This window comes from Fundulus heteroclitus, chromosome 5 (genome assembly GCF_011125445.2).
Source record: "Fundulus heteroclitus isolate FHET01 chromosome 5, MU-UCD_Fhet_4.1, whole genome shotgun sequence".
Lineage (NCBI taxonomy): Eukaryota > Metazoa > Chordata > Actinopteri > Cyprinodontiformes > Fundulidae > Fundulus > Fundulus heteroclitus.
The window spans coordinates 11,616,103-11,673,031 of NC_046365.1; the positions used below are offsets into that span (position 1 = coordinate 11,616,103).

The window sequence follows — 56,929 nt, forward strand, 5'->3', positions numbered from 1 at the left end:
AAACCAAGCACATTACTTTGGGTCCCTTTATCTACAGAACTGAACTAGAACTTAATTATTGAGGCATATTCTTGATTTTTTTTCATCAAAGAATTTTGGGTAATTTTGACATAAAAACATCACTCTGTTGCTGCAGATCTGGTGCCTGCACACCCATGATTCTGTTGTCTAGGAAAATCCCAAAGATGCTCTATTGGACTGAGAGCGGTGATTGTTGTACCCACTTGAGTCAATGCATTATTGCCATGTTCAATTACCTAAGTTGATGTGAATTAAGCTTGTGAGATGGTTTACTATACTGGAAGTAGCTGTCAGAAAGATTGGACACAGTGGTAGTGGTAGTTAGATATGGTCACCAACAATACTCAGGTAGGCTGTGGTTTGAATATGATATTCCGAAAAGAGTACCAGGAGTTTACCCCACCACCACCCCAAACACACACAAACCATTTAATCACTAAACACCCCTGAACCTGAATCATCGATGCGGTTCATGAATGCATGCTTTTATGCTGGTTACAACCTAATTCTAATCCTATGTGTGGATGTGTAAAACAAAATCCTGTTAGCATGTTATAGTTTTAGTTGTTGGCAGGAATTAATCCATTGGCTAAGTTAAATCAAGTAGATTGGTTGGGTTGTGTGCATTAATTTTATATTAAAATACCTTTGAAAACCGACATTTTACACTGACATGACTGATTTGACAGATTTTTGCATGTTATATTTTGTCAGTTTACTTTGCAGTTTTTTTTCAAAGTAAATATTTGTAGGTCATTTATTGTAGCTCAGACTCGTTGAACCAGGCACATTTTCCAATCCAATTTTGATGAGTCTGTTCCTAGCTGACAGGCGTGGCACCAGTGTGTTCTCCTGCTGCTGTTGCCCATCTGCTTCAAGGTTTGACTTGTCATGCATTCATGTCATGATCTGATTGTACCCTGATTGTATCAGAGGCTTTTTTAGCTACTGTTGCATTGCTGTCATCCTGAACCAGTCAAGCCACTGTACGAGGCATCTTTGTCAGCACAACTGTTGTTCAATGGATATTTTCTATTTTCAGAAAAATCCCAGTAAGGAAACAGTTTGAAAATAGTTTGACACCCCGACAACTATACCACAATCAAAGTTACTTAAATGCCCTTTCTTCTCTATTCTAATGCTTGGTTTGGAGTTCAAAAAGTCGTCTTCTCAACATGCAAAAGTGCCTAAATGTATTGAGTTGCCTTCATAGGACTGGCTGATTTGTTAACTGTGTGAATAGGCCTACCCAACAAGATGGCAAGTGACTGTAGGTTTCTGGATGGGCCCTCTGGAAAATTGGCAGGATAAAGTAGAAGAAATCGTCTGATCTGAATGAAATTAAACAAGTTTTTTATCAGTAAAAAAGATATTTGAAGTGGATGTACCTGCTCCATACCAAAACATACCATGTGCAGCTTTTGCTGTGTGGCGTAGCTTGAATTCACCAGACAACCTATTTCTCTATATTGTTACCAGGCCTCAGTCCTTATGGCAAAGCCCACATATACAGAAATGCACAGAAGGAAAGAAAAACCACTTAAACACTGGCAGGAATTCATGATGCATTACCACCACTACCACCTATACACTTAAGATACGCATTTGTCAACAAACAAGAGTGTACACTTACTCAGCAACAACTATCCAAACCGATCGTACACACTTCTGCGCTCTCCCACACACAGAGTCAATGCTCTGCCACCCACGCTTAGACTGCTCTGGCCAGGAGATTCTGTCATAACTCAAAGGCTGACCTTTCATAAGCCACTGCTCCAGACTGATGAATAGCCCTATAGCACTGTGTCTATGTGGTTATGTAGTGTAAATGTGTGCTTTACTGTAGTGTCAATGTCCCTGTGTGTGTGTGTGTGTGTGTGTGTGTGTGTGTGTGTGTGTGTGTGTGTGTGTGTGTGTGTGTGTGTGTGTGTGAGAGAGAGACAGAGAGAGAGAGAGTTCTGGTAGACGTATAATGACTGTGTGGTGCTGTCACAGGACTAAAAAAGGTGGAGATGGTGGACAATGACCGCTATGCTGAAGATGTGGGCCTAAGAAAACACTTTAACTCCGAGAAAATGATACAAAAAGAAGGAGAAAGTGGAGGGCTGTTTCAGAAATGAAGCATGAGAGATAGAGAGAGGTCAGAAAGGTGAGTGGATGCCAACAGAGTGCCAGCAGTGAGGATGGATTGGCAGAGGGAACCAGGAGGCTAAATAAGAGATTGTGAATTAGGTAGAGTGTGTCATTACATATATGCTAATCTACGTGAGTGTTGATACAAAACTGTGTGTGTGTGTGTGTGTGTCTGTGTGTGGATTTTTGTGTGTATATCTTGGCAGAAGCAGAGGGGCAGATGCTGCTTGCGCTCTAGGCCCACTGCTTTACGGCCTTCAGCGGAAATGTTGCTGTGCCAACCTTACCTCTCATCCACAGCCAATCACACGCCTGGGACTGTGCTGGAGCAGATTTAATGCATGCGCATGGAGACACACACGTTTACATACAGCACACTGACGTGAACACATACGCACACGTGGGCGCGCGCGCACACACGTACACACAGTGTTTCTTCATTTTGCACGCACGATGTTAACCTATAATGAGAGACAGAGTATTAAATAGAAGGTGTGTGCATCAGCGCCGGTTATGTTCATTAAGGTGCAGAGAACAGTGTGCACCTATAATCAGCAGGAGGGTCTTGGAGCACTATCTGTCTGACACACACACACACACACAAAAACACACAACTTGTCTTGAACGTCTGGCCAAAGAGACTTTAGACATTTAGTGCTGCTTTATGTCAGATGACTCAAAACCATTCCCATCTTAAAAATTTTGGAGTTTGAGCAGCAGTCTTTTCCCGGTAGAACTTTACATATTAAATTGATCAACACCGTCTGTATCTACCCGTCCTCTGACTGCTTCCTAAAAGCCTGTCTTATCTCATTTGTCACGAAAGGCTATGCCATTTGTGTGTCTTGGTAGATCAGAATGATCTGGTTGTTACCATCAATTTACAAGAAAATTCCTTTAGAAATTTGAAATTAAATTACAATTGTCAAACTTTTCCATTTGATACAATGTTTTGCAGAAGTATTTGTACTCCTTGAACTGCTTTACATTTAGTTGTTTTAACATTTAGTCCTAAGTCTTAAACAATTTGGGGGGAAAAGTAAAATAAAAATGATATAGTTTTCACATTTGCTTTTATAAAAAGATTAAAAATAAAATCTGTATAATGTATATTCATTCCTCCGTCTATTGATACCATGAAATAAAGTCTAACAGCCTTTAAAGTAAAATGACGATTGAAGCAAAGAAAATGACTCACCACATCATTAGGGCGACTGTGGGTCAGTGGGAAGAGTGGTTTTCAGGGCCTGTTGCCTTGCTGGATCGATTCCAGCTTTCCTTGGTAGGGAATGAATATGTTAAGATTTCAGTATGTAAGTGGGTGAGTGTAGCACCAGTGTATAGTGCTTTGGCTGCTTGGATGCAATGTTTGGTATGTTGTTATATTACAAGGGACATGCCTTAATGCTCTGAATGTACATAATATGCTCGTCCAGTTGACCAATTCCTGAGACACAAACCTGATATTGGTTTTAGTCGACAAAATTCTTAATGCTTAAAGTAGTGGTGGTAGTCAGTGATTGGTTGTTTTTATTAACAGTGATATCTCAATAATTAAATTTCCAATTATCATGAACCTAACTTGGTCAATGTGATTAAAAACGAGCTGGACAAATTTATTCCATTTAACATGATGCAACGCCTTCTATTGATTGTCATACTCCATGAACATGTCCACATTTCAACCACAAACGTCCATCTGAAAGGCCAAGAAACAGTAGTGCATATTATTTAAGTTTAGGAATAAATGTTATTATGAAGTACAAGAAGTATTTTATATGCTTTTCATTTTTTTTAAATTAAGATAAAAATGTTACCTTTTTTTAAATTACCTTCATTCTGATATATTTAAATAAAATTATGTGTAACCAACTACCAATGATGTGTAACCAAGATTATAAAACAATCTCCTAAGATTTTAATTTCTCACAGAGCACTATTCAATGTATCATCAAAAAATAAATAAATAAAAATTGCACAACTGCAACAAGACCTGGCTGTGCACTGAAGCTGATGGTCAGGTAAGGAGAGCATATGCAGCCAAGATACATATGGTAAGTCCAGGGGAGCTGCAAAGACTCAGACAGCTCAGGTGGGAGAATCTGTTGACAGAAAATCTCTTAGTTTTGCACTCTATAAATGTGGCTTCTACAGAAGAGTAGCAAGAAGAAAGACATTTTTAAAACAAAGCCACATAAGTCTAATTGACTTAATACAAGCCATGAAAGAGACAAAACAAATATGTGAAAGAAAGGGCTCTGGTCAAATGAGACTAAAAGTTAAGTTATTTGACTAACTGGAAAACCTATTTGTGTTGAAAAATTAACACAGCCAAGCAGCTTAAATGCATTATACCTCATAGTGGGACATGGTATAGGTAGTATGATTGCCTTAGAATGCTTTTCCCTTGAGACTAAGGGTGGACGTTCACCTTCCAGCAAGACAATGACTCTAAACAGACTGCCAGGACTACAATATAATTGCTTAATTCACATCATATTCCCTGTGTATGTGGTATCTACATTGGTATGTGACAGAAAACCCCAAATAAACTAACCTTTGTAAGCAGTCTATTTCAAAGTACATCATTGTGATTCACTGTGTTTTAAACACAAAAGAATGCATAGAACAATTTCTTTCAGACAACAGCATGTATTATTTTATTATTTTCTGTTTTCCTTTCAAGTCAACTCTATTACAAGTACCAACCAAGATCTGAAAACAGCGTTATTTAAAAGTAAAACCAAACCAAATTTTAAGTAAGGCCAAGAGCATAGAAACGGTTTTGTTAGAGGCACAGAGGGAGTGATCAAGAGGGGCATTGAAAGGGGAGAGGGGAGGCAGGATGCAGGATGCAGCTCAAGAAAGAAAAAAAAAAAAAAAGAAAATCCCCCGTAGTGGTGGGGAGTGAAGGATACAGAGCGCAACAGAGGGGCTGCGGAACCAGACGGGCTGCAGATGAAAAACTCAGGAAGGAAGAAAGAGAGTGAAAACAGAAGGAGAGGTTGAAGGTGAGAGGTAGACAGAGAGATCACAACCAGGCTGAGACTGGCCGACAGCTGTGAGAGCAGAATTTGATACTGCGGCACAAACACACAAACAGACGCGCACAGCTCGCCTGCACATATGCCGATGCAAGCACGCGGCACTGGCTCGCGGGGGCCACGCTCACCCACACACATGCTTGCACCATCCTAAAGAGCCACATTACACATGAAATATTAATGATGAAGAGCAATCAGCAAAAATGGAGATGGGCGGTGGGGGGGGGGGGGTGGACAGAAGGGGGTAAGAGAGGGGAAAGTAAGAAAAACAGACAGATAAGAGCTACTTAAATGCATCTGTGTGTGTATTGCCAACCCTGCTGTGACATTTTCAAAATCAACAAAACGATACATGTTTTTGAATCATCACTTTTTGACCACAAGCATGGCCATCCTCTCTGAAAAGAATTTCTTTTTCTTAGCATTGGTGCTTCTGTTTCGACAAAGCAAGGTCATCTTCAGTGCCTGAAATGCCGTCATGCTGATTCAGGCTGAGAAAAATAAATATGCAAAAATTATGTATACAGGTGTATGCGTGCATTTATCTGAACTGAATGCAGTGTGAAAAATGCTAAGCTTAATTCAGCTTCTCAAGCCTGGGTGGCTTCTGAGGGTCTCAATAAATCATTAATGAATATTTTTCACAGGTGAGAGCCTGTTTGCTAGAAAGAGCTGATAGCAAATTTTGGTGGGAACGCGCTGGCTGCTTTTTCTTTACTGTTAATAAGCTACATAAGCTTGCAAAAGTGCTCAACTTTTTTAAATTTCCTTACAGTACAACCACATACTTTAATGTTTTTGTAAAACCGTGTTTTGTTGCCATCACTGTCTGGTGGAGACTTGGCCAATTTTTTTGGGGTGCTCTTGCATTGCTTATTTTAAGACAGAAACTTGTAGCAAAAATATATTATAGACTTTTAAGAGCTCTGAGCCACAGTTGAATAAAGTTCAGCCCTTAGGCATGCAGCCTGCTTCTACAAACATTTGTGAAAAATCGGTAGCTTTTGGGAGCTCAGTGAGTTGTGTGAAAGGATGCCACCTTTAAAAGGTCATTCGTGAAATTAAATCTATTCTCATCGAGGCCAACTGGACATCTTCTGAGGTTTCTTGAAAATGTTTCACCTCTAATACTAAACATTCCACTCTCAACTGTCAATGGTATAACAAACTGAAAGTTATTGGGAACATAGTGAAAGCCAACTAAAATCACACAGCAGGATCAGGGATGCTGGGGATTGTTTACAGGGATCACGATTTTTTCTACAGCATCACCACCTGCAGATGGAAGTTACCCCGAAAGCTTCATGGAATATGTTTCCATGTCTGAACAGCTGTGAACTTGCATAACCAATTTCAATGCAAAACATTAGATGTGGGGGTGTAAATCACTCTGGATATTGGACTCTCAAAGCAATAGTGATCTGCTCTCTAGAGTGATGACCAATGGCTGTCTGTCTGGCAGTCCAATGGATTAGTCTGGGTTTGGAAGTTGCCAGAAGAAGGACACTGCCTGACTGCAACGTATTAAGCAAAACATTTGCTGTAGAATGGACTATGATGAGGATCTGCGGGCCCTTAGTTCCAGTTAAAAGAACTCACAATGTTTAAACAAGTATTGTTCCTGTTTCTAGGAAGGCCTGGGCTTCTGAACAGCAACATGTTGATGCCTCAAAATGACATCAGATTTAATATTGGCATTAAAAAACAACCATATTTGTTTAGACTGTATTCCATCTAATCCCTGACTACTACTATAACCTGACAATGAGTCAAACGAAAAAGTATTCTGAAAAAATGGCTATTTTCGCACAAACAGCACTGCGATGTCTGTGCAAGAGGTCATCCAAGAGGTCACAAAGGACCCCAGAACAACATCCAAAGAACTGCAGGCCTCCCTTGGCTCAGTGAAGGTCAGAGTTCATGCCTTCAACATAAGAAAGAGGCAAAAATTGCCTGCATGGTAGAGCTCCAAGGTGACAAACATTGCCAGGCAAAAGGAACATTAGGGTTTGCCTGAATTTTTCCAGAACGCATTTTGATCTTCCCCCAGACTTTTGGAAAAATATTCTGCGGACTGACGAAACAAAAGTTGAACTTTTCAGAATGCGTGTGTCTGTCAGAAAAGCAATACCATATTTCAGAAAAAGAGCATCATACTAACAGTAAAATCTGATGGTGATGGTGTGATGGTCTTCAGCTGGTTTACCGCTGCAGGACCTAGAAGACTTGCTGTGATCAATGGAACCATGATCCTGATTTTACTGTCTACCAAAACCTCCTGAAGGGGAATGTCTATTCAATTCAATTCAATTCAATTTTATTTATATAGCGCCAAATCATGAAACATGTCATCTCAAGGCACTTTACAAAGTCAAGTTCAATCATATTATACAGATTTGGTCAGATTTATACAGATTGGTCAAAAATTTCCTATATAAGGAAACCAGTTGATGGCATCAAAGTCCCGACAAGCAGCATTCACTCCTGGGGAACCGTAGAGCCACAGGAAGAGTCATCTGCATTGTACATGGCTTTGCTGCAATCCCTCATACTGAGCAAGCATGAAGCGACAGTGGGAAGAAAAACCACCCATTAACGGGAAAAAAAACCTCCGGCAGAACCGGGCTCAGTATGAACGTCATCTGCCTCGACCGACTGGGGTTACAGAAGACAGAACAGAGACACAACAAGAGAACAAAAAAGCACAGAAGCACACATTGATCTAGTAATCTGTTCTACATTAGATGGTAGTAGCAGGTGAGCCGTCTTCTCTGGATGATGTCACAGTTAACAGAACGCCAGACCAGGTGTGTACCTACTATGAAGAGAAAAGAGAGAGAACAGAAAGTTAAAGTGAAAAGTGATGCGGCAGGATGTCCAGTTTGATGAAAAGTAATTGCAGCTTCCGGTCAGAGGAAGCCGAGTAAACGGAGAGAACCAATGCTTGACTTTATGACAATTTCTATGGTCAGAAAGTACAGGGATTATATAGCAACTTTTTTTTGTGGTGCACTGTAATCTGTTTAAGTTGTTGTATAGTTCAAGAACCGTGCTATGAATAAATTATTATTATTATTATTATTGTTTATTATTATTATTATTATTATTATTATTATTATTATAAGGCAACCAAGAATGTAACGATTTTCCTCTTTTACATTCAGAATGGTTTAACCGTGTGTAGTTAACATTTTCATGACAAACATCTTGCCCTAGTAAAGCTCACCTTAGTAAACGCTGCATACAAAGCACTCCCCAGTGAATGGCTCCCTCTGCTGGTCTACTGCGCTCCTCACCACCTGCATTGGGTGGATCCACCGGTGACAGCTGTGCTGTGATAGGCTGCTCCAAGAGGAGGCTGTCATGACACCGTGGATGCTGCACAGGATCACATCCACGGCATCAGCAGCAAGCGCTCCTCCATCCACCTCGCCATCCCTCCGTCTTTCTCTCTCTTCTCCTCCTCTGCTTCTCCTCGTCATACCACCATCCTTGCTCCATCCGTTCCTTTTCCCTTCCCTCGACGGGAGCACATTGCGGCAGAGGAGCATTTACACACACTCACCAGCGGGAAAAGCAGCAGCGGACAGATTGGTAGGTGAGCTGGGGCCTGATTCCCCCCCCTAACCCCCTCCATCCTCCACCTCTCTTCCTGCCGCACAGGCAAGACATTGCATTCTCCTCTGATCTCCGTCAAGGACTAGCTGACTGTGAAGTCTGTGTGTGTGTGGTGTGTTTGGATGTGAGAGGGTGGAATACCACACCCTGAGATTATTTTCCACTCCTGGCATAGCTTATGGAGTTAAGAGGTGGATGACTGCATTAATATTAGAGTTCATCCGGTGCTAAATTCTGCATGCATACTGAAACCAGCCCAACGGCTCATATTCTGTGGCTGTGCTCGAGTTGTTTGTTATCTTGGCTCCACTGCAAAGTGCACGGCTTTGCTTCAGCACCGGTTAGGCCTTGGCAACATATTCACACTCATCTAATGTGGGGAATGAATTTCTGACACCATCTGACACGTGGACTCTTCTTCTTTTCTCCCCAAATCCATGCTCTTCAGGCTCGTCCTCTATTTCGCCCTCCTCTTGAAAAACCCCACTCTCTCCATCCTCTTCTCTCCTCCTCACCCTTCTTCTCCTTCTTGCCGTCCAGTCTCCCAGGATGCCTCAGTTCATGATGCTCCAGTAGGCCCCAGCAGCATGGGCGGAGCCTGGGTGGGAAGAGAGATTACAGATTGGACCCTTCCCCTCAGGACGGGCGAACTGGCGGGCCACCCTCCCTCTTCTTCAGATGGGCGAGGACGCTGAGAGCCCCAAAATCAACCACACCTTCCTGAGAGACTACGTCACTGAAGGTGGGTCGCTGCTCTCTCTGCGGGGTTCACCGATTGAACCGCTTTAATATGTCAGTGAAAACGTGATGACAGCATTTTAAATAATTTATTCTCAAATTAGTCATGGAAATTTTGATTTATGATTTGGTGTGTAGCAGAAATTAAATGATTCTTTTGTGACTTAGAGATTTTGTACCTCCTTGAGGTACCGAGGTCTAAGAGGAAGCTCAGAGGGGACAGGGCCTTTTCTATTGTTGCTCCTGCCCCTGCACATAAGAGAGGCTCCTTCACTGCCCACTCTTAAAACTCGGCTTCAAACGTACTATTATTCTTTGGCTTTTACCAAAGTGTTTCCTTCAAGTGTTTTTATGCTATATCTTTTTATTCTTGTTTTTTAATGGATGTTTTTTTAGTCTGTAGCTATGTACAGCACTTTGTTTCTGCCATCGGCTGTTTTCAAATGCTATATAAATTAAATTATATATATATATATATATATATATATATATATATATATATATATATATATATATATATATATATATATATATATATAAATAAAGGTGTAAAGGAAAAAATCAGTATCAAAATCTACAAGATATTCGGCCTTGGGGCTCTTATGGGTTAAAGGTTTTTAATCATGTCAGACTCTGCCAGAATGACGTTAGCAGGCAAGGCTTTTTTCTCTTTCACTCACATGTTGCTCTAGGTCGGCGAGCTGAAAGGTCTCTAGTACATCTTCTCTCACTGACGACAAAGACAAAGTTGAAATTCTTGTGTAAAAACTATGCTTTAAAATTGCATATATTTTCCCACCTTGTGTTCCTACAGTTTAAAGTTCCTTTAATCAGATACCAACATTTATATAAATAAAATTGAATTGAATTGAACAATAATAGCAAAATGAACAACTTCTCCAGCTGTTAGAGCACTGAGTAACGCAGCGCTACCTCTCATCCGCTTGTTGCTGTACACTCTAGATGAACTAGCTGAAAGGTGGCTGGCACATTTTCCCACACTTAGAGGTGAGCAAAATTTGACTATTAGATTAACTGGTATCGCTTGGAAACGATACCAGTTGCCAACAACACAGACATCCGTGGCCTGGAAAACACCAGAGCGGCACTAAATGAAGTCACACAGTTAATTTTGCTTTAAAAGAATTGTGTAAAATTAGACGTGGATGTCGTTAACGGTATCAAGATAGCCAAGTGTTTTTAAAAAGTCACGGTTTCAGGACAGCTTAAGTCTTCTGTTGTAAGTTTGTGCATTTAATAGTTAATCAGGCAGCGCCGTTTTCTCCAGCTTTATAGCGCATACAGTAGCATGCTGGGCACTGCTGGTCAGCTAGCCAAAAGATTGCTTCTAAATGATCCCTAAGGTTTAAGAGATGGAAACACCACTGAAAATATGTCCTGTCATAAGTGACCTAGACAATTATGGAATTGAAACTAATGCAGCTCTACTCAGTTCAATCTGCATTTTTTTGTTTGAAATGATGGTGGAAGTTATTGCCATGTGCTGGTTACCAGTCATACCTTTGCTACAGTTCGATGTCCTGTGAATGGGATGCCAAAGAAAGTGCCAGAATGAGAAGAGTTTCCTCTGGCTGTTTGAACCATAGAGTCAGTCCGTTGACTGGAAGAAAGCTCCTTTGCTTTTCCTTCACAAGACAGTCATATTCCGCAGTTTGGAAATACCTCTAGTTACAAAAACTGTGTTGAAAATCAATACAGTGACTGTGTTAATAGTATCATGACATTTTTACTCGAGCATATCATACCATAAGAATCTCCCACCTATGTCAGGTTCCATGCCTAGTTCTTACTCTGTTTGCTCTCTATGATGATGCGGTCATTCTATCCTTGTTAGTCTTCGCTTGTTCTTTTGATTAACTGGCTCTAATTTCCTCCCAGCCGATGTCATCTCTACGGTGGAGTTCAACCAGACGGGGGACCTGCTGGCCACAGGGGATAAAGGTGGCCGAGTGGTCATCTTTCAAAGAGAGACTGAGGTCAGGTCACCTTGTAGGGATCACGACTCGCTGGGTGCAGCGCTGTCTCCATAGTCCTTTACGTACAAATGCTGAAAAAGAGCTTGCTGACTTGTGTTTTCTTCTCCTTCCTTCAGTCCAAGGGCGAGTCAGAGGAGGCAGGTGAGGCGGGGGACTCGGGAGAGTACAACGTCTACAGCACGTTCCAGAGCCACGAGCCCGACTTTGACTACCTGAAGAGTCTGGAGATAGAGGAGAAGATCAACAAGATCAGGTGGCTGCCGCAGCAGAATGCCGCACATTTCCTGCTCTCCACCAATGGTAAGAAACAGCTCAAAGTCTAACAGGATATTTTATTGATTTTCTGCAGGAAGCCTTTCAAATGGCACTGGGAAAGACCACAGTATTGGTCCCATGCTCCCACATGAGTTAAAGCTATTTTGGCCTTCTGTGGTCCTGTTAAAACAAAATGAAACCCTTGTTGGTGGAATTATGATTAGACCGGCCCAGCCAATGTCCATTTGGGAATCCTTGGCAAGGCTTTAAAACAGATGTTCACTGAAGCTCCGCATGCAGTCTGACTCAGCTCAATTTACTTTGAGCCTTTGAAGGGATATGAATACTTTTGCCTGGCACTGTGTTGTAAGTTTTGTCTAAATAAACCCGATACCTCGGATGTGAATTTGGGATTTTTCCTGTCGCAGATAAGACCGTTAAACTGTGGAAGGTCAGCGAGAGAGACAAAAGACCAGAAGGATACAACCTGAAAGATGAGGAGGGACGGATCAAGGATGTTTCCACCATCACTTCTCTGAGGGTACAGAAGCACACCCACCCACCTGCAGATGCTTTAACCCACTGTTAGCTTCATATCTATTGACAGCTTGCTTGCTTTTCATTCATTAGTTCTTTACCTTGTGGTTTTACTGTCATCAGCACACATTATTCCCTATTTTCACTCTTTTGCTCTCTGCTTAAGGTGCCGGTGCTGAAACCAACAGATCTGATGGTAGAAGTCCGTCCCCGGCGCGTTTTCGCAAACGGACACACATACCACATCAACTCTATCTCTGTCAACAGCGATGGGGAGACTTACCTGTCTGCTGATGACCTCCGCATCAATATGTGGCATCTGGACATCACGGATCGTAGTTTCAGTATCCTTTGTGATCCAGATTTGTTTTGTATTCCCCCCTTTTGGCTTTTTTTTAATTTTCAGTTCAGTTCAGCTCCGTTTAACCTGTCATGACAAGCCATTTTACAAGACAAATGGGCCCAATTACTTTCCTAATACACACAATGCATTTCGTTCTAACTTTCATTAAGTTTAATCCATTTCGTTCCAAAATAATAAAATCATATTGCTATAATTTGTTCTGTTTACACAGAGCTCAACTGCATCCACATTATATTACAATACAGTAAAATCTAGTTGATCACCAAATCCAAACTGCAATTCAGTTCAGTTTATTTACATACCATCAATTCACAATACATGTTGTCTCGAGACCCTTTACAAAAAAATAAAAAATAAAATCAATTGGAATGGCTCATATAAACAGAATCCATGTCAATTAGATACATTCCAATCAGTTCTAGTAATCAAACAGTGCACTCAAGAACAGTTTATTATTCAAACTGGTTCAAAAGTGTTTTATCCAAGGAGACCCACCAGATTGCATCGAGTCATTGACTTGCAACTTTCAATCTTCCTGGATGAGCATGCAGCGACAGTAGACCGTCGCTTCCATTGTGTTGTTGACATTACAGCAGTCCATCAAACTGAGCATGCATGTCAAGCAAACACAGAAGAAAAACACAAAAACGCAAGCTTTCAATGCTTTCAATGGGAAAGAAATCAATAGAGTAAATAGAAGCAAATCTCCATTAAGGGCTTCTTCAATTAAAGAAACACAGCTAGACATAGACATGCAGTATTTTCAATGGGGGATCTGTTACTAAATCACTGCAAACAATTGCTGTTGGTTGCTTTGTAAAATATCTCTGATTTTTGTTTTTCACTTATTCTCATGTTGCAGGAGACTTCTCAGATCAAGCAAAATATGTCCATATAAATTTCAAAACTGACCAATCCATCATTTCGTTTCACTTGGACAAGCAAAATTAGTTTGTGCTGTAGTGGAACAAATGTATTTAAAGCCACAGTAACCTATTGTTTTTGTTCAGACAGTCTAATAAATTGTACTTCTAATTGCATTAATATGAACGTATATTCAATACCAGACTATATTTAATTAAAAATAGTAAATAAAAAATACATAGTAAAAATGTACTTAAATAGTTGCTGTTTATGAAACACATAATTTCTTTAAAATATAAATACATTTTATAGAAAATATATTGAAAGAAATGTCTTTCTTAAATTTAGATATTTTGTAATTTGCATAAAAACAAAAATAATATTAATATTTACTAAATGAGTTGCAATAATATGATCGTATATCTAAGCTGTGCTTTTTGCATTAAATCTTGTTTGTTTGTTTTACGTAGAAGCCACAAGTGAGGCAACATGTAAAGGAATTAGAGGCTACACATGTGCAATAATGCACACATAATCTTTTAATCTGCATGCTTCCATCTTACCAGTCACCTTGCTGCTGATGTTTTGTAAATTTAACCCCATTTAGCAGCAAAACCCACCATAGAGTCGTGTTTCCTATAATCGGCTAATAATAAGTGTGGGTGTTTGCTTGGAAAAAAGCGCTGCGGACAGTGTGATTTCAGTGCAGGTTGCAGCATGTTGTACAAGCTGCCTTTGGTGTTTATCCCATTCAAATGGAAAGTGACCTAGAAAATCTTAGATGCATCTATGGAAGACTGCTTTGAATAATTCACTCAGCAGTACGCTTTCGGCTGAGCCTCATAGGACCACCGCAACACAAATAGAACAAAGCGGGGAGCAGATTTTGCATCCATGTTAGTTGGATGATTTTCTTTTTTTTCCCGTGGTTATCAATTAGACTTTAAATAGTCTGGGACCAACACGATAATGTGCACACCATAACAAAAGATTATTGTTACCTCTTTTTTTTATCTTCCTTTATGGAGCTTCTTCTCAGACATTGTAGACATCAAACCCACCAACATGGAGGACCTGACGGAGGTGATAACAGCAGCGGAGTTCCACCCTCACCACTGCCACGTGTTTGTGTACAGCAGCAGCAAGGGGACCCTTCGCCTCTGTGATATGAGGGCCTCGGCTCTTTGTGACAAGCATACCAAACGTGAGCATGCTTTCTAAATTAGACAGCATTTTGGGATAACGGTAGAAAAAGGCATAAAGGATTTCAGACAGAAATTATTTTTTTCTCTGTGTTACTAACTACTCATGTGCATCTTCACACTGTGCATTTTCTCTAGTTTTTGAGGAACCTGAAGATCCCGGGAGCCGTTCGTTCTTCTCAGAGATTATTTCCTCTGTGTCGGATGTTAAGTTCAGCCACAGTGGCCGCTACCTGCTGACAAGAGACTACCTGACGGCCAAGGTGTGGGACCTGAATATGGATAAAGGTCCAGTTGAAACCTACCAAGTAAGACATTAATTTCCTTTCAAATATCCACAGTAACTGCGTGTTAGGGGCTTAACCCTAACATACAGTTAAACCCAAAGCTTTAATGTTTTAACAAAATGAGCATGTTGGAGTGAATCCATCACAGTCCCGACTTAAATCTGCTAGAGAATCAGTGGAGGGATCTAAAGATTGATAGAACACCAGTGGGGACAGTCAAAAATCTGGTCAGCAAGAATTTGATCGATGTATTGTTGATTAAGATTTGGCTTTTTGAGATGGGTATAAATCGTTTTTTATATGCTAATCTTGCAATTAAATGTAAATAAAAACAGATTATATTTCGAAACATATTTGAGACATGTATCTGTGCAAAGTTTACTTGAAAACAGCGTTCTAGACATATAAGCATCACTTATATTTAGACATTTCCTAGTCCCACTATTAAAATGTTGTGACTCTGAGGCTTTTTTGTGTCAGATAGATTTGGGTAAGGCAAAAATAAAGTCTGCAAAGGTTAAATAACCTCTATTTTAATTGAAAAAGGAGCATTGGGATGACAAATTACATCTGCACTAGGGTAGGTATGACGTAAAATTTATGTTTCTATATATTTGGACTTTCCTATTTCTTATAATAAGACGTGTGTATATATATATATATATATATATATATATATATATATATATATATTCTTCTTGAAAACCTCTTCCTCGTCACTCTAATAATTAATTGTGTAATGTAGTGGTGATCTGTGACTCCTTCTAAAAGCAACAAACCTTACTGCTGTCCTACCAAATAATCCAACAGCACAGGTGGCTTTCAGTCAGTCCAAGACCAAGGCAGATGTTATACTGTCATATCCAATAAGATTAAATCTTATATAGAAATTCATTTATTTCAGTAACTCAGTTAATAATGTTAAACGCATAATATAGATTAGCCTATATTTTTGTTTTGTTGATTTTACTACATTTGAGATTAGAATATTGCATCAGACCGATTAAATTAAAAAGATGTTTAATACCCGTTTAATAGCTATTATTTTCAAAAGGTACTTTTGATCTGACAAATGCTCCTCATCGGAATGCATTTTCTCATTTATTGAATGAGACTAAACCAATAACTAATGTTTTGGGGAAACGCAATTCCATAATCAATGATCTGGCCGCACAGATTAGGCCTAATGACAACTGGCTGGGGCATAAAATAATTACCAATTAAACAGAGTATGCGAAAACAGAATAAGTTGATCACTGATAAATCACACCGATGTTTAGTAAGTAGTGATTTAAACAAACACCGCATTTCTTTCAGAAAGCAATTGATACTGTATATTTTTTGTGTTAACAATACACACAGTTCGATGTGGAAATTTGTTAAACAAACAGTATTTAAAGCAACGTGAGCCATATAACCACTATTATAGGTGAAATCATAACCTAAATAGCGGACATAGCCTAAATGACAGCAGCATAGGGATTTTCCCCCATTTTTTGTAAGATTATCAGCCAAGTTTTAGTTTTGCTCTCATCTGGGATGAGTCAGTAAAAAAGTTCTGGTTCTTTAACCAGATAGAAATAGTTTTTACCCCCTTCACAGATAAGTCCTTTCTCCATCAATGTAAAGTCTCTAACCGTGAAACTCAGTTTTACTTGTCGGGCTCCGTAGTTTGTTTTGCTTTTTTCATGATTTTCCCTTTCAGCTGATATTCAGACTGCTCCCTCTGAGTTTTCTGTTGGGCGAGGAGACAAAGCGCACGTGTGTGATGCATTTAGGAATGTTAGGAAAAACTAAGCTCCCTGTTAATTACAAACGAATGAAAATGGCAAATAGGTTAAGCAAAATAATCATTTTATATCTCATTTTTACATTTTTACTTTACCAGTATTTAAAGGTCCCTTAGAAATTATTTAACAAAACTTAGTTCCAAGATGTTCCAACAAAGGACCTGGTGAGTTTTGCTAAGAGTTTGCAAGAAAGGTTACGTTCTTGATATTAAAAATGTATTTATAAATGTGGAAACAAGGCCCTAAGATATGCAGATGGTATTGTATAACTGTGTGTAAAGGTCTTGAATCAGTTTTCAGTTCTCTAGGTTTATATTTTGTTGGTGTTTTGCTAATATTTCATCCATTTACAAGTTAGTCCCTTTCTTGACCATTTCAGTGATGTTTTTTGTTTAATAAGCCATCTGTCAATAACCAATAAATTATTCAGGTAGCAAAGGATTCCTAAACTCAAGTAGTAAACCGTTTGCACATAAAATACAGCTTAGTTTGAGTCTTGGTTTTGTAGCAGACTGTTACCAAGACAAAATTTGTTTCCGTCTATTCTCTTGAAGCCTAATAATACCAAAGATAAACCAGTTTCATGATGGTAAATCAGCATTTTATCACTAATGAGAGGATTCACAGAGAACTATTAGCTGAAACCTCGGCATACACAAAAAAGCAAGTGAGTGATGCTTCTATGAAGTTCTGTGTCAGACCTTTTCTCTTTTTTTGTTTGTTTTTCTATTCCTTAAAGACTTTCAAATAAAGTTCATCATCTGTTGATAGTTTGAAGGCCCAACACTTCATCCTTCGTCCTTCCTTATGTCTAAGAATGAAGAACAATATTTTGCTACTGTCAGATACTCCTGCTAAAACTGTGACAAACGTCTGGAACTAGAACTATAATTGAAAATGACCTAAAAATTTAAATGAAAGTCTGGCTTCCTGGTTGTCGTGTGTAAAGCATTAATGACGCAAGGCTTTTTTTTGCAGTGCTATGCAGGCTGATATCTGCATGTGATGTACCAAAGCGTAACACATAATCTAAAGCTGAGTGTCCTGCCCATCCCCAGGTCCATGAATACCTGAGGAGTAAGCTGTGTTCCCTATATGAGAATGACTGCATCTTTGATAAGTTCGAATGTGTCTGGAACAGCTCAGACAGGTAAGTGACTGGTGGGGACAGTGTGCAGAATAATTACATTTGAAATCAAATTAGATGAACGTGTCACTGCGTCTCACTGTGATTCTTCTAATCGTCTGGCTCTGACATTATCTGACATTTCAATCGATGTTGGAGGCGGCCTTTGGAGACATCAAATCAATCTTTCCCACCTTATTTGGTTTTCTTGTTGCCCTCTTCCCTGTCCCACAACAAACCTTTCTTCTTCTTCTCCTATGACCCAGCGTGATCATGACTGGAGCATACAACAGCTTTTTCCGGATGTTCGACCGGGAGACGGGCCGGGGCGTGACCCTTGAGGCGTGGCGGGAGAACAGCAAGCCTCGGGCCGTGTTGCGGACCCGCCGGGTGTACACGGGCGGCAAGCGCCGTCGCGGCGATGTCGGCGTCGACAGCCTGGACTTCACCAAGAAAATCCTGCACATGGCCTGGCACCCTGAGGAGAATATCATTGCCATAGCAGCGACCAACAACCTGTACATCTTTCAGGATCGTGTCAACCCTGACGCGCAGACGCAGTGACAGGAACACAACAAACAGACTTGAAATCGTTTCAGTGTTTTAAGGAATGCATGAGAGAGATGCAGCCTCTGGATGTGGGATTAATGACTGATTCTTGAACTAAACTAATTTTATGACAGAAAAAAAAAAATAGTGCGTGATCATTTTTCTAACCCTTGGGATGTGCTCATGTCACTAGTAGAAACTGGGACCTGATTTTTTTTCTGCACTCTACTCCCACTTTTCCAAGATGTTTGTGTAATTTCTGTCTGCAGGAGCAGTGAAGGAGGTGCAGGGACGCCTCTCCATCTGCAGCGACTCAGTGCTGTTAGTCACACAGTGTTGCACCGCTCACTAATCCACTCTTTACACATAGAATGGAGGGCGCTTCGGTGAAGAAGCATCTGATGCTCCTGAGTAAACTGGATGACTTTACTATACATTGCATTCAAAGCTTTTTTTTTAAAAAGAAAACGTGGATCGTAAGCAAATGTTTCTTTACATCTTTATTCTCTCTGCTGAGTGACAACAGCTACTGACCCTCTCCTTTAGAGCAGTGCTCTTGGAGATTATACGCATATTTCACACATAATCTATTCACATTGAGATAGTATCACCAACAACAGTTCAGCAGTATTCCTGCTATAAAACACGTTTCTTTTCCTTCGGCAGGTAACGTATACACTTTTTACATTTAGCTGTATATATCTGTGTTGATTTCCTAAACGGACATTACCTATTCGCTTCAAACCGATTTTTGTTGTGTGCACTGTAAATGACCATCAGATCTCATGCAGAAAAGCTATATGATCTCTTTAACACGTTTACTATTGTGTAGCAATACCTATAGAGTTATTGTAGGAGAGGAGGGCTGGGTGAACTGAATATAGTCTTTTGTTTTGTTGTGTGCCCAGATTAGGGCTGATGGTGTTCAAACATACAGTGCCATGCAAAAGCATTCAGCTACCTTAACATTGCAACATTTTGTCACGTGTCGCAATCGCTAACTCCAAGGTTTTGTGAAAAGTCATTGGCAAGCAATTGAATGGCTATAAAAGCAAAGGGATGGGATACGCATTGTTCAAAACTTGTATTCAGCCCTTCTGAGTCCATACTGCCTAAAACCATTTTTGCTTCAATTACAGCTGCAAGTGGGCATGGCTTTACCAGTCTTGCACATGAAGGAATCAACGTTTTTGTCAGATTTTCTATGTTTTAACTTATTCAGGTAGTAAAAAGAGAGTCTGTGACTGTTGATTTTTTTTAACATGTGACTAGACTTTGATCTAAACCATTTCATGGTAGCTCTGGCTGCATGTTTAGGGAAATACTTGCTCTGGAGGGCTTAACTCCCCCCCAGTTTCAAGTCTTTTACAGCGTCTAACAGGTTTTTATCCAGGAGTTTCCCTGTATCTAGATCCATCTATTTCCATCTCTTATGGGTTTCATGCCATCAGCGTTTTGCGTGAAAGCAAAACGTTAATTATTGGTCTCATGAGACGAGACCCTTTGTTCATATGTTTGTTCTGGATCAGGGGTGTCAAACTCATTTCTATATTGGGCCACTTTGGCATCAAGAAAAGCGCCAGTTGTTCATTATTTCATTTACAAAGAGCACATTGGTTTGCTATTATACCTTTACTCCCATTTATTTCAGGTTATAAAACAAACCTTAACTAGTCAATCAAAGACCAATCTTTTCAAGTCAAAACCCATGATAAATATGGATCTCAAAGGGAATACTTTTTGTCACATTTGATAAAGACAGAGCGACATTGCAGCAAATCTTCTTCTATAATACCTCTTATAAAAATCGACAAATGCGCAATATCTGTACTATCTGTGCTTTCATCAACAGCTAACAAAATAACCAGGAAGCTGTGCACCACTCTGGTCAGCTTTTCTGGAAGACTTTCAGCTGCCGAGGCAGCGGAGGAAAGGATAGGTGCAGTTTCTGAGTGATAAAGTGTTGTTAGCAGTATAATTGCTGAAATGGGCTAATGTTAAGTTGTAGTAGCAGTAACACTAAACGGTATCGATCACTTATCCCAATGTTCACAATTCCAACTCCTGTCCAATTCCAAGATGATGAAAGTTTGTTCCATTTGACCCAATAGGAAAATTCAACTGTAATAATCACCGTTCAACCTAAAGAGGGCAGCACTAAGACAGTTTTAACCAAAATCTTGCAGAACCAAACAAGTTTATATAAAAATGTAAAAAAGAAATTGCACGGTAACATTAAAGTAGCTCCCTCAGGCCCGGTTTATACAGTTTATCTGCAAAACAATTTAATAACAGGGTGAGTTACAGTTTAAACTCATCATTCTGCATCAATTTTGGACATTCCTTGGCCATTTTTAGGTACTTTTTACACCTTAAAAAACATATGCCTCTACTTTATGACATGATATGCCTTTTTTGTCTCTTGAGGGCCGGATAAATTGCCTTGATGGGTGAGATTCGGCCCGCGAGCCTTGAATTTGACACGTGCTCTAGAGGGTTTGTGGCATTTGCAAACAAGATGTCTTATGGCTTGGATGTCCATCTGTTCCCTGGCCTTCCTAAAGCAGTTTATTTACTAATGTTCTCTAACAAACCCCTGAGGCCTTCACAGAACAACTGAAAGCAGTTGGCTCCACTGGGTTTCATTTTGGATTATAAAAGGAAACGGGGTTAAAACAAATGCAACTTTTAATTCCTTTTAATTGTAAACACTTTTGAAAACCATGCATCCATTTTAATTTCACAACTATGTACGACATTGTGTTGGTCTTTCTCATAAGAACCCAATACTTTACACAGACATTTGTGGATGTAACATGACAAACTGGTGGAAAAGTTCAAGGCGCACGAATACTTTTGCAAGCCACTGTCAAAAAGACGAAAATGTAACTGTTAAATGTGTGCAAATTCAAAATGAGCCTTGTTCATTTTACAACACAGAAGCACATTATGAAAAGGGATCTCACAATCAAAAAGCAGAAAACTAGCACATTGTTTATAAAAGAGAAACCCTGACTCAGCTATATTCAAGCTGAAACAGCTATGTTCTTGTCTGTGGTGTGCTCGAGGGTCATAGGTAATCATCAGTGCAATAGCTCATCGTACGCATCGTTGAAAGATCTTTATTGTCTAAATAATTACTATATTGTAAATGTATCATAGTGTATCACCGGATTTAGTTGTCATAGCCAATACCTCACAGTGCCATGTGCTGCTCTAGGATGTGACAAATGAAAGCTAAAGGTGCACACTGTTTAAGGGATGGACTGATTTATTGCTTAGGGTGCAGTACTTTGTTCTCAAGTGACCTTGGTCCTGATCGGATTATTAAGTGGTCTGCGTGTTGACGATAAATGGTGGAGAAACCAAATTATTGCAGAGGTGGTGTGTGTTTTTTGACCTTTTTGAAACCCAAGGTATGACTGGGCAACAGCCTCTCAATGTGGAAAGCTGTGGGCGTAGGACAAAAACAGGAAATTCACTCAATTTGTTTTGCTCGTCTGCTGTCTGGACCCCTTCATTCTGTTTCTGAGGTGAGGACACGAACATGCACTAAATGGTTGTAATCGCAGCTCAACACAAATGTGAGGAGCCACAAATAGCTTAAGTGTCATTGAGTGACTTGTAAATGCATCATAACCACCACCGTCGCAGGGGGAGGATTTGTGTTCAGGATCACAGCATCAGCAGCAGCATGTTACCATTACTCAGTGCTTCTTACCTGTATATCTATCATACAAAAAAATATGTAAATTTACAAAACCTTATTCGTGCGAGATGAATGAAAGGAATGTGCATTAATAAAATGATCTGAAAACGAAACAAATTTTTTTGTCTGTTTATCTGAACTGGGCCACATTTTTTATGTCTGAGTAATGGTATTGAAACTTGTCATGTTTTTGGCGGGTTTGTCCGTTGTTATGAAGATTAAATGTACAACATAAAATTCTCCAAATTTGGCTGAAATTTTTTAGTTTTAATAATTGTGGAACTTATTAAATCTGGACCAAAAGGTTAAATATAGTGATATTTGCGTGAAAGAAACAGTACTTTGACTTATGTTCTTTAAATGATGTCTTTAAACTGAACTTTATCAAGGGGAAATGGTATTACAAGAAACAATTTCAGTGATTTTTAAAAATACAGGGGTACAAGTTTGAATCTATTGTGACTCAAATTATTGACATGGCTCAAATATATCGATCGTATGTACATTTTTCCCCCAACACACTCAAACCAGTACTTGGTTACACATCCTTTCACTGTCCCTTCTGTTTGGGAAGGCCAATGTAGAAGCTAATGTTGGCCCATTTTATTCATTGAGTGTTAGAAACAACTGGAACACCAGCATCCCTGTTCACAGTGACGTCAGTTTAACATGCTCATGGACTTAAAAAAAAAAACAACAATGGTAAAAATTTTTATAATAAATGTCTCTAAACTGTGACACAAGAAATACAGTACCTGCTTAAAGGTTATTTTGAAAATGTGCATTTATTCTGAAAAATTAGCCTCATCTGAATGATATTCAAAGTAACTGAATAGGACTGTCTGTCTATCTGTCTGTCTAGAGAGAGAGAGACAATACAGATATCTGGCTCCGGACATTGTGCCATATGTTTTGTCACCAACACTGAAAGCAGGCCAGCAAGTAGGCATTTTATAAACCACTGATGTAAAAATACACTATACCTGAAAGACATCATTAAATACAAAACCAGCAGCCTCAACATTGCTCTGACAAGTCTCTGGGTCTTCAGAGGTCTTCTGCTACAGCACACAGTAAAAGATAATTTTGGAGGGTAATGGATACCATTAGAAAAATTAAATTTTTAATATAAGCTTGTAAATGTAATGTTTAAGAATGGATTATAACTAATATTATTTTATTTTGGTAACAAACCCAAATTTAACCGAAGATGTTCACTTGGGCGAGTGCTCTTCTCATTTATCGTGTGAATATGAGCTCCTTATCTTGATATGGACTGTATTATGAATGAATATATTTACTTAGTAAAAGTGAACAACCATCACAAGTTGTGGCTGCATCTGTCGGAGCCAGGAAATATGTTTGTATGCAGCTTAAGATAGTTTTGCTACTGTGCAAATGCTAAAGTAAAACTTGTGCACAAGCTTAACTTCATTTAGCTATAAATGTCAGGGATAATGGTGACTTGCAACCTTGCTGGAAAAGCTTTGACTTCAGCCTTAATCACAAACCAAGTCTTGTTTTGTTTGTTTTTTTTGAATGGGAAGACAACCGGATAACTTCCTTAGCTATGTTTACATGCACATAATTTCATGATCGGATTGAAATGTATTTTGATTAAAAATCAAAAATCTGTTTATTGGATTTTACCGTTTATATGGGCATACAATAAACTAATCGGATCATAATGTGCATGTATATGCACAGGACAGAGCCATTCTGACATTCACAGTTATCAAACCCCCCCCCCCCCCTCCCCCCACAAAAAACTACAGAAGAAGAGCTTCCGCCTTTGTTGAATAACAAATAATAGTAAACAAAGCAGTAGTGTACGAGTTTGTATTCTGAGCGCCCAGGCCAGTTCAAAATCATAATTTCAATGTTTCAAACAGAAAAGGTTGTATTGGGAGCCCCGACAGTTGTACTGCCCGACGTATTTCCACCACTCAACAAAGCGGATATACATCGGACGCACTTGAGTCAGTTTGCCACATTCGGAATAAACTGATCTTAACAAGTGTTTACATGAATGTGGATCGGATTATCAATCGCTATAAACCCCTCACCCCAATTCAGATTACAATTCCATTCCGATTGATCTTAATCCGACCACTATATTCTGACTGGCTTGTTTGCATGACACATTTTTATTCTGATCCGTCCTTCATTCCGATTATTTTTTCCATGTAAACATAGCTACTCAAAGAAACAGTGAAGATGTTTGCTAGCCATGATTCTACTGCCAGAGAGGACCCAGTGCAGATTGTTTTAATACAGCAGATCATTTGCAGCTATAAAACATGTTTGTACATACTAATGACCGCAGCTGTTACACTGTACCCATAGATTTATTTGCTGTTGATCAATGTGAGCTTTCAGATTAAAAAAAAAAGTATTGTTTTGTGTATTATCCTTATCTAAATACAGCTACCTGTTATGAAATTAATTTGCTCAATGAGTTACCCTCAATGGTCAAATGATTATAGTTTGATCAATCAGAATGAAGGGAAGGCCAGATATCACTGCACAAAATTACGTAACATTATTAGTTTAAATTTGCTGCAATAATTTCAATGGGACAATGCTGTTGTGTTGCTCCACATGTGCTGTAATTAAATGGCTATACACGAGCAAGATCTGTTAATCCATGTTTCATCCATCTGTAGGCCATATCGTTGATTTGATAAACTCTTCACAGGAGAAGATAGTCGTGGAGACTCAGTTAAAGTCATTATGAGTTCAAATTTCCCTTTTCCTGTTTCTTCTCAGGTCGGGATGTTTGCTGACAGGAACGGTGAAAAGAAAAAGTCAAATGCAAATTTCAAGGCTCTAATTGTGGCACGCCTGAAGTCTCTCTCGATCTTCACCTGCCTGCCTCCAGTCATTCGTGAAGAAGCACAGTCGAGGCAGTGGATAGCCTTGAGCTCAAAGGCCGGAGCCTTTGCTCCTAATCGACCATCCAGCTTAGTACTGAACTCCACTATGTTACCAGGTCTCAGATTGAGAAGAACCTGTCTAAACTCATTGCTGGCCACTAGGATTATATCTCTGGCTGCGTCCTCTGCTCCCGAACTTCCATCCTGGATGATTCCCACTGTCACCTCAAATCGGTAGCTGTCAAAACGCTTGACATGGCAGGAGTGTTTGGCCAAAGCTTTAATTTGGCACAACTCCTCCTCTTCTTGCATTCGAAGCAGGGTGGCTAGAGAAACCGGCGACGAAGAACTGTTTGCTATTTCTGCCACTGTTGGGTCTGCCAGTGTTGAATTCTTTGGCTCACACTTGGGATACGTTTCACCATACAAACAGCGCATCCAGTCCCCAATAAACACCGGCTGCATATTTATGACAGACTGCGCTCCATTCTCTGTTTCAGCAATGCGGGCATGCCTGAAGCGTCCGGTCCAGGTGACTCTGTGCCCTTGCAGGTGGCTGCAGAAGATCTGCGTCTGGGCCATGCCTTTGCTTTCCCATGCTGGAGGCCCACAGACCTGGCTGTACTGGTTCCATGTCAGGGTGGAGTTGTACACCTTCTGTCCCTCAGTGTGGTACACATAAACCGAGAACAGCAGGATCACCATGGAAATGCAGAGTAAGATGAATTTGACTGGACCCCAGTGCATGAATGAACGGAAAACATCCAAAATAGACATGCTGAACCGCGTCCAGAGCCGCAAAGTGACAGGGATTGCGCATATCACAAGGGTCACAATCATCTTAGTCAACTCTAACTCTATGAACCACTTGATGATCTGGATAAAGAGCATGGCGGCAAGACCAAACACCAGAGCAGGGAGTGCAAACAGGAAGAGGAAGTATGCCACGCAGGTGCGTATTAATCCCACGACAGAGGAATTTTGGAGGAGGACCACTGAAAACTCACACCACATGAAGCACACAAGGTACGGAATCAGAAAGCAGTAGGTCCCCCGAAATCCACGGGTTCTGGCCATGCTAAAGGGGGGAGAAAGGAAGAAAAATTCAAACAATTGGCTATTGTGAATGTAGCACTGCAGGTTTGTTTCACAAATGTTCAGTTTGTTCAGACTAACCTGAAAAACAGGTAGAACAGGTAGACATACAGAAGGCAGGGGATGCTGAGCTTCAGCACCACAGATTCCCCAAGTGGCACTGTGGTAAATGTGTGTCCCAGAAAGCGAAGTGCCGTCATGTTTTCTGGTAGTAGTTGCGTCAGGCCACACAGATTTGAGGCTACCTAAAACGAATGCACAACATTTTATTGCTAAAATAAAAGCACTAAATATTTCAATTTTATGTTTTGCTTCAGAGTCTCGGTTGGATTTACATCTGGACTTGGGCTGGGCCATTTTAACAGATAAAAATGCTGTGACTGAAACATTGCATTGTAAAGCTAGCTCTAAGTTCAGGGTTGTTGTTCTGCTGAGAGGTGAATCACTACTCTATTAAGCCTCTTGCAGACTCAAAAAGATTTTCTTCATGGATTGACCACTATTTATCTGATTTCATCTCTCCCTCTGACCAGCTTTCCTGTCCCTGCTGAAGAAAAGCACCTCTACAACATAATGGTGCTACCACTATGTTCCAGCATGCATGAGGATGATGTATTTAGTGTGAAAATCCTACCACGCTAAATAGGGTTTACTGTGTTGGGTCAAATTTGGTCTCATTCGACCAGAGAGCTTCCTTCCTACAAATTCTAAACTGGACTGATTGTGGCTTTGGACAAAAGTTTTATTCTCAACACTTTTCTACGAGGGCCAGATTTTTTTAAATAATAATTTTCTTTTAGTTTAGGCTGTAATGTCTTGTCAGGTTTGTAGCCATTTACCACTCTTTCTATTTTTCTGATAATGGATTGAACAGAACTCTGAGATCTACATTTATCCCTTACATCTAGTATTTTCCTTGGTCTTCATGATGCTGTTTTATTTAATTTACTTTTTACCGGTATTCTCTTATAACCTTGAAACTTTGCGTTTATGACATAAAACAGAAGTGAAATACAGTGCAGTTGGTTCTACTATTATGAAATGTGAAATGATTGAGGCAGGATGGAAAGAGTGCAGTGCTATTTTTTAGCCAGTGGCTCATTAACCAAATAACTTCAAAACTTAAAAATGAAAACAAGGTCTCTCTTATAAATATGTAAAAGTAATCCAATTACTAAAAAACAAGCAACTGCCTTTTTCCAGCTCAAATAGCCGTTCTACAAGTTTACCTGTGTTAAGAAAAATTACACATGATTGTTTCTTAACATATTAATAAGTATTTATCTGAAAATAACATAATTTCTCACTCCCAGCATGCATACAGAAAGACTCACTCCCCATCAACAGACTCACTTGCATGTCAAATGATTATTTTAAAGAAATTGAACAGAAGTAATCGGTTGGTGCTGTATTTCTGAACTTCGCAGCAGCTTTTTGTTTTACAATTGATTATCATTTAGTACTAAAAAATACTATTCGGCCATGGCTTTAAGCAATCTGCACTTAATTGGTTTTATAGCTATCTACCAAATAGGACACAAACAGTGTTCTTTAATGGCTATGAAACCAGAATTACAACATGTGGAGTACCTCAAGGTAGATGTCTTGGTTTTCTATTATCTATATGTATGTATTATCTCATGTATGTATGTATATACATATATATATATATATATTATCTATATATATATAATATATAGATATATGTACTATATGGTATATATATATATATATGTATATATGTATATATATATATATATCATATATATCCTGTGTTTATGTATATATATATCTATGTCTATATATATATATATATATATGTATATAATATGTATATATATATACATACATATATATATATATATGTATATATATATATATATATATATATATATATATGAGGGGAAGTGTAAATGAAGGGAAGTGTAAATGTTTTTTTTCTATATTGTAATATAGAAAGAAGGGATCTTGATAAATAAAATAAAATAAAAACAGAAATCAAATCGTGGAGGATCAATCTAAATGTTAGATTACTCCTTTGAAGGTCACCACATAGGCATCAAACACATTACAGTTAATCTGAAAAATATGATTTTAATTCCTCGTGTGGGATACCTCTATGAACATGGCCTGGCGTGCATATGTTGTTGCGGCTGGGCTCAGGCTGTAGTAGCTGAGAGCTGTGAAGAAGACGGCCACAGTGGAGAGTTCGGAACAGGGGATCCATTTCTTGTTAGCGACAGGGAAGGAGAAAATGACGAAGAAAACGGAAAAAATAAAATAAAGGTATTGTTCCAGGTTGTTCCAACCAAAGTTGGTCTCTGCCTGCTCCACGTCAAGACCCGGTTCAAAACGAGTCAACAGAGATGTCAGAGCTCTGAAGTTCTCCCACGTCTGAAAAAGAAGGAGCAAGGGTTGTTCAGTCGTTTCATTTAACAAAAGACATACACCACTACAAAAGAGGAAAGATTACCTTGCTGCTCTGGAAAATTCTTAGAGTGCAGATAATCATGGAGATGAAGGCGAGGTAAAAAACAAGCAGGGGTATAACAAATGCAAACAGATCGACAGTCAGGTTGCTGATGATAAAGAAGAATATGAGCGCGTTGACATGTTGGGTGGGGATGAGCGTGCTCAACCACTGGACGCCTGCCCTTGATGCCCAGTCGAAGAGGTGCTCCTTCATCTCAATAACTGCGTGGAGCGGGTACTGCAGCATCTGAGGTGGATGGGCAGAATGGGAGACGGGAGGTATCATGTAAAAAACCAAAAAGTGTCTGAAAATAAAAATGATTGAAGCAAAACAACCCTTTACACATTCTCTCAGTCATAATACCATCAAGTGTGACTTCATGGCATTGGTCTGGTTTGCGTCTGGCATCATCCCACCAAAGCTCCAAGAATGCTTCCGTCCCTTCTTAGGGTCTTTCGGTACGACCTCTGACTTGTCCTTTGACACATAATCAAACTGTCATCATCACACAAATACAACCTATAAAAGCATTTAGTAGGTTAAACAAGAGCTTTACCTTCACTCCTCCGTCCTGCAGTGCAGCACTTTTAGTTTTCGACGCGGCCTGGCTGCCATTTTGAGGCACAGTAGGAACAATACCTTGTGCAAACTTTTTCGTCATCTCAACAAAGTCATCCAGGTCCACCAGCTGTTTGGCTGTGAAGTCCATAAGAGGCAGTCATCAGAAAGATACGCTGTACATTACAGCTTTCCCCAACCTTTTTTTTTATGTGTATACCTACAGTCATTGCTGACCATGCTCTCCAATACTTTCTGGGTCTGGCCTGAAGTTGGGACAGGGATTCTGCTTGCTTGGCCCCCTGCTGGTGAGAAATACCCACAACAGCGGTGAACGGAAGTCTGCATGCAGTGGGATACTCGCCGGCGGCTGCAAACACTGAAGTAACTAAAACGTGTTTTGCATGAATCAGCAGTCTGAGAAGCATGCAGCACACCAGATACAATTGCTGTCACTCTACAAAACAGCCTCTAGCTGTATCTGTCACCTACCCGGCACTGTGTTGACCTGGCTGACATTTTGCAGCAGCTCAGAGACAGCCACCTTCTTCTTCCTGTCTGGATTAAGCTTCCAGTACATCATCATGGCTGCTTTGCGTACCGCCAGCTCAAACTTGCCTTCTTTTGACAACTTGCGCACATCAGCCTCATTTTCTAGAGTTATCCCTGGGGAAAGGCGGCAGAGTTGCAGAAGTGCTCACACAGGGAGAAGAAAACCCAAAGATTTATGAGGTGAGTTTGGCAAGTCTAACCTTTTTTCTGGATCCAACAGCGCTGAAGAAGTCTCGCAGCAGACTTTCTTCCCTGTTTTGCTGCTTTGATTAACCAGTTAACTGCCAGACGGTTGTTAAGGTCTGAGTCTTTCTCTTTAGCAAGGATCAAGAAGTGCTGAGCCAACTGAAAGGTAAAGGGGGAAGGGTTTACTTTTATTCAAGAAGGTACAGTTGTAGAGAAAATGTACAGTTTGTTGCTTCACAGAGGAAGCTAGATTATTAAGAAGTACAGACAAGGATGGCTTTACATTTCTAAGACTGTGTGTTATACAAATATATTTGTCACTTTCTTCAGTTGTATTTGTAATTATGACCCTCAATAACATCATGTCTACATATTTACTGATGACGCTGTGGTTACATTGCAAAGGCATTCCTCTGACAACTCAAAAGGCAGGACTATCAGATTTTGCATCTCTCAAACCTCACTGTAACAACATCTTCACAAACCGATTATCCTTAGGGAACAACTTTTAGGCTTTTTTAAAGCAAAATATCAAGAGGCTACGTCTTATGTTTTGTTAAACTTGTACTGAGCTGTGAAGAGTTGATTCAATTTTGATTCACTATTGAATGGAAAACATTAAGGATTATGTCTGATGATGGGAGGAAAACATTTAGTTTCAAACATACACGTTCATTTTGTAGTGAAAGCGAAAGAGAATGCAGTGCCGTGAAAAGTTTTCTGACCAAAAATAAAAAAAGTACATATTTTTGAAAAACCCTAAAAACTCACCATTGCCCGCTCTTTGTAGGGATTGCTTTCTCACCCAGTCTGCTGCTTCTTCTTTTGCCTCATCCATCACACTAATCCTCTATGCATCCTCCTTCACTACATACATGACCCTTGTCAAACCAGATCAATTTTGTTCTCTTTGAATAAAACTTTTAACCTCCTGAATTCCGCAACCTCTAGATCTACTTGCTGTTTTTAAGTTAAGTAATGTCAAAATCCATATATAATGGTAGATATCTTCTTCCTATCACAAATCCCCCCTGACGCTTATCGTGATCTATTGTACTTTACCCACGCTCTCTTCTTCCTCTCCCCGATGCTAAATGTGCTGCTTAGAATGATTTAACACAGGTATTTAAATGTATACTCTTTCAATAACGCTAATTGTTTCTGCTCCCTCAAAATCAAATACATGCATTCTGCTTTTTAAAAATATAACTAAAATGCTATGAGACACATTAGATTTGTTACAGTTTTCAGTCACATTTACTGTTTTTTTTTTAAATTAAGACAATCTCTTAATACAATTCATTACAAGTATTTTTTAAGACCAAAATAGCCCAGATTTTTGCCTACAGACAAGGAAACCAAAATGTTGTTTTTACAGCATTGCAAATAGAAATTAAGACAATTACTTACATTTCCTGAACTCCTGTAGATAACTCTGTTTAATGCACTCTCCATGATGATTAGTGCCCATGCTAAAGATGTGGGTTTTTTTTTTGGCTGCAGCATTATCTTACGGTGAACATTTTAGAATATACTTTTTTTAAGAAGGGCCTATTTGTCAGGTCATATCTCACATATTTATTCATCAGGGGAAAATTGGGATTGGAACAAAAGCAAAATTCTCAGATACATTTAGTTAGTGTCAGTAACTGCGGACCAAGTAATTTTTCTGCCTGACATTGTGCTGTTAAAATAAATGACACATTTATTTTGAGGCTTTTAATGCATCCTTACCAGAGATGTCGATATGTGTGGAGGGTGCTATAGAAGTAGAACTGTGACAATTTCCAGTGTTGTTTCCACTTAGCCAATGTCAGTACCACGTAAAGAAATGACTACAAAACCCAGAATCCTGCTGTCCCATTGCTGTGTGTGTTTCTGTCTTGGTTAACTAACAGGGACAGCTGACCCCTCCAGAACATATCAAGTGACTGTTTTCTAATCTTAACCATCTTCACATAACTTTCTTCTCACACAGTTATTATCAAATGTGTCCACTGCCTTTAAAGGAGTTCTGAAGCAGATAAATAATCATTTCACACAGTCAGAGTGTTACCAGAACTTACAGTTTATAAATGTACAAAAAAACAACAACACATTTCACAAAGTAACAAACACAGATGTCTATGTTTTAAACATTTATGTCATGCTTTGTGATACATGAGAATCCAATCTCATTTGATTGTGCATGCATACCAGAACCAGCAGCTGCATGTACAGATGTGTCTGCACGGATACTTAATCACAGACACACCCATACATAATCTGCAGCCATTCATTACGTTTGCGACTCATGACTGAAGATTTTTGATAATTTGTGTAAACTCAAACTATTCTGCAAAACAGATTTTCATTTTCCTAATGATTTATCTGCAGGGCAAAGTGTTACATAGTAGACTGGAATCAGCGGATCCACTTGCGAGTGGCAGAAAATAGAAGCATGCCAAGACTGAGTCATTTAGCTGCACCGGCAACAATGCCACAGTGTGTGTGTGTGAGAGTGTGAGGGGTATGTCTAGCTGTAGTTGTGTGGACCCACTCTTGACTAACAACAAACTGTGTGGACTTTTTAACGTTGTGACGTGCGTTAGCGTGTGTTGTATGTGTGTGTGCTCCCATTTAAGCTTTAGAGTGAGAACCATTTTTCCGTTTTCACCATCAAAACACGGAGCATTTGCACCAAAGCGAGGGCATTTTGGTGGTCCTCACTTTGTATTTTGCAAATGGTAAGGTTTAGGAATGAGGCATGAATTGAGTTTAGGTTAAGGTCATAGTGTGCACGGGTAATGGTTAGGTTTAGGGTTATGGTCAGGGTTGGCGCATAGAAAGGGTTGAAAATGACTGGAAGCTGTTGGGAGCCAACACATGGTGCTCACTACATATAGCTAGATGAGAATGTGTGTGTGCGTGTGTGTGTGTGTGTGTGCGTGTGTGTGTGTGGTCACCTTGGTCTGAGCTCTGGCATCCCCCGTGTTGGCCTTCTCCTCCATCTGCTCCACACTCAGGTCTTCTTCTGGTTCTTCTGGACAAGGTTAGCAAACATCACAATCAATTCAAGGCAACTTTATGGATCAGTAGATACATAGAGTCTCGTGACAGCGCTACTAAGTATGGATTATACTAGAGTCGCATTTAAGTGACAATCAAATCCTGTCTAATACACATCTTGTAATACAAGATTTAAAAAAAAAAGCTGAAAGGTGGAGTAGATATGAAACTGTGAAACTTTAAACACGTCTGCCTGCCTGAGAAACTATATCGTGACAAAATGTAGGAACTCAAGCAGACAGCTACAATGTCCCATCACTACTTGTTGATATTATGAACCGGTCCGGTGTCTGCAGTGTGCTTCATCACAAAGGTTCTCTTCATGTCAAAAGTCAAAGATTCTTATGCATAAAGCCCATAATTAACTATGAGGGTCTGCATTTATTAGGTGTGAGCATGAGTGTGCATTTGTGCACTTGTGTGTTTGTGCAGCCTTGTAATGGACTGTCTCGTGAGTTACCTGCTCATGTCCCACAGACTGACAGAGAAGGTATCACAATGTGAGGATTAAGTGGGTGAAGAAAATAAATGGATGGATGAGAGCTGAACTGAAAGCCACAGAAGAGCAAAGAGGTCAGCACTTTCATGTTGATGGATTCAAATAAAAAGCAATGAAAAATATTTTTAGTCTGGTATTTCCATAAGTCTCAATATTTAATCAAACTAAATTAAATCTTAGCTGTTTATTATTGTATTTAACACAATCTGTTTATGATTTTTTTAAAGTTGTATTCCACTGCATTTTCATGTTGATCCTAATGCCTTACATTAGTTATCCTTGAATCTAGTTTTTATGACTATGTTAAATGCTATTATAAATTAAATAGAATATATTGTTATTATTTGATTATTGGTTATGTTTTTTGTTTGTTTGTTGTTTTGTTTGCTCTGTACCACATTTAATTGTATGAAAGGCACTCTATAAATCAAAATTCATTGATAGATTAAGTGACTGATGGCTTGTTCTGTAGATATTTGCTCATGCATAAATTTACTTCACAGATTTAGAACTGCAATGTGTGCAATGGAAAGCTCTTAAGTGAGACCACAAGGGTGTTTTTAAATAACATTGCCTTTGATAATCAAATTAATCAGTGATCTAGTCTAAACTAGTAGAAATATGAAGTTATTCTGGTAAGTCTGTAAGCATGGAAATGGATAAGGATTGTGAATTGTAGAGCTGTCTGAATTCAATCTTTATATTTAGGACAGAAACATAATCATAAAGGAGTTTTTCCATAGCAAAATCTGTACAATGTTGATTTGGAAATGTTTTAACATTGGCCAAATGTTAAGGTAATATCAATAACAGCATTATATTGTGTAAATATTGACAAAAAAAAAAAACATTTTAACTTAGATTATTGCTCTTTAGCTAAATATTTATTTAATTAAATAGTTTAGCCTAAATCGTTTCTTTTTGATCTAAAGAAAGAACCAAACATAGCAGAGCGGATTCTTGATGATGTCCCGTTATGGGAATTGTTTATCATCCACCCATAAACTGGATTAACAAACAGCTTTGTTTGTTAATGTATCTCTAACTCAATTGTATTGGATTCTCACCATCTTCTTCATCATTTGCATCCTCTTCCTCTGCTTTTCGGAGTCTCTCCTGTATTATCACCCGCTTGGCCACAGAGGCAAAGCTGCGTTTAGTGGAAGTAGCTTCAGAAGGAGAAGGGATGGAATCCGTCAGAGCGTTGGGACTCAAGCGAGATGATATAAGAGAGGCAGATCCGGGCTTTGAAGAAGATGACATGTTGGATGTTTCAGATGGCATGTTGGATGTTTCAGAGGCAGAAATGTTGGAAGAAGCAGGTTGAGCTTTATCAGCTATTTCACCAGAGGAGGGTTTTGAGGACACAGATGAAGCAACAGAGACTGACTTTGATTTATCCAAATGAGCAGGTTTCGTGGATGATGAAGAAAAGTCTGACAATTGTTTTGGATTTGACGGAGATGTTGATTGGTCAGGCTGAGAAGGTTCAGCAGGGTTATCAGAAACAGGGGTAGAAGGAATCTGTCTGGGTGCCGGTGGAGAGGGTCCCCTCAGGACAGGGCATGAACCCGTAGCGTTGACAGAGGAGGGCGCAGATGATGAATCTTTCTCCATTTTTCCTGACATATTAATGAAAAAACAATGTGAGAAGGTTTTAAGGTATAATGAAATACATTTTTTGTTTCAAACAGAGGAGAAGTGTCATAAAATAGCAGGAATGATTATTTTATTCTTATTTTTGATCAACCTTTTATTGAAAATTAGAGGGATTTCTCGATGGCGGAGCTATTTTATCCACATTTTTGGTTATATCTAACATTAACAAATGGGAAAAGAATTTTTATAACAACATTTAAGCAGGAGCAAACACCTGTCTTTGTGTCACTAATCTATCTGTGTTTTACTTAGTGAATTGAGTTTCTGAAATCAATGAACTTTTCAATAGTATTAATTATACAACAATATAATTTTTCAAAGCCATTTTTTAAATGTTGTAGTTTGGTTATACCATACAAATGAACACAATGCTGTGAAAACCGCTCTCAAAATGCAATAAAGAGCCCTTACTCACCAACTAAATGGGCACAAACAGCACTCCTGGATTCGTATGTTTCATTCCATGCTTAGTCCTTACAAGAAGGATCCCGGTAATAAGACACTCACAGGCTGCTGTCAGACTGGTCTATAAACAACAGCACAACTTTATGACCAGCCCACTCCCAAAATAGGATCTCCGATATTAGAAGGAGCAGTGAGCGGCAATCAAAACATTAACTCATTTGAATAGTTATAAGCTTTGTGAACCTGTTTTGTGAATTATGTAATCATTTGGCGCAATCTCATAAAATATTTTAATTTCCGAGTCCCACAGACGTAGGAAATTCCCTTCATTCAAAAAGGGTAAAACATAAAACAACTGGACTTCTATTCTGAAGCTGAAGACGTTTGGCTTTCCACCCAGGAAGCTTTCTCAATTCAAAATGTCTGGAGTAGTGTGGAGTTCCAAGCTTTACAGACCTGCAGGCGAGGCCTCATTAGAGCTTCAGCTTCCGAATAGAAGTCCAGTTGTTTTGTTTTTTAACCTTTTTTGGAATTGTTGAACTGTTAAATAATCTAACTCTTTTGCCATGAAAGGCAAAATCCTGAAAAAAAGTCTAAACATCATATGTCGCATCGAAGCAGAAACCTTCAACAGTTACTAGGGAATAAAAGCATTATAGGACTTCATCTGGTTGTTCACAATAGAACATGATAGTCTAATTTTGAACAAAAACAAAGTGATGTGAGGACAGATATATTCATCCATGGCCACACTACAACAATGTCAGTAACCTATAAGCATCTTTATTTGTTACGGTTGGTGCGCATTTATGAAACAGGTTATTTTGCAATTTATGTTTATTAAGGTTTGCATTATGCTTTAGTTCTATTTGCAATGCTGCAGTTTTAGTTAACTTGTATATTCTGACTATCCTTATTTCTCAACTTTGGTGTTTTTGTTACTAATTTCTCTTTGTTTTATTAAAACTCCAGGAACTTGGCTTAACGCAAAGAGTGGCCAGGGTTTAGCTGACCTAAATTCAGGGAGGGAGGCTAACTGGACAACATCATCAGCTCCTTATGAACAAGGGGAAACTCATTGCTCAGTGTTTCTAATCTGTTGTTCAAGATCTGTGTTTTAAGTTACGTACAGTCATATTAGTACAGTAATACTACAGTCTTAAATGTTGTGTTTTAGACAGATGGATACATGTTTCAATTAGCTGTGAACAGAAAATCATCACAATTAGCAGGAATAAATGCTACCACATCAATGGGCCTTTAATTTTTCCTTTAATTTATTGAATGTAGGTATTTCTTGTACTTAGATTGTATGACCAGTCAATTGGTTTGCTAAGTTCAGTTTTCTTAGTTTGACATTTCGTGAGTTCAACAGTTCATTTTTGTATCCATTATTTTTGTGCTTTTCAGACACTGAGGAGGAGAGGTAAATGATTATTCTCTGGGAGGAAAAACAAGACCTTACTGGTGAGAGTGAATGAGGAAGTTCTGGAGGTGAACAAATCCACAGAGTCTAAGATTGACAGGAAATGGTGTTTGGTGGCTCAGTAATGAAAACGAAATTTCGTTCTGTATGCACTCTGTGCATACAAAATGACAATAAAGAAAGTCTAAGTAAGTCTAAGTCTAAGTCGAATGCATCTTTGCAACGTCTCTGTCTGTTTCTTTCCAGAAGAAGGTGTGTAATGGAGTAAATGGTGGCGGATGGACTGGCATGAAATAAGTATCTCTGCGGTGAGATCAGGATCTCTGCTGGACAATCCGAGGAACAGTGAGAAGATGAAAAGCAGTGATATCAGAAGGATTCATCTTTTGGACCCAAGGTGTAAGGAGGCAGAGCACCCAGAGCGTGGGAACTTAGATATGAGCATAAAACTGGTTCCTGGAGGAAGGGACGACAAACTTTGATTCAAGTAGGACCAGAAAGACGAGATAAAGCTGAGAAAAGTAGGTCCTAATACCACAATGAGAGAGCTAATGATCTGGCATCTGCCTGACGGGGTTGTTCCTCTTTCTGCGCCTCCTGATTGGTTCTGATGAGCTGCAGCTGTGGGGACAGTCACACTCTGGATAGAAGAGGTGGTAGAGACACACTCCAAACTGCACACAGCTCAGTGAATATGACACAGAATGGGGAGAATAAGAATTTAAGTAACTTGTAATGTGGAATTGTTGTTGATATCAGACACCTTATCTAAGTATTTCAGATAGTGCTGATCTATTGGGATCTTCATGCATAACCATGTTTTAAGTTTACAAAGAATTGACCAAAAAAAAAAAAAAAAGAGCGAAAATATCTAGTTAGCAGCATTGTATGAAGGTGTCGGTTTGTGGCCTTTTGAGGCTGGAGTTTCAGCAGGAATGATTACGAAGCGCAAGCATGTGGAAGCATGTGGAAGCAGTAATACATTTATTTGTTGGTAGCAGCATTCAATCTTACAACCTAGAACCAACCTCGTTCAAAGACACAATCACTGCCTTAAATACTCTCAGCTGATTAAGGACTAAACCATTCTGCACCAGACAATTTACTACTAATTTTACCTATAAAATACAGTATTTATATAATACAAATACATATATACACATTCTCACCTATTTTTATAAATATTTTATCTTTTAAACCCACACCTAAAAACCCCTTAAAACAAATGCAAAAGTTCCCCCTGCTTTTCCCATGGTCTCTCCCGGAACCTATAGATGGTGTCTGGACTCCCAGGAAAGCATTTGTCCAAACACTCTGGAGAGGACATAGGAAACAGGTAAGTCACCAAATCCTAACACTTTGTTTATTCTCACACTTCTCACAGATTCTACACCACCATTTGCTTAAATTTCTGGACAGTAGACCGTCCGTCCGTCCGTCCGTCCGTCGTCTTCCGCTTATCCGGGGTCGGGTCGCGGGGGTAGCAGCTTCAGTAGGGAGGCCCAGACGTCCCTCTCCCCGGCCACTTGGGCCAGCTCCTCAGGAGGAACCCCAAGGCGTTCCCAGGCCAGCCGGGAGACATAGTCCCTCCAGCGTGTCCTGGGTCTTCCCCTGGGCCTCCTCCCGGTGGGACGTGCCCGATACACCTCACCAGGGAGGCGTCCAGGAGGCATCCTTTGGCTTGAGGTCCCAGAGTTTCGTACAGAAATGCTTTGGTCTGCCTTGAAGTCACTGTGAACTGTAAACGATCTATTTTACGTTTTTTATTTGCAGAACCTCCCTTAGAGATAGGGTGAGGAGCTCAGTCATCCGGGGAGGACTCAGAGTAGAGCCGCTGCTCCTCCACGTCGAGAGGAGCCAGTTGAGGTGGCTCGGGCATCTGGTCAGGATGCCTCCTGGACGCACGTCGTCGACAGTAGACCTTAGTTCCAAATAACAATTCTTCTTTCCACAGACATCCACCCCATTTCCTAATGAGGAGCAGCTGTGCAGAGCCTGAAACAAAAAGCTACATGCTAATTATTAAAATACCAATAAATATTCAATAAATAGTTAAAACTTCTTGTGTGCAAATGGTTATTTCTGTGCAAAGTCATGCTCAAAGTGCTGTGCTAAATAAAGTGCTAATTAAGGTTCAAGTTTACAGTGCAAACGTGTTCTTAAAGTGCAATACTGGTTACTTTATAAAAACAGTCCCAGTAATGAAGACCTCTTCATTACAGAAGAAAAATGCCTTGTTAATGCTTAGACTGTTTTTTTAGATGATAGAATGCAACTACTTTAACCACTTGTTAAAACCAAGGTATACAGAATACCACTTCTAAATACACAACATATCAAATGATCTGGCAGAAGGGCTGCAGGAGCAGAAGATCAGTCTGAGTGTCCCTCCTGTCAGTGTAAAGCAGGAAATTCAGGTTACAACTGATAACAGCTCACCAACAAGTCTCTATTTCAGTTCTGACTTTAAGATTGTAGGGTTAGAGTTTAATGTAAACAGGAAAGCATGGATCCACCCGGCCATGTATCAATGCTTCAGACTGATCAACTGACATTGATGTCATGGTCTGGGGGGATTTTCTTATGGGATACTTTGGCATCCTTGTTCCCCTTGTTTCTGACGGCTTTCAGCAGGATACTTGTACCATGTAAATAATTTGAAATCACCAATCCAAATCTGAACAACATGTTTGATCTCAGGGGGGCGTTTCTAACACATTTTTGAATCAATCAAATCAACAATTAAGACATTTCTGAGATCAAAACTTGTCCTAGCAAATTAGTAGTACATTGTTCTATTTATCTTTTATTTAAAAGACTAAAATTTGCTTATGCTGGGAGTGTACTGTCTCATCTTCATACATTCTGACGGGTTTTTAAAACATTACAGACAGCATGATTAGATACATCAACAAAGCAGCAAAGACCAGTTTTCAAATCTTTGTGGATTTACCACAAAGATTTACTCCATATTTATTACAGCCCAGTTTTTTTTTTTTTTGCACAATCTAGCTTCATCGGGCTTACTCATCCAGAGAGTACATGGACCACTAGCATCCCCCTTTTTGCCCCCAGATGTAGGTTAAGGATGACACATGCTTCTTTAATCTGCACATCCCCCCTTACATTAAAAGAGAAGAAAAGACACGCATAGCTTAGAGTTATTTTCTCTAGTGGGTTTATTAATTCAACCTTGAAACCAATTGCAATTTTTATATACATAATCACTGGTGCGCTTGAAAAAGAAAAATATTTAGTTATTTTCGCTCCTCGTTGCGCCGAATGAGTGCGCCTGCCTGAAGAGGCGGGACTCTGACCCGCTTAAAGACGTGGGGGAAAAAAAGCCGAACTGTCTCCGTCGATTCAGACCGAAGAAGTCACCATCATGTCTGACTGCAGGAGGCAGTGGAACCGGGAGGATGAGCTGCCGGTCTACCTCGCGGGTCCGATCAGCACTGGGCCGAACCAGCGCAAATCCTACGGGATGTTCAGCTCCGTGGAGGGGGCGTTCGACAGCAAGACCATTGACTTTGATAACTACGCAGTGGGCAGGAAGGGGAACCGCACCCCGAGAAGCAGCAGCCGGGAGAGGGTCCTAGACACCAGTGATCCTGTGGGGAAGACTCCCGGAGAGGTCCGAGAGGGGTCGCGGTGCAGCCCAAGTGGAGACGCAAATGATGCTCGGAGCGACGTGGAAGTATTTACCTCTGAGAACGAGGGCCCCAACGGAAAGGTATGGTGATCGTTTTTGTTGCTTTTCATTAAATATAAATGCCCAACAGTAAATAGGCCTAAAGCTGTCAGCGCCTCTTAAAATCTATCCAGAACAGCTATATTATTCTATTAATAAATAAAGCAAAGAACATCTACATTTTAAGCTACTTTTATTCCAAAGAGCATCTCCCTTTGTCAGTAAATCGTAGTCATGTGCGGCCATGGTTCAGTTTGCAGAAATGTTTTTTTTTCCCTGCAGTGCAGTTTATTTTCGTGTACGCCTGCGTGACTTTACCCTCCCCCCCCCTCCCCCCACACACCCCAAATTGCCCCCAAAATGCAAGCTGCCTGTGTGGTGCTGAAAGGGACAGCGACACGCCACTACCTCCTCTGCGCTGTTTCTGTGCTGCCAGGCCTGCCAGGTCTGTTAATGCTTGGAGAGAAGCTACATTCAGTTATCACATGGCTTGCTGAAAAAAAGTGCAAGTTGTTCATAACCCTTTCTGTAAAAGTACCCTTTTTGAATGTTTTTGTAGTCACAATTTAAAGTTAATTTAAAAGTATACTTGTATTTGAACTTCCAAATTAGTATATGTACCTATACGGGAGAGCGAGGCACACCCTGACATTTTTTGTTTTGACAAAATAAAATATAGAGGAGCATTATTATATTGACATCCCTAAGAAGTTGCAGCAAATAAATCTAATTTGTTGTTTAAATCTATTCTTTCTTTTTTTGTTGACAATACCAGTTATTAATGGAATATAGGACTGCTGAAACACAAGCTGTAAATCTCTTATGTAAGTTTAAATTAGATTTTCTGTGGATTTTGTCTCAAAGAGGCTGGAAGTACTCACTGCCTGGCTGTTGACAACAATATGACAGATCTGTGTTATAATTAACCCAAAGGATTTGCCCTGTTTGTAAATAAATTAGTGAGCAATGGGCTTTCTTTCTCATTTGGATGCTTACTTTGTCTGTTTAATAGTTAACCTCAGCGCATTTTGGTTTTCATACTTGAATTGCATTTCAGAAATTAATGATCGTTTCAACTTGTATTGTAATACTGTGCATTTATACCAAGTTAAATCATTCATTACTAAATAAGCCTTGCATTCTGGAGATAGTTTAAGCAAAATATTACATACTATTATTTTTTACCTTATTGGGCTTTTTTTTCCTTCTCCAAATGTACTTGTATAGTTTAGGTAAACTACTTATAGCAGCACCATGTCAGTTTTGACCCAAGCATAGCTTAATTTGAGATATATTAAATGTTATATGACCCATTCTAGGTTACCACAGTCTGAGCTCAGACTGACATAACTACAAAACAAAACAAATATGACACTTAGCTTATCAGACATACGCATTTTTTGTTCTCTGACGTAGGATTTAATCTAGAGGGGTGAATGTGGCCTTGTTTTTACAAGTAACTCCATGACTTCTCAGTCTACTGGTCCAAAGTGTTCTGCTATCAGATAACAAAACATGGAGGGTGACTGTTTAACTTTGCGACGGTGCAGTGTTGCCAGTGGCTCTCAGGGTAACTAAACCTGGAAATTGCAGGTCTAGCGCCTCTAGTGGGCACAAGTTGCATACTGCTGCTTACAATAGCAACTAAATAAATAAAATGGGGTGCAGCGCCGTTGCCTTGCAACAAGAAGATCCTTGGTCCGGATCCCGGTCTGGAGTCTTTCTCAGTTTGCATGCTGTAGGCTACTTGTGCATGCTTATGGATCTTCTCGGGTTTCCTCCCACTGTACAACAGGATTATTAATGTATTTAATACGTCTAAAGCCTACCTGACTAAAGTGTTTGTCATGCAAAACAAATTATGTTTTGCAGTCAGCGAACTCATAGCTGGCTCACCAGGAAACAGTAAAAATAAATGCAGAATGCAAAGAGATCAAGCAGGGTGGAACGAAACGTGGGATCAAAGGCGTCATGGTGGTTGATGGGACGTGGTAGTGAACCCCCGAAATGAACCGCCTCTTATTCAGGCCTTATTCAGCCTTGGTCCGGCCCTGCTGTCAGGTGAGGCGCTGTATGCTCGTGCGCGCGCGGCGTGCAGCTCGGTTCCCCGCGCGCGCAAAGCCACCCTCGATCTCGTCACTCGCTCTTTTACGCACGTGCGCAACGCAAGCAGACGTAGCCGCGCGGCGGCGGCTTCATTGCTCTCTTTCTCCGCCTCAGCCGCAACAATAAAGCCTAGCCCAAGTCACGGCGAGGGAAAGACAAAGGAGGCACATCCGTTCGGGGCATCTCAGCGCTGCTGGATTCAGCCCGATCCGCCTGAGGGGGACAGAGGAGACGGAGGGAGCATGTCTGAGAGCAGCTATCAGGGGAATAATTGCATCCCCCATCAGACGGTAAAAGACCTACAAATCCCCGTTGCAAGCCAGAAAGGGGATTAAACTCTTAGTGAATGGCAAAGAACACCAGGCCCTTTTGTGTTTGTTGCTTCATTGCAAATCCAAGATAGCTGACAGTCTTTTCCCTCTGTCTGATAAAGTGCACTTCGTGTTCTCTCTCTGGGTTGGATAGTGTTGTGTAATCCTGTCGCCTGTCACTGCGGGATTAAAACAGTTGACGTGACGGTTGCATCGGGAACACGCTTGAATAAAGCAAAGCACCACTGGTGTGAGACGTCGTCCTAAAACCGTATGAATCACATATTTAACCAATATATGGACTGCTATTACAGATACAGATAGAAAGCATATCGTTCCTGTTATAAAGCTTTAATAAAGATGAAAGTGCTGAGATGCTGTCAGCAAGTGGAACCACGGGTAATCTCTGGTTTCCATGGAGACCCAGCATCTTCTCATATGCTGTTGCCAGGCACCCTCCATAGTGGTACAGGGTGTGGACACTAGTTTCCCAGAAAAAGAAAAAAAAGGTGCTTTTTCATATTTGAATGATTACTAGTTAGACCATGGTAAAGGTTGTTAAATGTTGTCAAATGTTTTTGTTATGTTTTGTTTGAAGCATCCCATAAACACTCAGATTCAATAATGATACCATAAAATAATTTTACAGCTATTATTTCTCATGTCAGGCTTTAAATGGCTGAAACTCAAAACTGCAGGGCTTGATGTCTTTTTAGATTTTCACTGCACTGTAATATGTTTCCTGCATAGCTGTCTATGACATAACCGATTGTGCAATACGCTATACTGAAATCCCAACGTTCCTTTGAGCTCTCCCTCCTCACGATCTGCTCCTCCCGCAGGATGGAAAGTTGCTGATCAAAGGGGGGAGGGTCGTCAATGACGACCGGTCTTTCTATGCGGACGTCTACATTGAGGATGGGCTCATTAAGTACGTATGAAGGGACGCTGTAGTCAGTTATCATTGCAAATGTTCAGTGCAGCCTCGAATAGTCGTTAGCCAGATTATTCATGCTTCATGAATTTTTCCACATTTTGTCACATCACAGTCACAAACCTCAACTTCATCTTCCTATGTACCCAGACCGCTTTACCTGTGCCTCCTTAAGAAAGGCATTTACTACATCATGATGCTGCCACCAATGTTGGTCTCGTCTGACAAGAACACCACATGTTTACATTATATGCAATGCTGTGAAAAAGTGTTTTCAACCTTCCTGATTTTTATTTTTATTTTTTTTTTGCTTGCTTGTCACACTTGAAGCTATAGTGGACAATCTTAATTCTGCTTCGAGCTCCGGGGAGATTATCTTATCTATTGGTTGTCCCACATGCCACTCATTGTGACATGCTCACCTAATGCCAAAATAGGCATACTCGTTGCTTGCTAGTTTACTCTTGCTGCGCATGTGCACTTCTAGTGTTTATGGATACATAAACACTAGAAGTTAGCTCTAGTGTTAGCCGTTCATTGTAGCTCCGCTGCTCTCACCGTATCCTTTGAAAATGACCGAGAATCGCAAGAGGCAAGTTGCCTTATAAGTTTAGAAGAACAGGAAGGCTTCAAAGGAGAGAAATAAGAGCAGAGTGGATTTGGGAGATTCTTTCACGCGATCCCCTGAGGAACGGAATAACAGGTAAGATGGTCTTGCTCATGTGCATTCAGAAAGCGACTTGGCCGTTTCTTATCTATATTTCTGGAAAAAAAAAAAAAAATCCACTATGCCTTAATGTGTTTCAGAACATCAAACGGATTAAAAAAAATGTAAAAGACAACACAAGTAAACACAAAATGCTGTTTTCAGTGAAGATTTTATTATTTAGGGAGAAAAAAAACCCAAACCTACAGCCATATGTGAAAAAAGTGAAAGCCCCATAAACCTAATGACTGGTTGGGCAACCCTAAGCAGCAACAACTGCAATCAAGTGTTTGTGATAACTTACAGCAGCAAAATAGCCTCCTGGCCATCACACCACTACCATGTTTTACTATTTTACTGGTGTGATGCTCTTTTTTGAAACGCAGTGTTATTTTTACATCTGATGTAACGGGACACACACCTTCCAAAAAGTTCAACTTTTGTCTCATCAGTCCACAGAATATTCAGACAAAGTTCTAGGGGATCATCAAGATGCGTTCTGGAAAAGTGCAGACGGGCCTTAATGTTCTTTTTGCTCGGCAGTGGTTTTCATCTTGCACCTCTACCGTGCAGGCTGTTTTTGCCCAGTCATTTTCTGATTCTGGAGGCATGAACTCTGACCTTAACGGAAACGAGTGGGACGTGAGGTTCTTTGGATGTTGTTGTAGGGTCTTTTGTGACCTCTTGGATGAGTCGTCACTGCTCTGTTGGGGTCATTTTGGTCGGCCAGCCACTCCTGGGAAGAAAAACTGTTCCACGTTTTCACCATTTGTGGGTAATGGCTCCCACTGTGGTTTCGCCAGAGTACCAAAGCTTCAGAAATGGCTTTGTTCCCCTTTCCAGCCTGATAAATTTCAATTACTTTCTTTCTGTTTGTTCCTGAGTTTCTTCGTATCTCAGCATGATGTCTATCTTTTGAGGATCTTTTGGTGTACTTCACTTTGTCAGGCAGATCCTGCTTAAGTGATTTCTTGATTGAGAAGAGGTGTGGCAGTAATGACGCCTGAGTGTGGCTAGAGAAGGTGAACTCAGGTGTGATAAACAACAGGTGAGTTTTATTGGGGGGAATCAATCAGTTTTCACACAGTGCTATGTGGGTTTGGATTTTGTTCTCCCAAAATAATAAAAACCTTAATTGAAAAACTGCATTTTGTGTTCACTTGTGTTGTCTTTGACACATTTTAACATTTGTTTGTTCTGACACACTTGAATGTGACAAACATGCAAAAAAAAACAAAAAAAAAAAAACAGGAAGAAACACTTTTTCCCACCACAGTAGCTTGAGAAAAACTGAAAGCAGCACTTGCTTCTTGTTCGTCTCCCATGTGAATGGTGTGTTCAGAAAGTATGAGTTTTCCACCATAAATAGCATTTCATATTTAGGCCAGAAAGTATTTATTTCTGTCTTATTTAACCAAAAAACTTGTGAATTGTGAATGAAAATCGACAAGCATGAGTAGCCCATGAAAGCCCTTTACTTTTGTATACTGCCTTCGTATGTCTGCTTTTCTCTTGCCTCTCTTCCATCTTTTTATTTTCTACACGTATCCTTGGCAGGCAGGTGGGGGAGAACCTGGCTGTTCCAGGCGGCGTCAAGGTAATAGAAGCCAAGGGTCGCATGATAATACCGGGGGGAATAGACGTCAACACGTGCCTGATGAAGCCTTACCTCGGCACACAGCCTGTAGACGATTTCTTCCAGGGCACTAAGGCTGCACTCGCTGGCGGCACCACCATGATCAGTGAGCGTGGACATTTTCATCTCAAAACATCACAGCCACGTTTGTCCTCATCATAACCTTTAATGTTTTCCTCCCATTCAGTTGACCATGTGACCCCTCAGCCAGGGGACAGTCTGTTGGAGGTGTTTGAGCGCTGGCAGGAGGCAGCGGATAAAAAGGCGTGCTGTGACTACTCCCTGCACGTCGACATCCCCCAGTGGAACGAGAACGTTAAGGATGAGCTGGAGCTGCTGGTGCAGGACAAAGGTGCGACAACTGCTTCTACGACTTATGATTCATTGCTGCAGTTCTTCACACCATTCTCAGCGTGGATGTAATTTCTTGTGAACATCAGGGACAGATTTAGAAAGGATCCAGCCAAGCGCTCAGTCCTCTTACGGTCAAGACACACCGGTGGTCCGAAGGTTTCGACCACAATGCTGCTGTGGTGTCACTGCGCAGTTTTTATTTTTATTTTGCAAAGACAAACATTTGTTTTTGGGTGCAGCTGCAAAGTGTGTAACCAGCTTATCCAACGTAGCACGTTGTGTGTTCTGTTTTCGTTTCAGCGAATATGTGTTGCGGTCGTTGGCTCAGATTATTGTCCCAAAAGATGTTTCACAAATCTGATTAGGAGGGATGAGGCATGGGATTTTCCTGGCATAATAACTTTGAGGAAACCACATCGTCACACAAAAAAAAAAAAATAAATCACAGTATTTACACAAAACTGTCAAACAGACTATGATCTACTGGCAACTAAAAACTACTGATGTTAAAAAAACAAAAAGGCAACTGCTAAAATCATGCAGTTTATGATTGTTATTGTAATAATGTTATTATCTATCATACTTACGTGTTGTTATTTTGATTCTGTTACAGGGGGTTGTGCAACAGTATAGACAAAATACTTACTAAATTTGGCAATAGTAGTGAAGAGCATTATAGCTTTTTAACCAGCTGTGTGTTTATAGGGCAGCACAGGTAAACCTAAAGCTGACACAACCAGGTCTATTAGTTGATACCTTGAAGTTATTATATTATTATTATTACTATTAAGTTAGACACTCAGCAGCTTGCAGACTAAAGTTTCCCACAATTTTAAAGTTTTACCTTTGCAAGACTGATGAATGGCACAACTTAAATTTACATAGTATGGAGGCACGACTACATATACGACTCAATAAATAATTTCTTAAATTTTGTTCTAAAATGCCACTCGGATAATGTGTAATACAGATTTATTTACACAAAGGCTGATAAATCTCAAGTGTTTATTTGTGTACATTTTCAGGATTACAGGTGACAGTGAGTGAAAAAAAAGACAAAACTAAGCTTCTCAGAAAACTTTATTGTTGCATAAGAGCAATTGAAAACAAGTTTATAGTACAAAAATGTTGGCCTACTGTCCATGTACTGCACAGTATATGTAGTATTTGTTAAAACAGGTGACCAGCCGGTGGCTCTGCTTAGGTATTAATGAAGCCCAGATTGCTTTTATAGCTATATATATATATATATATATATATATATATATATATATATATATATATATATATATTTTGAGCCATAATCATTAAATCATCAGCCTGAAGAAGACTGCGGTGCGTGTCGACAAATCCTCTGGCATCTCATACCGTCTCATCAGCATAAGAACTATATGATAGATCATGTGGCACTTTTAATTTAACAATGCCTTCCTGGTAATTCTTTATGTTCTCAGCTGCTCATTATAAAACCATGTCCTCTGTTGTCAGGCATCAACTCCTTCCAGTTGTACATGGCTTACAAAGATGTCTACCAGATGTCTGACGCTCAGGTAGGATCCCTATTCAGTGAAATAACCGAGCCAACTAATTCTTCCCAAGCTCAGAAACATATACAGTAGTCTCTAAGCTTATAACTTTTCTAAAAACATTAAACTCTTTGGACTATTGTCCTCCAATGTCTGCAGTTGTATGAGGCGTTCTCCTTCCTGAAGCAGCTGGGCGCCGTGGTGTTGGTTCATGCTGAGAATGGAGACCTGATTGCACAGGTAATTCCAGGCCCCGGCTTCAGACACAGCTGAAAAATATGCATTATGTAACTCACTCATCTTTCAAAAGGATAGTTAGAGGATTACTGCTACTGCGCTAACTGCAGATGATGGCAGGTTTTTATCTTTGGCTGGCATTAGTACTGACTTTAAATATACTAATGACGATGAAGTAATAGTGAATGAGACGGTAATGGTGACGATCTTGATGCTGAAGGCAGCAGCGACAACGGTGGCAGTTACAGCATGATTTCTAACAGAATAAAGCTGTATTTTTTAAATATCATAACACATTAATACAAGAGCAGTTATGAATATTATTTGCATATTTGTTAACTCAGTCACCCTATAAAGATGCTATAAAAAGGAGTGGTATGTGGAGTAAAAACCAAACTATCCATTTGAAGGCGATGTTATCTTTAAAAAACCCTTTTGTCTTAAACTTGAATCCCTTTCTTATGTAATGCAATCAAAGCCATCACTACCCTTTAAAATAACTTGCGATTCATTGTATATCGCTGACAGTGGCTGGAGAGAATGTAAATAATTCAAAATTTTTGCTTCAGGAACAAAGAAAAATCCTCAAAATGGGAATTACTGGTCCTGAAGGGCATCCTCTGAGTCGCCCTGAGGAGGTAGTTTTTCTCTTGTATTACACCCTCGATGTTGAGCGAACAATCTCTGACAGAAATACACTAAAGTCTTTTCTTCTTCCATACAGCTGGAAGCTGAAGCAGTGTTCCGTGCCATCACTCTTGGCAACCGTGTGAACTGTCCGGTCTACATCACCAAAGTGATGAGCAAGAGTGCAGCCGACACCATCACTCAGGCCCGGAGGAAAGGTATACCTTTCTCTCATCCAATTTGGCCCTATTTTCAAGTTCTTAATGTGACATTTAGGAAATTTGCATTACAAAGTAATATACTGAGATCTCACAGAGAACTGTTCAATACATAATTTAAAAATGGAGAAAGTTATGGCACCCCTGAAAAGCCACCAAGATATTGCCATCCACCTAAACTTAGAAGCTGAGCAAAGAGAACATTGATTAGAGAAACAGCCAAGAGGCCGATGGTAGCTCTGGGGGAGCTGAAGAGATTCACAGCTCAGGTGGGAGAATCTCCAGAGAGAACAACTGGTTGTCGTCCACTCAACAAATCCTGCCTTTGTGGATTTTGGCATGTGTGGTGTGAAGTGAACCCTCTACATTTCCCTGAACATACCATCCTTAGAGTAAAACACAGTGGTGGCAGCACCATGCCAAAGGAATGTTTCACTTCTGTAGGGCTAGAATAGCTGGTTGGAGTTATGGGATATGGATTATGGGCATTGCTGGAAGATGACCTGTTACTGCACTATTCTTGAGATTGGGATAGAAGTTCACCTTCCATGAGGGTGACCCTAAACTAGGGTTGATACGATACTAAAATTTCAAACTCAGTTTCCATACACATAAGTAAAATACACACCACTCGTCACCATTTTCGATACCACAGCAACATTGTTTTTTTTTTTTAAGACACAGTCCCCCAAGTTCCAACACACCTGTTTACTGGAGCTGGAGACTTCTGGGACAGATAAGGGCAGATTTAGTTGTTAAAATGGCCCAGTGAAAGCCCTGAGCTAAATACAATTGAGAATCTGTTCTATTTTTCCCCCCAAGATTTCTATTAGTAACAATTGCAATCCTTGTGTCATTTTCTGCCCACTTCACCACCACACAGTCCTTTGTGTTGGTCTGTCTCACCTCCCAACAAAACACAAATTAAAACACATCGTGTTTTGTTTTACTGAGAACTAACAGAAAAAGTTAAAATGATGTCAGCATCGCTAAGACTACTGTAACCATGGAACAAAACTTTCCTTGTTTCCAAAACACTTCTGTTTCTTTTATTCCCCAAAGGTTCTGTAGTTTTTGGGGAGCCGATCACAGCCAGCCTGGCAACTGATGGCTCTCATTATTGGAGCAAGAATTGGGCCAAGGCAGCTGCTTACGTGACCTCTCCGCCCTTGAGCCCCGATCCCACGACTCCAGACCATCTCCACACACTACTGGCCTGGTAAGATCCAAGCGGTTACCATGTCTGTAATTGACCGAAGCTGCTCCGTCTGTCTGGTTCTAATGCTTGAGGCAAGACGTTCAATCGCTCAAATCACATTCTAATATCTTGTTATGCATTATAGGGCTGCTTGATGTTGCTTATTTGTCTGTAACCTTTGCATAATGTCATCGGTGTTTAGCATCTAGGTGACAGGAAAAGAGACCCAGTCACTGTTGCATATTCTCATGTGTGCTATAGACAGCATAATGAATGTCAGTGAAAAGAAAATGAAACAGATGGAGGAAAGGGGAAACATATGCACGGCGAGACAAAGGCCAGGGGAAGACCAAGGTTAGAGAGACTTAGTTAGAGAAACTTAGCTAATTTAGAAATGGTTTAATTTAAGGGAACCACTGAAAAGGACAATAGTTAAGATGTAAAGTTAGAGTCCGACCATGAGGAGGGAGCAAGAGCTTGAGACCAAACCTACTTCTGCTGTCCCCCCAGACAAACACACACCCAGCTGCATCTTCCAGCTGCACTTTTTAGTATGTCCCTGATACCATAAATAGACCAGGGCCTAGAAGCTCTCATCAATTGTTACCTTGGATACCAAGAGCCTCCCTCTTCATCCTCTGCCCCCCCCCCCCTCTTTCACACTGCTGTTCTGCCCTCCATGTTCATCTCCAGCTTCTCGAGGCGGTTCCATGCTGTCACTCTGGCGAGACAAAAATGTTATTAGCATCCTCCTCAGAGAAGAGAGTACTTTATCCGTTCTTCATTGAGAATAATTATTGCTGTAATAAGCACTCTCTTGGCATTAGAGTGATGATCAAACAATAATCACTGTAATTATGGGTTAAGAAATATGCCTCTCATCAAAGATGTAGTTTAAGCTAAGCTCTCAGTTGGGTTTACCATGTTGCACAAAAGAAAAGGGTTAAGTGAGTGTTTCTGTTCTGGTAAATTAACAGGTGCACTTGGCGTTGGCACTGCAGCTCTCTTTCACCATTCAGACTTGTGCAGCTGGCTGATTTTATGCTTTTAAGCCCTTAAAACATGTTCTTTAAATCACATGCTCGAGGGGGACACCTGGTGGCCAATCTACGAAAACAAATCCCTCTCAGATGAACCAGTGTACCCTATACAGTGCCTTGCAAAAGTAATCATATCACTTGAAGATTTTCACATTTCATCCTATCACAGCCAAAAACCTGTGTTTCTGTGTTTCTTTCCACCTGTGAGAAATTTAATCTTGATATATAAATTCAGGCGCTGTGTGAAGGCCTCAGCGGTTTATAGAGAACATTAGTGGACAAACTGCGGCATGAAGACAAGGCCTTGACAAATTCTCATCTCAATGAAGAGTAAATATACAAGCATTAAAACTTAGTTTTCCACAAAACCGACAGGCCGGAAAGGAGGGTCTAGACTACTTCTTAATCAGAGAAGCAACCAAGCGACCTCGTTGATATCCTAACAATGTCTATGCTGACACTGGAGAAATCTGAACAGGACAACTATCAGTTATGCCCTTCACAAATCTGGGCTTTACAGAAGTGTGTCAAAGCAAAGTTGTGTTATAAGGAAAACTACAAGAAGTCCTGTTAGCAGGTTGCCAGAAGCTCTTTAGGGAAGAATGGATTGTGGTCAGTGCCCTGCTGATATATATATATATATATATATATATATATATATATATATATATATATATATATATATATATAATTATAGATCTAAAATAATGTGGTATATGGCATGTTTCTCATTTTCCCTGATCTCGTTATATTCAGTCATTGGAGACATTATGGTCAAAAGATTTTATTTTTTATCAGAATACTGACTCGGTGTCCCTATGATTCCCTGTGACAGCGGGGACCTGCAGGTGGTGGGCAGCGCTCACTGCGCATACAGCACTTTGCAGAAAGCAATCGGCAAAGACGACTTCACCCTGATCCCAGAGGGGACCAATGGAGTTGAGGAGAGAATGGGTTTTGTCTGGGACAAGGCTGTGGTAAGCAAGGATTGTCTATGTCTTTCTGTATCTTCTTTGCACCAGTGGATATTTTATTTTGTGTCTAATCTTCTTTAAATTCCCTTTCTTTTCTTACCAAGGCCATGGGAAAGATGGATGAGAATCAGTTTGTTGCGGTAACGTCGACTAATGCGGCAAAAGTGTTCAATCTATACCCGCGTAAGGGACGCATAGCCGCAGGCTCTGATGCTGATATCGTCATCTGGGATCCTGACTGTGTCAAAACCATCACTGCCAAACTGCAACAATCTGTAAGAATACAAATTCTATATATTTATTTATGATTTACAAAGTCAGATTCACCAGAAGTTTGGTCTAGGGTTTAGATTTTTTCAGGGTATAAAAATGTTCTCGTTTCAAGCACCATTGATGATGATTTAGAAAGGTTTTAGAGCAATCAACCAAACTTTTCAAATTAATGAAAGTATGAACATAACTTGTAAACTCTGTGGACAAAGAGTTATCAGGACACATGACTGGGATAGATTCAGGAAGGAAAGCTCGATTTGTTTCTCTTTGTTGGGTGCAACATATTTAATCAAAATCTCTATAAAGAAGTGAAGCAAACAAAGTACTGTGCTGTTACTGTGGAGCAAGGATGCTCTGTGAAAAGCTGCCTTACAACATTACACCAGAATCCCCTTTTAAACATGCAAATCTGCTTTGAGCAAAGCAAGACAATACATTTTTAATGTATTCAGACTGTTTGCTGGATCTCACAAAGACTCCCCGGCCTAATGCCAGCCTGAGGTTATAATCCCTCTTTACCCCTCAGCTTTCCTTGCACTTGCCAAAGTCCCACTTATACACCCCCCACCTCCCAGCCCATTGTCTTAATTGCCACATTATTCTGCCTCTGTGTTCTCTGACAAAACGCTTGCTCTGAAGCAAAATAGAAAACCTCACTCTCTCCCTCCCCCCTTGTCAGAACCCTTGTCTGCCTTGTATTTGTTTTAGTTTTTCTGTCTCTCCAACATAGGCTGCAGAATACAACATCTTTGAAGGTCTGGAGTGCCGTGGCGGGCCGGCGCTGGTGTTGAGTCAAGGTCGGATAGTTTATGAAGGCGGCAAACTGCAGGCTCAGCAGGGCACTGGCCGGTTTCTACCCCGCAAGCCCTTCCCTGACTATGCCTACCAGCGGGTCAATTGTAGAAATCAGGTAGAACCTAGATTTCCAAAGATATTACAACAGCAACATTAAAAATCTGTTTAAAAGGTGCATTGGTTACCTGACCGCTGCATGATGTTAATCAATTATAAGAAGTCATACGCTTAGAGCAGCAGCAGTTTTGATCCAAGAAATAGCTTCTGTCGTCAAAAAAGATGAACTATAGAGTATACAATGTGTGTTTTTGAACAAGTAACAGTTCTGTTGTTCTTTTTCTTGTTTTTTTGCTCTTTCCTCAACAGGTGAAGAGCATGCAGGGTGTCACTAGAGGGATATATGATGGCCCTGTGTACGATGTTGCTCCTGCACCCAAATACATCACCCCTTCGCCGTCAGCCAAGACTTCCCCCACCTCCCACCAACCACCGCCGATACGCAACCTTCACCAGTCAAACTTCAGCCTTTCAGGTTCAGTAAATGCCACTTTTTAAAATAACCTTAACACCTGGGTAGGACAAACCTTTTTAAATTGATAGTTCAATCTTGTATTGAATTGAAGTTGTTTGAAGTTCTAATCAGTAATGCTGGTTCCTTCACCTGCAGTTGAATGTTGCCATATTGCGGCTGGTTTGTGAGTAAAGAGAAATCCTCGGAACACATAGCAACTAATTAGATGGAGCCACTGATTTAGTTGATTTTAGCTATTTGAAACAAATCAAGTTGAAAATGTTGATCTGTGAGATGCAATGCAATAGTAGGGGATATTTACTATCTACGGGTGCTATCAGTCTGATTTGGTAAGTATTTCTAAACAACATAATGACTTGTGAAAGCACAGAAAGGTGAAATCCTCAGTGTCATTGCACAAATGAAGGTCTGACATGAAATTACATAGTTAATTGCACCAATTGTAGACTTAATGTGGACAGATGAGTCACAGTTTTGTCCGTAAAACTTAGTAACACAGAGGATGTTCAGCTGAGAAAACAGAGACAAAGTTAACTGTCTCTAGCAAAAGTGTAGACGTTTGATTAATATAATTAGGTGTTTTGGCTGTGATTTGCAGTTTGAGCTGTTTCAAAAGTGCTCAGATCACATAAAATAAAATTGGCTCAGTCTGACTAGCCGGTAACCTTCCAGCTCTTTGAGTCTTCATTTCTGAACAAACTTACAGTGATGATGTTTCAACTACAGGTAAAAGAATTATGCATGATAGTATCTGCACTGAAGCTCGCCTTCAAAAAACCCCAACTAATCCTTTCAGGTTCGAAATTTTGTAACTAATATATTTCTAAAATTTGCCTGTGTTTCCTCAGGTGCTCAGGTTGACGACAACATCCCTCGTAGGTCTGGCCACCGCATCGTAGCCCCCCCTGGTGGTCGCTCCAACATCACCAGCCTTGGCTAAAGGCTTGACTCAGCATAAGCCATGGCTGGTGAAGGATTTCACCTGTGGAGTGTGTGTGTGTGTGTGTGTGTGTGTGTGTGCACATTTGACTGCCACAAAATAATACCTTTGTGTACACTCCATACTGATCGTTTTTATAGATTTGCACTTAAATTAGGGACATCCATGCTACTAGTAAAACATTGTGATTCACAATCAGACAGCCTATTTGAAACCACACTGAAGTCTTTGAGGACAGACCCAACCCCAAAGTGGTCATGATGTTGTTTTGTTCTTCCTTTTGAGCACGACTTTCTCTTTATTCTTCCTCGCCGTCCACTTCTAAACAAGCGAGTCTGCTCAGACATGGTGCTACTTTTCCACCACCGGGTGTACTGCAGAAGAGGTTACTTTAATTGTCGGCATCTAGTTTGAACGCATCTAGATTATTCTTTTTAGTTGAACTAAAATAGATCAGTTTTGCATAGGCTATTGCATGGACAAATCTTTAAATGTTGCACTACTTGTTGTTAATTGTGGCAACGCGTTAAACATGAAACTGCACTAGAAGCACATTTGTGTTCAACAGCACAGACATGTATTTGTATCCTGGGAAATGTAGATGCTTTAATAACGTAATCCCATTCACTGTGGACATACAGTCGGCTGCTTCCAGCACCGAAACATAGCATTCACCGGGAAGGTCCTGCAACTGCAATAAAGACCTGTCCTCCAGCAAATACTTTATGCAAATGTGTTAATGTTCTCCTAATAAAATGTGAAAGTGGTGCAGTAGCTGAATGAAAACAACTGTTGAGTTTAGCTTTAGACTTTAGACACAACAGGCTTCCATGGCAAACACTTCAGAACCACAATCAGCTTTTATTGCCAACTTGCTTCATACAACGACGAATCTCACTTTCCCTCACTGAAGACATTTAAGTACAATATACTAAAAAGGTAAATAGAAATATTTTCCTTGTAAATATGAATCAATACTGAAGGGGAGTACAAGGTTGGAGTGCTTCAAATAAAGCATAGCATCCACCTGGGTAGTCTGACTTTGAAGTGATCATCAGAGAGAACCCCTGAGGGAAGAAACTGTCTCTGTGGCAGCTGGTTTTAGCAAATAGGGCTCTGTAGTGCCAGCTGGAAGGTAAACGTCCAAATACTATGTTTGCAGGATGTCTGGGCCTGCAAAGATGTTTTTATCTGACCTTAGACCTGTACTGTCCTGGATGGAGGGAAGGTCTGATGATCCTCTCTGCACTGATAATTGATTTTGTGATATTTTTGAAACTTTTCTGCCAATCACTGTTCCCAGAAATGGATCATTGTTGTTAGAAAATCCTTAGATCACTGCTGTAAAAGGTTAAAGTGTAAAGGTTTGAGAAACCTCCCCTGCTCTCTTAAGCATTCTTTGTAATCTGTTTACATTCCTTTTTATTACCTCTAGGTGTTTTCTTTGTTTTGCTACATTTAGTGTTTATCAACTGTTCCATATTTCTTGACGTGCTGCAATGTGTCCGTTGGAACCGCTGATTATTAATAAAGACCCGACTGTTGACAAAACCTATGCTGTGAAATTACTTTTATGTGTATAATGCATATTCAAGGAAATAAAATAAAAAATAACTATTGGAATCGAATTATGACAATAAAAAAAGTGTATCGTGATTTTATTTGTCTAAAGAACACAGATTTTGTTGGTTTTAAACTGAATTAAACAGCTTTACAAACCGCGGCATGTAATTTACCAGATGAAACTCCTCCTGCGCAAAGACTTAAACCAGTGGCAGTTTTTAACCAGCGCAATATGGCTTAATGTCCTGTGTGGCATC

The 56,929-nt window shown here is 40.0% G+C and overlaps 3 protein-coding genes and 1 long non-coding RNA gene across 10 annotated transcripts; 3 read left to right on the forward strand and 1 right to left on the reverse strand.

Annotated features, from left to right (window-relative positions):
- The first annotated feature begins 8,643 nt into the window (after window positions 1-8,643).
- On the forward strand, window positions 8,644-22,348 carry LOC105928269 (serine/threonine-protein phosphatase 2A 55 kDa regulatory subunit B beta isoform-like). Of its 2 annotated transcripts, none has more exons than XM_036136886.1 (10): window positions 8,644-8,792; window positions 9,265-9,558; window positions 11,454-11,551; window positions 11,668-11,851; window positions 12,235-12,347; window positions 12,510-12,687; window positions 14,611-14,775; window positions 14,912-15,081; window positions 17,909-18,000; window positions 18,243-22,348. In XM_036136886.1, exons 2-10 carry the CDS (start codon window positions 9,495-9,497, stop codon window positions 18,538-18,540), a joined length of 1,362 nt encoding a protein of 453 aa, XP_035992779.1. In that variant the 5' UTR covers window positions 8,644-8,792; window positions 9,265-9,494; the 3' UTR covers window positions 18,541-22,348. The 2 variants fall into 2 exon arrangements, with proteins under 2 accessions (XP_035992779.1, XP_035992780.1); XM_036136887.1 differs by having other exon boundaries at window positions 9,357-9,558.
- Window positions 22,349-23,000: 652 nt separating this feature from the next.
- Window positions 23,001-35,716, reverse strand: wfs1a (Wolfram syndrome 1a (wolframin)). 4 transcript variants are annotated; one of them, XM_036136885.1, is made up of 12 exons: window positions 35,596-35,716; window positions 34,589-35,143; window positions 32,920-32,993; window positions 29,989-30,133; window positions 29,729-29,902; window positions 29,461-29,538; window positions 29,235-29,374; window positions 29,042-29,155; window positions 28,679-28,924; window positions 28,321-28,599; window positions 26,287-26,450; window positions 23,001-26,188 (listed from the first exon to the last, which is right to left on the reverse strand). In XM_036136885.1, the coding sequence occupies exons 2-12, from the start codon at window positions 35,136-35,138 to the stop codon at window positions 25,000-25,002; spliced, it is 3,153 nt and encodes a 1,050-aa protein (XP_035992778.1). In that variant the 5' UTR covers window positions 35,139-35,143; window positions 35,596-35,716; the 3' UTR covers window positions 23,001-24,999. The 4 variants fall into 4 exon arrangements, with proteins under 4 accessions (XP_035992778.1, XP_035992777.1, XP_012720893.2 ...); XM_036136884.1 differs by having other exon boundaries at window positions 29,461-29,541; window positions 35,596-35,713; XM_012865439.3 differs by having other exon boundaries at window positions 32,920-32,996; window positions 35,596-35,712.
- On the forward strand, window positions 29,886-37,870 carry LOC118563118. The gene is made up of 2 exons (XR_004931030.1): window positions 29,886-29,968; window positions 36,558-37,870. It is a non-coding gene; the product is annotated as an uncharacterized LOC118563118 (long non-coding RNA).
- Window positions 37,871-40,340: 2,470 nt separating this feature from the next.
- Window positions 40,341-56,662, forward strand: crmp1 (collapsin response mediator protein 1). 3 transcript variants are annotated; one of them, XM_012865544.3, is made up of 14 exons: window positions 40,343-40,744; window positions 43,962-44,050; window positions 46,317-46,501; window positions 46,583-46,747; window positions 48,238-48,299; window positions 48,435-48,515; window positions 49,082-49,150; window positions 49,237-49,357; window positions 50,420-50,576; window positions 52,431-52,572; window positions 52,674-52,844; window positions 53,573-53,752; window positions 54,004-54,169; window positions 55,018-56,662. In XM_012865544.3, the coding sequence occupies exons 1-14, from the start codon at window positions 40,397-40,399 to the stop codon at window positions 55,107-55,109; spliced, it is 2,028 nt and encodes a 675-aa protein (XP_012720998.2). In that variant the 5' UTR covers window positions 40,343-40,396; the 3' UTR covers window positions 55,110-56,662. The 3 variants fall into 3 exon arrangements, with proteins under 3 accessions (XP_021173729.2, XP_012720998.2, XP_012720999.2); XM_012865545.3 differs by lacking the exon at window positions 40,343-40,744 and adding an exon at window positions 42,835-43,098; XM_021318054.2 differs by lacking the exons at window positions 54,004-54,169; window positions 55,018-56,662 and having other exon boundaries at window positions 40,341-40,744; window positions 53,522-53,610.
- The last annotated feature ends 267 nt before the right edge of the window (window positions 56,663-56,929 follow it).

Coding starts and splice junctions, on each gene's coding strand:
- LOC105928269 (XM_036136886.1), top strand. CDS start 9,495: ATGGGCGAGGACGCTGAGAGCCCCAAAATCAACCACACCTTCCTGAGA. Junction 11,852..12,234: donor TTTCCTGCTCTCCACCAATG/GTAAGAAACAGC, acceptor TTCCTGTCGCAG/ATAAGACCGTTAAACTGTGG. Junction 14,776..14,911: donor TTGTGACAAGCATACCAAAC/GTGAGCATGCTT, acceptor CATTTTCTCTAG/TTTTTGAGGAACCTGAAGAT.
- wfs1a (XM_012865438.3), bottom strand. CDS start 35,138: ATGGAGAAAGATTCATCATCTGCGCCCTCCTCTGTCAACGCTACGGGT. Junction 32,997..34,588: donor TGCAAATGATGAAGAAGATG/GTGAGAATCCAA, acceptor AACCTTGTCCAG/AAGAACCAGAAGAAGACCTG. Junction 28,600..28,678: donor GAATTTTCCAGAGCAGCAAG/GTAATCTTTCCT, acceptor CTTCTTTTTCAG/ACGTGGGAGAACTTCAGAGC.
- crmp1 (XM_012865544.3), top strand. CDS start 40,397: ATGTCTGACTGCAGGAGGCAGTGGAACCGGGAGGATGAGCTGCCGGTC. Junction 46,502..46,582: donor TGGCGGCACCACCATGATCA/GTGAGCGTGGAC, acceptor CCTCCCATTCAG/TTGACCATGTGACCCCTCAG. Junction 54,170..55,017: donor GTCAAACTTCAGCCTTTCAG/GTTCAGTAAATG, acceptor GTGTTTCCTCAG/GTGCTCAGGTTGACGACAAC.